The 71,311-nt window shown below is 40.8% G+C and overlaps 5 protein-coding genes and 1 long non-coding RNA gene across 8 annotated transcripts in view; 2 read left to right on the top strand and 4 right to left on the bottom strand.

Moving 5' to 3' along the window:
- Positions 1-2,051, bottom strand: part of LOC131991713 (uncharacterized) — a 4,097-nt gene extending 2,046 nt beyond the window's left edge. Inside the window, exons 1-2 of one of the 2 annotated variants that reach the window (XR_009396161.1) lie at positions 1,829-1,844; positions 251-269 (exon numbers count right to left, since the gene is read on the bottom strand). This is a non-coding gene — a long non-coding RNA (uncharacterized LOC131991713). Of the gene's footprint in view, positions 1-250; positions 270-1,828 lie in introns of both variants that reach the window. The other variant, XR_009396160.1, reaches the window with a different exon arrangement.
- Positions 2,052-3,281: 1,230 nt separating this feature from the next.
- Positions 3,282-5,959, bottom strand: LOC131991472 (uncharacterized). The gene is made up of 5 exons (XM_059356925.1): positions 5,931-5,959; positions 5,641-5,821; positions 5,316-5,552; positions 3,905-4,057; positions 3,282-3,814 (listed from the first exon to the last, which is right to left on the bottom strand). Exons 1-5 carry the CDS (start codon positions 5,957-5,959, stop codon positions 3,641-3,643), a joined length of 774 nt encoding a protein of 257 aa, XP_059212908.1. The 3' UTR covers positions 3,282-3,640.
- Positions 5,960-10,601: 4,642 nt separating this feature from the next.
- On the bottom strand, positions 10,602-14,486 carry paqr8 (progestin and adipoQ receptor family member VIII). 2 transcript variants are annotated; one of them, XM_059356636.1, is made up of 2 exons: positions 14,132-14,486; positions 10,602-11,890 (listed from the first exon to the last, which is right to left on the bottom strand). In XM_059356636.1, exon 2 carries the CDS (start codon positions 11,854-11,856, stop codon positions 10,780-10,782), a length of 1,077 nt encoding a protein of 358 aa, XP_059212619.1. In that variant the 5' UTR covers positions 11,857-11,890; positions 14,132-14,486; the 3' UTR covers positions 10,602-10,779. The 2 variants fall into 2 exon arrangements, with proteins under 2 accessions (XP_059212619.1, XP_059212620.1); XM_059356637.1 differs by having other exon boundaries at positions 10,602-11,878.
- A 1,778-nt stretch (positions 14,487-16,264) lies between these two features.
- mcm3 (minichromosome maintenance complex component 3) lies at positions 16,265-28,936 on the top strand. Its single transcript, XM_059355663.1, has 17 exons — positions 16,265-16,439; positions 16,742-16,854; positions 18,254-18,462; positions 19,272-19,402; positions 19,492-19,730; positions 21,061-21,169; positions 21,269-21,422; positions 22,238-22,369; positions 23,012-23,220; positions 23,311-23,485; positions 24,321-24,447; positions 24,836-24,986; positions 26,657-26,797; positions 26,908-27,017; positions 27,103-27,167; positions 28,029-28,122; positions 28,299-28,936. The coding sequence occupies exons 1-17, from the start codon at positions 16,365-16,367 to the stop codon at positions 28,495-28,497; spliced, it is 2,433 nt and encodes an 810-aa protein (XP_059211646.1). The 5' UTR covers positions 16,265-16,364; the 3' UTR covers positions 28,498-28,936.
- An 8,173-nt stretch (positions 28,937-37,109) lies between these two features.
- Positions 37,110-39,439, top strand: il17a/f3 (interleukin 17a/f3). Its single transcript, XM_059356984.1, has 4 exons — positions 37,110-37,160; positions 37,502-37,707; positions 37,871-38,014; positions 39,031-39,439. Exons 1-4 carry the CDS (start codon positions 37,152-37,154, stop codon positions 39,158-39,160), a joined length of 489 nt encoding a protein of 162 aa, XP_059212967.1. The 5' UTR covers positions 37,110-37,151; the 3' UTR covers positions 39,161-39,439.
- A 6,218-nt stretch (positions 39,440-45,657) lies between these two features.
- On the bottom strand, positions 45,658-56,472 carry stmn4 (stathmin-like 4). Its single transcript, XM_059356819.1, has 6 exons — positions 56,390-56,472; positions 50,165-50,231; positions 49,778-49,873; positions 49,334-49,539; positions 48,380-48,571; positions 45,658-47,168 (listed from the first exon to the last, which is right to left on the bottom strand). Exons 2-6 carry the CDS (start codon positions 50,175-50,177, stop codon positions 47,109-47,111), a joined length of 567 nt encoding a protein of 188 aa, XP_059212802.1. The 5' UTR covers positions 50,178-50,231; positions 56,390-56,472; the 3' UTR covers positions 45,658-47,108.
- Between the last annotated feature and the right edge of the window lie 14,839 nt (positions 56,473-71,311).

Genomic DNA, 71,311 nt, shown 5'->3' with positions numbered 1-71,311 from the left:
TTAAATGATAAAATTATTTTTTTTTTTAAAAAGGCGGTAATATTTTTTTTCTACATGTCCTAAAAACAGTCTTGTGTCATGGGATCCTTTTTGACCCCTGAGGACCATGGGTATATAGTCGATGGGAGGACCACACAAGGGTTAAAAAAAAAAAATAGTCGATGGGAGGACCACACAAGGGTTAAAAAAAACCAAAAACATAATTTATGAAAGTAGTTTATGTTAATAACAGTCTTTGACAAACACTCACCAGTAAATAAATGGTCAAGCTGTAAATTTGTGAGGTGAAAAACAGGATTAAAGCTTGCAAAGAAGATGAATCTGAATGGATAGGTTGATAATTCTATTGACACCACAGCTCGGTAACACCATGGTAATAGTTAGCTAATAATCTGATAATAGTGGCGAATACTTTCAAAAGCTTTCAGTGTAATAGTACCCAAATGCACCCTATACTAAATTTAAGCCATTAATGGCTATGACTCTGTTATTACAAATACACCTTATTACATAATAACCTCTATTATCAAAATAGTACTGCAGTATTAATATCAGAAGAAAACAGGATTAAAGCCTACAACGAAAATGCTTCACAGCACCACTTGAGGACACACACACACACACACACACACACACACACACACACACACACACACACACACACACATTTATCCAAAGCTGTTTAAGCCTACATTTTCAACTTCCAATAAATCTCTCTCTCACTCACACACACTCTCTCTCTCTCTCTCTCTCTCTCACACACACACACACACACACACACACACACACACACAGAGTACATCAATATTAGTCACAGGAGCACATACTTCAGGTACCAGTTAACATGACAAATTGGAAAAAAGAAATGGTAATAGTTTGGGTAATAGTCTGCTAACAGTAGTGAGTAACATTGACACAATGTAAATCTTAAATGGTGAAGTAAACTACCAGTTCATCATTACAGTATTTTTTTTACAGCCCTGACTCCATGGTTAAATGTATATCCCCATGATTATCTTTTCTTTTTAACCTCTCATTACCAAGTGACATGAGTTTCAGTTTAATATTATCCAAATACACCAAATGTTCAAATTTAGCCATTGATGAGTATGACATTGGTATTACTATTACACCTTATTACATAAGAATACCAAAACATCCTCACAAAAAACAGGACTATTATCAAGAAGCTACCATCAAAATCCACATACAAAGGAGCTATATCACAGTTAATTAAAAAATTAGTCAGGCCAACATTGTACACAACCCCTACATTAAAAATGGCATTTAGACAACATTAATCAAGGAAAATAGCATAAGCTAGCAATTTTTTAGCATTATTATATTATTATTATTAGCATAATGACACCTTCCCAGATAGACACAAGACAAAACACAGCAATCATAAACTGTTGTGGCCTAGATTATCAACCCACAATGCATTATAGGCTGTCTCTCAGTAGCATCACATCAGTCAAACTATGCAATGCACTCTTAGAATCAATAGTGTTTGCTAACACCAGACACATCTACTGTTATAACAACTGTTAGCATCATGGTAACTGCAACATGGAGTAACTGTGAAGATATTCTGCCCGACGGACCATTTAAAAATTGCTTCGACATGATGCTAAAGCTAGCTCGCTAGAGAGCGCTAGCTCAGACCTAAGTTAAATGACAAACATCGTCCAAATGAAACTCAAATAACTTGCAACTACATTTCACAAAATTTTCGACAGTAGTTTAAAAGTATAGTTCAAATATGAAAATGCTAACATTGTAATGCACAATTGTAATGGTAGTATGCTAGCAAAACACGTCTTCTTACCTCAGACGAAAAGCCAGAGAAGCCGAGTCCCGCCAGCGGACAGGATTTACATCAAGCCAAAACACAAGGAGCCAATCAGATTCGCCCCATAACTGTGCTCCAATCCAGTGATTCCCAACCGCTGTTCCGCGGCACATAAATGTTAGAAGTAACTGCATATTGATACTTTTGATAGTCACAGAAGAATAATACCCTGGCTTCTAAAAGAATGTGACATTAATATCATTATGTTCAACATCCCTCAGAATGCCAATCAAGTTCATGCAACAATCATAAGCAGGGTTTCCTGCAGGAAAAAACTTTGGCCAGGGGGGGGAGGTGAGTGGGGGAGTTCCACCCGAGAACGGTTGCCGAGAACCGTTCTCGGCAAAAAAAAAGGATCAATTAATTCATTACTTAGCTTGTTCAATTATTATTTTTGCCCTCAAAATTAAAGAGAAGATGCTTAATCAATTATTATTTTTGGCTCTCAAAATATGAGAGAAGTTGCTTAACAACAAACACACAAACATGATGATGGAAAACACGAACTGTTTATTTTTGGGTTCATGGCCTAATAAGTTTGGGAACCCTTGGCACTAGGGTTGCCAACTCCCCGAAAAAATAAATAAGGGACACTTCATTGGCAGGGCCGGCCGACCAGATTGCCTTCACCCATCCTGGTGTGGTGGAATTTTTTAGCCCCTTTTTTGTAGGTAAAATGATTTTTTAACAATTTGGCTCGAACCTGAATTGAATTAGATGCATATTTTTGTGTGACATGAATACATAGAAAACAAATGATTATCCAGCAATTCACTTTAACACAAAATAACAATTAGCCTGTTTTTCAAAGATGTAGTGGAGTTTGCTGATAACAATTTGATTCACTCCTTTAGTTGGCTTTTAAAATGCAGCATGTATGCAATTGAATGGCCATTTTGGAAGCTTATAGCATTCCATAATTCCAAATTGGTTCAGTAAAAAGGCATTAAATTCATGTCATGAACACATGGGGACCTGGTCTTCAAGAATGCACTGGAGTTTGCTGATAACAAATTGATGTATTTATTTTATTGGAGCAGCATGAATACAATTGAATGGCTATTTTGGAGTCATGCAGCTGACAGGGCCGTAAAGTGCAATGTAATTGCGCACTAAAATTTAAAGTGCAGATGGCGTGACCGCAGTACTGGAAGCATGTTGTTTCAGATCAGTCAGTCCACCATGGACTAAGGAAAAAGAGCGCCGGCACAACGTGCAGTGTGCTTTATAGATGTTATCACGCACTTTTTCCACCCAGGTGCTTCCTTTTACCCATTCTTCAGTATTTTTGCATCCTTTTCTGTTTTTTTCTCGGAGGGGTACTAGACACATTGCTGCTCGAAGGTGTAGCGCCCCGTAAAGCAGTGTCGGCGTCTGTGTCACTGTCACCTACGCATGCTGCTTTGTTGTCTTCTGCTATCTTCTCCTCGACCAATGGGATGAGCGTATTCTGTATCGTCATACTCGTGTGTGAATATGCTGTCAGTTCATTGGTCACAGAGCAGGACGGGGCCTTGGAACAAGTTTACCGTAAGTTTACATATAAAGCGCCCTGTTATTAAATTTTCATTGGCATTTACCGACTATTTTTTGACTGTCACAATAATACGGGACAAAGTGCGTCCCTTTTCACCTCAATACGGGAGGGGTGCTTTTGTTTCTAAATACGGGACGATTCCGTTTTTCAAGGGACGGTTGGCAACCCTACTTGGCACACAAAGCAAACAGAAAATTCAGAAAACAGAAACAGAAAAAAATCAGGAGCAGAGAACACTTATTGGCTATTGACTATTTGCAAAGTTGACAAGACTTGTCACTGCATGCCATTCTTCTTGGCTTCTCAAAGAAGAGCTCCTGCGCTCTTGCATAGTTCATCTCATTCACTGGAGGTCCGTTTATGCTGATCCGCAGACAGGCACAGAGACTGGCTCCCTGCAGTCTGTTCCTCAAGTCTGTCTTGATCTGTTTGCAAAATAATACGGATAATCAGAAAAAGTTGAACAATTAAACAAAATAAAACTAACTAAAACAACAACTTAAATGTGGCTTTACTCTGTTCATTGCAGAAAAGTCCCTCTCACAGTTCACACTGGATATTGGAACTGTGAGTGCAATGGCTGACAGCTGACTCAGGAAGGGATATTGTCCATGGAGTTCATCAAACTCTGAGGCCATCTCCTGCATGAGCTGCAGCTGAGACTTGTCCTAAAGCAGTATAGGTACAGTTAGAGTCAGGTTACTGGTTGCCATGGGTTTTTCATCACCATCAATTCATATCATATTTACATTCTCTTTTTTCTCTTTTGGTAATGTTGCACACCTAAGAAAAAGGCACATGCTGTTTGAGAGTGTGTGACTGACTGACTCTGTCTGTCTGTCTGTCTGACTAAGTGTGTGACTGACTGACTGACTGACTGACTCTGTCTGTCTGTCTGACTAATGCTAGGCTTACACCAAACGATCGCTCTGTTTCATATCAGTCTTTTCCTAGTCTTTGGTTTGCGATCATATCAAATGTGTTTGATATAATCGCATGTCTCAGTGACGTAACACAATCAACAACCAATAGATGAGCGGCTCCAGACCGGCCAATAAAACCACTTCGACAGGAAAAAGCAACATCACAATAATGTTTGTAAGTTCAGCCCTTAATAAAAATATAGTGATGTCATATATTTACGGCCACAAGCGGGATTTTGGGGGCGCTGTTTCTTAGTAAAGAGAACAGTAAGCAGACCCAGTTAAATTGTATAAATAAATGTAGGCCTATACATAAATAAGTAATTAATAATTGATAATTAATGTATGCCTAACTAAATAAGAGTTGAAAGAGCTGATAAATATAACTATTCAATTAAACACATAATTAAATAGGGCATAAATGTATATCATGAATTCATTTATACATTTTCCTTTCCTTTATTCTTCCTTATATCTATTTTGTTTACTGTAAAATAGTCAACTTTTCATGTCAGAGAAACAGAAACCCTTTTTCAGCTTTGTGGGTTGGTATTTTGTGGCGTCTATTCTTCTTTTTATTGTTTTTTTTTTTTTTTTTCAACACAAACCACTGCACACACTAGAGCAGCTCGAGCCAAAAGCTGCTTCTCCTCCATTTTGTAAGATTTTACTAAGAGCATGATGAGGGAAAAAAATGCATGGTAGGTAAAAAATGCTAAAAGAATCTAGTTGTAGTCTTGTAAACAGTTACCCTGAAAGATTCACAGTCTTTGTAGAATCGTAGTCTGAGACTAGGCTGGGATTAAAATCTCTCAACACTAGTCATTAGACGTGAGCAGGTGTGAGCTGATAGTTTTCCGGGAGTCTTTCCAAATCTTTTCAAAGTCTTCTGGTGTATAGGTAGCATAAGTGTGTGTGTGACTGACTGTCTGTCTGTCTGTCTGACTAAGTGTGTGTGACTGACTGACTGACTGACTGACTGTGTGTGTGTCTCATTACTCACCTTGAGAGATCCTGAAGCCACAAGGACCTTGAAGCCGAGCCACTCTGACAGAAGTGCTGCTTCATCAATACTTGGAAAGTGGTTGGCGAGCAACTTCAGGTCGGCAACACTCGTCTCCTCTAGATCCTTGTTGATCAACGTTTTTGGGTTCAGGACATTGAAGGCAGCCAGAAGATCCAGCTCTATGAACCAGCTTTCTAAACTTGCCTTCAACTTCTCCAAATATGGAGCCATAACCTAGTGAACAAATTGCAAAAAATAAATATTTGAAAATGAGTTTTGGAGTTTGAAATCTTGAATTTAGAACATTAAGTGGTATCAATACCTCTTCCTGGAAACGTGCCCAAAATGGGCTGCTCAGGCCAGCCGGCTTGCCTGCTTGCTCTTCAACCCCCCTCCGTCGCCCCCTTTCTTCCTCCGCCGTGGTGTTGAGACTGCGGATGGTGTCCTGGAGGTGACTGAGGTGTGAGCCTGGAGGTTGCTTATCTCCTGCCTCTTTAATGTGGCTGATGGTCGCAATGGTAGAGGGCACCTAAATATATAAAGAGAGCTGTTTTAATTTAGAGTCAACCAAAAATATCTATCTAGGGCAATATCAATTTAGGGGCCACTTACATATTCTTTGATCGCCAGAAAGTTAACATCTTCTCTCTGGAAGAGCTTGGACAGACGGCTTAGATGGGGAAGAACGTCAGCTTGGAGGTGGACTGCAGCAACAAATCTGTATGTGGCACAGAACGTGTAAAGGCCTCTAGCTACAGGATCTTTCTTGGTGTCTGCCTCCTCAGCAAGTGCTGCCAGTACAGCAGGAAGACTCCTTCTCAGGTTTGAGATGGCTTGGTCTTGAGAAAGCCATCTTGTATCCTTCACCTCCTAATGAATAATAGAAAGGGTTGTCATTCAAATAAATAAAAAATTAGTGTAGTTAACTTAAGTTTTATTTGTATGGGTAGCTCACTTACAGTCACTTTTAGGTTGTCTACTCCCAGCACTGTGGCAGCTGCCTTGAGCACTGCTGTGCGATTAGCACTGTTCCTAAAGTATATATGCAGATCGTGCAGGTGTTCTCTAAAAGTCTTCATGTAGGGCACTTGATCTGCAGCATCTTTGCAGACAAGTGCCAGACGGTGGGTTTCAGTATGCTTATGATGATTTATTAAATCATCATAAGCATACTGAAATCCATGATATACCAGGGGGAAACAGTTCTGATGGAGTGGATGACAGGCTGGAATCAGGATCCTGTTCTTCTTCCCCAAATGCCCCCTGGCCCAAAGGGTTAACTGCCTGGATGCAGTCAACCTAAAGAGACTGATAAAAAATATGTATTGGTTAGATTTAGTTTTACCACATGTATTCATACATATCAACTCCAGAACTGCTAGTCATGCTGTCTCAAATGATTACATTCATAAAATAGTTTTGTGTAGTTGTGCAACAAGCTAATATAAGGTTAATTTATAGGGTGACAGTCCCTGTATATGGTGCTCTGTACCTAACGTTAGCTGGTGCTGTTACCACAAATGTTCCTGTCCCCTCCCCTCCTCATAACGTGCTGGCCGATACAAGATAAACAAACACGCCAAACAATGCATCATGTGTCATCATGTTGTCACCCAGACTTCTCAGACATGTTTTGCATCACACTCTTTCGTCCACAAGAAAACGTGTTCTTTCAACCTAGCCGGCCATTTGATGTCATTGTTAGCTAACGCTAATGTTAGCTAGTAATTAGCTATTACGGTTAGCATGGAGCGACATAAACTAAAACGTTTTCGTCTGATAACTATTGAAAATGGAAAAATTGTTCGCATCTTCTCCATCATATTCCTGTCTCACTATAGCGTTTATTTATTATAGTTTACGTTAAACCACCGGCGATTACTGATGTTAGTTAGCTTGACCTAGTTACCTGCTGTTGACAGGACGACGCTCCGGTGTCTCCGCTCGGACATACTTCAGGGACAGCACGATCTCTTCCCTGCACAGTACTCCAAATGTGCGAACATTTGTTACACATGCTTCACCACGCATGGTATGGTCCAGGTCAGCCTCCTGACAGCAGATAGACTCAGGACACACTGACACCAGGTGCTGCCGACCCGCTCCGCCCCCCACACGAGCTCCGGCTCCACACCCTCCTCTCTCCGGACCACCGCTCCAGTCTCTGATCAGAAAGTCTTCCAATGTTTGTGGGCTGTCTGAGAAGACTGACATATATTAAGACGACCGCCATCCTCTGCTTCAGAGAGACAGCCTGCACCGCTGGACTGCAGGTCTCTGCTCGGTGTCACGGCAAACCCATGGATCTAACACTTTAACCACTGTATGATCATTTAGAAACAAGAAACAGCATTAACCTTTTCATGATCAGTGATGAAGCATAGAGTTGTGGTCGTGAACGTCATGAAACAACCGTTGTTGTTGTTTAGTTTGATGATGCCGCCGCTACCAGCTGTCAGCAGTTAACTGGAAAGGCACCCACGTGCAGGGCTGGAAAATGACCAATCATAAGAGGCCTGGGGTCAGCCTTGGCCCCGCCCCCAATGTGTAAAAAGTCCTCGCTCCGCACAAGCAGAGCTCCAGCACGGGGGAGAGTTTGCTTCACTCAGTTGCTGAATATGTGCGCGAAGATCAAATAAGTGCGCGCGGCAGTTGAAATCTGCGCGCGTGACACGAAATAAATGTGCGTGCAGATGTGTTATCGCTCGCGCGACTTTTGACTCAAATATGACGCCATACTGCTCTACCTCAACAGACATGGCGTTTTTTCATAAAACATGAGAACTTATAACTTGACCATACATTGTCCAATCTGCCTCAAACTTGTCATGCATGATGATGGTTCATCACTGACCAGTTCTACATAACAATATGTCATAAAGTCCCGCCCCCTTGGATTAGCCACGCCCCCTTTATTAACTAATGAACCATTTGTCCTAGATACTTGTTTGAGGTGTCTGTGAACTCAGGATAGAGTACCTGTTTAACTGCTGATTTAAGCCACGAGAATGACGGTCCAGAGGCAAGCACACAATCAAAATTTCTTTTGAAATTTTCTAGTTATTCAATTAAAGCTGCAAGCAATGATGAATGGGCACTTGCATCTTTCCACATGAGGATACTGGCAGGAAGCCCACTGTGCATTTCCCTGGCATAGGACACTGTGCAGAGTGCAAGTCACTACAGATAATGTATAGCAAATTTTGTATTATCTCCTGTGTCCACTATGTGGCATTAGAGAACACTCATTATTGCTATATATGTAAATTATATGGATGATTGGATTAAATGATAAAAATATTCCATGTTATTCAATGAGCTGTAGAAGTGCTGGTATGCAGATTTTGTTACCTTTGGCTAAAGCCATGCTAGCTGTTCCCCTCTGCTTCCAGTCTTTGTGCTAAATCCTAAGCTATGACACACTGATACTTAGCAATCCTGAAACTCATCCTGAGGAAGTTTATCTCACAAATTACAAACAAAAGGAGTGGCTACCAGCTAAACAGGACTGAAATACAAAAACCATAGAGATACAATGACAATAGCCTGGTTTCATCCATATCAACAAACAGGGTTAACAAGATGCATTAGTGTGTAAATACCCTTGATTTATTTCATAGCCTGATCTAAATATTCATATTTGCCAATTGCCGATTTGCAACTTTTTCCATTTCCCTCTAGACTCTGTTGATGTTATCTCATGTTTCCATGTCAACTCAGTGTAGTGCTTGGACATGCTGGGTATCTGTCTGGTCTATATCTGCAAAATGTCATTATGTTGAGATAAATCAGGCATTATGCTTTAACTTCTACCTCATTTCTAAAAAGTGTAGGAGTAGGACGTACAATAATGCCTCCCGAGTCATCCCTTGACCGTATATTGAGGGTCTTGTGTTTGGCTGAATGGGTAAAGAAATAAAAAGGAAAACCACGCAGGTGTTGCCTTGTAACCCCCCCCCCCCCACACACACACACACACAACTGTAACTTGATCTGCTAAGGGATTTTACCCACGTGGAAGACCGTTCTGCCAACTTGTCTCCATCCATCCCCTGGCCTCACTATTAAACTAGCCTCTTTGTTCACCCAAATCCCCCTATCTGACTAGTCCACTTCAGTGAACACTGTAATCCAAATTCTCTCTTTCACTGTGTCCTTCAGTGTTGACCATGAGGGCCTTTGTGGCAAACAAGGGATATTATAAAGCTTGAGAAAACACAATATGATAGTTTGATTACACTTTTTTTTGACATATATTTATTTAAAAACTGAGAATATATTTAATGTTTACCATATCAGCTTAATGGATTTTTGTAAATATGTGCTTATTCTGAATTTGATGTCAGCAAATCATTTTCAAATAGGTTGGGACAAGAGCAACAAAAGACTAGGAAAGTTGTTGAATGCTAAAAAAACACCTGTTTGGAACATTCCTCAGGTAAACAGGATAATTCGTAACAGTTGATAGTATCATAATTGGGTATGAAAGGAGCTTCCTCTAAAGGCTCAGCTGTTCTCAAGCAGGGATGGAGCGAGGTTCAACACTTCAAAGAGTTTAAGAATGACGTTTCTCAACGCAAAACTGCAAAGAATCCAGACAAATCTCAGCTCGGAAGGAGCAAGGCTGAAAACCAACTTCAGGTGCCCGTGACCTTTGATCCCTCAGGCATTACTACCTTAAAAACCAACATGATTGTGTAAAAAAATCATTGGATCTACAAATACAAATTAAGCTAACGACTGTTCTGGGCCAGAGCTCATCTGAGTTCCGTGAAAGCACCATTAATGAAAGGTACATACAACATTGTTTCCAGGGACGTCCCTGCTTCTTTCAGCTGAAGTTGTATATATAGTAAGAAAAAAATTAACTTCCAAAGTTTAACAATAAGTGTCCTCAGTTCCTACAGTTGATCAATTTTAACATTAAATATGCTGTCTTTGTCCAAATGCCAGCAGTTTATTTTATTTACATTTAAGACAGTGTCCCAACTTTTTGGGAATTGGGGTTGTTATTTTAAATACACAGTTGGTAAATAGAGCTTGAAAATGCATTTCCTCTACAGGTATTTACAACAATGTTTATTATCTTAATATATGTCCTAAAATTAGCAACAGGAATACACATTTGAAACCAATATCCTTTATGAGCATTCTCCTCACAATTGTCATCAGCAGCAATTAAATGGGAGGATGATTCAATGTGGAAAACTTTACTGAGCCATCTATTTCTGAATCAGAGATTAAACCCCTGATGACATGTTAATTGTACCAGGCAATAAGCTCTTTCACATTATTTTTATTGTTCCAATACTTTCAGTAATCACATTTTTCACAGACAAACTGTTTAACAAACAGCAATATAAAGATGGCTTTATTCTAATATTATTATTAATACAATAGGTTACATTTAAACCAAACATGTGTCTTTCTTTCTTTTCCTTTGTTTCTCAGACACACACAGTCACTTTTCTCTCTCTTGTTTACTCTGCAGTTGCTTGGTCATGTGCCTCATTGTGATGAGTGCCATCAGGAAGCAACATAGAATCAGAGCAGGGAAGGATACACAAGCCCACCACAGCTGCTTCTCTCCAAATATCTCCAGTACTGTATCTCTCCGCCTGGCATAATCCTGGAACAGGGCCTCGAGCTGGAACATGGTGCACAGGGACAGAAACAGGTGGAAGATCTGGTGACCCTGACCCACTAAGTCACAGTGGCCCGGGAAGAAGCGCTCAGGGATGGGACAGGAGAAGAAGAGGGCGGACAGAAGGAAAGATGCGATCTGTAGGGCGTGGAAGGGCATCGAGGGCTCCTGTGTCCAGGAGACGGTGAGCAGGCGATGCACTACTGGGCTGATGCCCAGCATGTAGGCTAGAGAGGTAGGGATGAGCTGGCAGATTTTACGCTGCACTGGATATGGCCGTCGATACCTGGACTTAGCGAAACAGCAGCCTGCACAGGAGAGCCACCCAAAGAAGGCAGCTCCAGGTAGAAACAGCAGCCCGATGCAGCTTTCTCTCCATGCTGCCTCTGACGTGTAAAAATAATGGCCAAGTGAGCAACCATACTGATACACAGCTACACCCACATAGTCCATGAAGAAGAAGAAGTAATGTGCATGTTCAGAGTGAGACTGAAAGAGGTGAGCTGCCACACTGAAGAATAAATAGGTGAGGGAAGACACCAGGAAGAGGCTCAGAGGTAGAGAAACAGAGTCAAAGGTGAACCCCAGGGCGCCTGCATGGGCCCACCAGCGGAGCAGCAGCACAGGTCCTGCCAACAAGTGTGTCCACACGTTCAGGGATTCATTGTGTCTCTGGAAGAGGCTGAGGAGGTAGTAGCGCCATGGCTGCTGGACAGGACGGTAGCCTGACAGGATGTAAGGCTCCCGGAAGAGAACGGGGACCTGGGAGGCGGTGACTGTCGGGCTGGATGATGGAAGGGAAGACGGGATGAGGTCAGAAAAGCGCGGCAGGTGGCTGAGGTGCTTGACACTCAGGGACAAGGTGCCAAGACGCTGCAGAATGTCGCTTGACATAGCTGGTTGATTGCTGAGCAGACTGGAGACACAACTGAAAGAGAGACAAAAGAGAGTTTGCTTTATATCTGGTGCCACACTGTATTTAAATGAATACTATGCAGAATTTCCTAAAAACATTTTAAAGAAACAATGTTAGAAATCATTCAAAAGTAATTCCTCTCAATCATCACTTATGACGTATGTGTGGTGCTGTATGTATCTACAGAGACCCCGCCTCTGCCTGTATTTTCTGTTTTCTTTACATTGGGTGTGTTTGGGACAATTTTCCCCAAGATGTTTTTTGTTATTTTAGGCAGTTCCTGTTGTGATGTTTTTTCAAGTGTTCATTTTTATGGTATTTTTATTTTATTTTAAATGCCTTATTTGATGCTGTAAAGGTTCATAGAGGTTCGTAGATTGGAAGCCCAAGACTAAACACACCGGAGAAAAAAGACTTGTGTCAATGCAGGCTTTTTATTTAGGTCACAGGTAAAGTTTTGCAGCGCTGACACAGCTCTTGCAGGATCCCAGTCAGAATAAGCCTTGATTTCTGTAATAATTCACATTTCATCTTCTACAGAAGTTGGACTTACGCGCAAACCGAGTACTGTTGGCCAGTTACCAATGACATGGGACAGGTCAACAGCTGTCTAAGTCTTGTTTTGAAGATTGTGATCCACAATGGCCCTCATTTATCAAACAAATGTACACCAGAAAGTGAGTGTAAAGTGGACGTACGATCATTTTTTATGCAAGGCTCTGCATTTATCAATTTGGACGTGAGCGGAGGGTACGATCAGATCTCACGTCTGGTCTCAGCTCGTGTACGCAAATTTGAGTCAGCGTGAAGTCCACACATCTGAGTCGGAGAATTGATCTTAGACTATAGTATCGATGCCTGGAGCTGATAAAACTGGGCCTCTATTTATATGCGCTCTACCAGGTGTGTCTTTCCCGGCCAAAACGGGATACTTGACAGGTATGCACTGGTGTGAGATATTTTGGGTTCACTTTCGTACAGTAAGTGAAGATGTGTCTAGTCTATGGTTCAGGACATTTGCAGGCATCACTCTATGGGTAAAGGGCTGAGAGAAAAATGGACACACCACTGAAATAAGTGGACAAAATTTGCTCCAAAATGAGAGTGAATCTTGAGTTTGCTTTCACTCTCACTGAGTCAGGGAAGAGGGGCCAAGTTTGAATGTTGTGTTTACAAACGGAAAGCAACAATTCCTGAATAGCATGCCTTTAATGACAATTCAAAATGGCAACCTAACGGAACCCACCATGCGCTTTGACGTGATCCCAACAAGCCCTATCTAGGGTTCTAAGTTTATAGTTATAGAATGCAGAAATCTACACAGTGAATCAGAGGTATGGAGACTGAGCTTAATCAATTTAAGGGGGTTAAAATCAGGAAATAAAGTTAATAAAACGTGTGCTTTGAATTAATGTATGAGAGATCATGTACATGCACATATACATTAGTTTGACAGATTTAACTTCTTTAGCCTATTTTCATCTGCAGTCTATGTCACATTATATTTACAAACCAACAGCCCACATAGTAAGAAAAAACAATGCACACAGCATGAGAGCAACACAACATTTTTCTCCAAGTTGTGCACACTGGAAATGCAGATATGTAGTCAAACCTGTAACAAGTATCCTCCTCTTATGACGCATATACATACAGAGAGAGAGAGAGAGAGAGAGAGAGATAGAGAGAGAGAGAGAGAGAGAGAGAGAGAGAGGGGAATGTAAACCACTGTTGTTTCCAAGGTAAATAAGCACCTGAGAAGGCAACCAGACAAACAGCCTCCCATCTGAGAACAGACTGCAACAGCTACTGTACCCTCCTCAGTGGGTGCGCCCTGACCATTTCCCCCTCTATTGTTGTCACAAAGACCAAAGGGAGTTACAGTGGGTGTTTTGGATTGAGTTGATCTTGGACTTACAAGAAGTCTTTGCCAATGAAGTTTATGGAGAAAAAAAACAGACCTGCTCCATGCAAGTTAGTCCTGAAAAACCAGTGCATTATTAGCTCATAAAGAAGCAAATTTGAGTTAGAAGTGCTATTTTCCTTTTATCTCGCTTTATTTTGCGACAAAGAAACTGCACATGTGCAGAAAAACATAAATCATTATGGTAACACAGACCAAATAGCAAAAATAAACCCTCAAATTCGCAAGTGTTTGAAATAAATAATTATCATCTTTTAAATTACGCGCGTCCAGGCTAACACTCTGTAGGCTACGATTCTGTGATGTTGGTCAAAGAAGAAATATCTCACCTGCTTGTATCAACACACCTGTTGCACCTCTGGAGTCACTGTAAGACGATAAACAAGCTGCTGTGTGCTTACAGGCTGCTGCAGCCCCTCTTCCTGTAGGAAGCGCCTACACCGAGTTCTCTATAGGCGAACATGTTAAGGTACAGACATAGCCGGAGGTGAAAACACAGCTGACCTGACAAACCGGAGAGTTGGGACTGTGGGCGGGGTTAAACTGACCAGAATGTGCAGTGATGGTCAAAAATCACACCAGCTTCTTATAATAGACTATATATTTATAGGTGCTTATTATGACAGTGACAGTAAATATAAAGTGTGTGTTAACCTTTATGTTATAATATTTTCTATCTGTAATTACAAAGAGTCACTTGTGTCATTGTTGGAAATTCTTTTTTTTCCTTTTTCCTCTCTTCATTTATTTTTCTTCTTCTTTTATATATAACTATTCCTGCCAAAGTCCATGTATCATGGTAAAATTCATATCCAATGGGGAGAAAATAATGTATAGAATAAAAACTACAATGCATGTGTCATTTTGCATGTATGTCTCCATCTACTGGGCGGTACTATACATTGCATTCATGTTCGCAACATTTAATTCCCCCTTGGGTGCACAATAAAAATACATGATATGGGAAAATGAAAATAAATACATGAATAAAATTAAAAAGGTCACACAACCAAACAGTTTGATGGATATTTTCAGGTCTGAAGTGCACAAAAAATGGATCCACTCTCAAAGTTTGGTGATTTAAACGTCTTACTTCAGCATCATTACATTGTTGGGAGACTCAGTTAAACTAGCACGCTATCATTAGGCCCTCTATATAAGCAGAATGTTTCTCCTTATACATTCAATGCAAAAGTTAAATTACATTAAGTAATTACATTTCTATACATCTAAATGTGGTAGTAATCAACTCAAGAAGATCAGTTATCATTTAAGCAATGATAAACATTTTTTAGACATGTACATGAAAATAAATTGTTAATATGTTTTGTCATCATCCAGATTTTCAGTTCTGACTGTTAATTAATTTCTCCATATATGTATAAACCTTTGCTGCATGGTCTGCTTGTATTTCACTTCGGCATCCTGTAAATCCATTTGGATAAAACCATATAAAAATAAATGAAAAAGAGTTCCTAGAGTATATTATATTATATAGTCATAGATATGACTTTGTGAACTTAAATCACTAAATATTAACTAATTATCTGTAACAGATGCAAAACTAACAAGATAATAACTCTCAAGCTTTGAGGTGTCATGGAAACTCTTTCAGCAAAGGTTAAAACCACCTGGACCAAGTGTAACATGATTTCAGCATTTCAATGCATTTTTAATGCAATCTTTTGTGTTTAATGTTTTTTGTGTGTTTTTATACGTTTTTTGTAAATTGTTTGTGTTTTTTGCGTTTTTACGTGTTTTGTGTATTTTTTGTGTTTTTTGTGTTTCTTTGTCATTTTTTGTGTTTTTTTGTGTGATTTCTGTGTGCTTTTATGTGCTTTTTGTATTTTTATTTTATTTTTTTATGTTTTTGTGTGTTTTTTTGTCATTTTTTTTGTGTTTTTGTAATTTTATTGTGTTTTTTATGTTTTTCTGTGTGTGCTTTGGTGTGTTTTTTACGGTGGCCCTGAAGTGCAAAACACAGTGGCAAATCAAAAAACACAACAACAAATCAGAAAACACAACAGCAAATAAAAAAAAATGATAATCAGGTCATATAGGTGAGGTTTTGCTGAAAACAATAATACCAACACTTGTTAAATCGTTTATACAGGCAGAATGAAAAAGAGTCAAAAACCAACAGAATAGCCCCAAACTCCAAAGGGTCATAATAAAAAAAATAATAATAATAATAAAAATAAATCAGGCCTGCGTGTCTGTCGCCATCTGCTGGACAAACTGATAGTTGCTTGGCTGGGTTGTCTCCCTGGTTTCCGCCTCTGAACAGCCCGCCCCTTCCTGCTCCATTTTCCCGCGACTTCTCCGAGGGGCGAGGTCATGTGGTTTCCCGGTGGATCCTATTGGACAGCTGGACGTTTACCCGCCGACTATGCAAAACGTACGTGCCGTGTCGACCAATCGCGTCTTACGCTGTACTTGTGCCCGGCACGCAGTGGCGCGAAAATGTTTCAGTGTGGAGTTTGACGGCCGCAGAGCACACATACCGTACGAAACTCTCTGCCAAATTTTAACATTTTAAAGTCTAATAAATAATCGCTTATCATGGCAACCGACGTCGTAGACGACCGTGAGATGAGAGAGGCCCAGAGGGATTACCTGGACTTTCTGGACGATGATGTAAGTCTCACTTTTATCCTGTTCGACAGTATGTGTGAGGGTTACGTGAGAAACCATGCGCTCACAATAAAAGAGCCTCATTTCATTTAATGAGTTTGCAATAAATATAGCTATTGGTATTTAAGAGACAGCAGTTTGCAAATGCTACATTATGTTATGAAGTTTGGTGCAAACGTTTAGTCCAGTTAATTGTTGAGTTAGCAGTAAGTTGATGCATCTTTCCTCTCAAGGCCAGTGGAATTATTATACTTTTTTTTCAAAACAATGAAAAAACACCAAATCCCTCTGCCTGTTTTCTGCAGCAAGACCAGGGGGTTTACCAAAGCAAAGTCCGGGACATGATCAGTGAGAATAAAGCTCGTCTCATCGTCAACATCAACGACCTGAGGAGACGCAACGAGGCCAGGGCTGCAAAGTAAGGAAGGAGCTCTTTGTTTGTGCAGAGGGACTGATGGATGTCATTTCGATGTGTCAATAAGTTGCTCATAACGTTTAGTTTAGCTCAATGAGCTGATCTAAGAACATTTGTCAGTGGGTTCAGGCCCTCTCAAGCAATATTAATAATTGCATATTATATTTGTCTCAACTCCGTCATAGCCTCACTTGGTCCTCTTTGACCAGTGTCCTTTGCTATTGTTTGAAAACTTAAGCTCAATTATGATCTCTCTCGTATGTTTAATTATACAAACAGTAATTTGGATTTATTGGACACCTGAAGTAAGCAGATATTGGATCCTGACTTCAGGGATGCAATCCACTGATTACCTTGGGACGGAACAATAGATTATTTTATTTAAACATTCACAGTTAGTTAATCGATTTGGGTTTTCCATTATCTGGATAATTGTGAATATATCATGAATTTCTTGAAAAACCTGTCTAGCTTGTTAGTCAGTCCTATATTGATCTCTTCATTTATTTTGAATTGCCACAAAAGTTATAACATAATCATTGTATGATGTGCTCTGGCTCTATTCTGTAGCATGCTGTACAGGCCATGAAAACACACTCCATCAGTAGAACAAACAAACTGACTGAGACTTTCAGGGTTTTTTTCTTATTTTTTTCCCTGTATTTGATGACCAAAAAGTGAAAGTGGAAATTGTGTCCATGACTTGGTAGAATAGAATATCTTTATTGTTATTGTACAGTGTACCACAAAATTAAAAGGGCTTCACCTTACGGTACTACCAAACATCCACAGTACAAGCAGGAAGAAAAAGATATAGATAGCTAGATAAAAAGATGCACATGCACACATGCACAAATGCGTGCATATACAGTTCTGGGGAAAAAATGAGACACCACTCTCACAAATGTTTCTTAAATCAGCATCTCAACATCTATGACAACCAGTCCATTCCAGTGTTTGTTACATTCCAGCACAAGCCTCCCCACTCCTTAATAAGACACTGATCAAGTGATGACCTGAACCAAATCTAATTTTGAGAAAGCTTGAGGTTATCCTATCAATAATGATTTCTAAATAACTATTTCTAAGTTAAAATATCAGTGTTGTGGTGTTTAAGAAAGGAATATGAACATGTTTTATTTGCATTATTCAAGGTATGAAAACGAGGCATCGTTTTTTGTTATTTTGACCAGTTTTTCATTTTCTGCCAATAAATGTCAGCACTTTTGATTTTTGTTGAAACAAAAATGTTAATTTTACTCAAACGCATACCAATAAATAGTAAAAACCAGCAAAACTGATCATTTTGCAGTGATCTCCTTATTTTTTTTCCAGAGCTGTACATACACACACACATTCTCACAACTAAGTGTTTGACTTGGTGTGTTGTTGTCTCTGTCAGACTGATGAGCAATGCCTTTGAGGAGCTGCTGGCATTCCAGCGGGCTCTGAAGGACCTGGTGGCCTCAGTGGACGCCACCTACGCCAAGCAGTATGAGGAGTTCTTCATCGCTCTGGAGGGCAGCTTCGGCTCCAAGCACGTCAGCCCCAGAACCCTGACCTCCCGCCTGCTGGGCAGCATGGTGTGTGTGGAGGGCATCATCACAAAGTGTAAGTTGATGTTTACTTTTCCCCTGATCTACAAATCCCTCCATAGTCTGGCCCCTACATACCTGTCTGACCTTCTGCACCACCACACCCCCTCCAGAGATCTACGGTCAGCTGACCAGCTGCTGTTGGAGGTGCCCAGGTCCAGACTACAAACAAGGGGCGACAGGGCCGTCTCAGTAGCAGCCCCCAGACCCTGGAACTGCCTCCCCCTCCACATCCGTGCAGCGCAGTCCCTAAATGTTTTTAAATCTCGCTTAAAAACCCACCTCCTTTCTCTTGCCTTCAATTAAAGTTTTTTCTTTCCTCCGGCAAGTGCTAGGGAATAGTCGCAGGTTCGCATGGTCTCAGTGGCAGTCGCAGGTTCGCATGGTCTCAGTGGCAGTCGCAGGTTCGCATGGTCTCAGTGGCAGTCGCAGGTTCGCATGGTCTCAGTGTCAGTCGCCGGTTCGCCTGGTCTTAGTGTTAGTCGCAGGTTCGCATGTAATCCCACAGTGATTTTAAAATGATCCCATCTTCTTTTATTCATTCATTCATTCATTACCATTAACCGCTTATCCGCAATCGGGTCGCGGGGGGCTGGAGCCCATCTTCTTTTAATTTATTTTAAATTTAATTTTGTTTTTTGTTTTCTTTTTACCTTCAATTCTGTATTTTATTGCACTTTTTGCACTTTTATGTGAAGCACTTGGTGCCGCTCAGCCGTCTGTAAATGTGCTATATAAATAAATTTGACTTTGATCATCACTTTGCACTTTAGTTTAATCTTAGATTTAAAAGGTTATTAATGCATGCGTTACCTCTTCATCCAGGTTCTCTGGTGCGTCCTAAAGTAGTGCGCAGCGTCCACTACTGCCCGGCTACCAAGAAGACGATGGAAAGGAAGTACACCGACATGACCTCGCTGGATGCCTTCCCTTCCACGGCCATCTACCCCACCAAGGTCACTATGGCAACATTTGTGTGCTTACCTTTCCGCGTCAAACCTGCTTTTTCTCACGTCACTTTCCTACCTTCTGTCTCCCCGGACAGGATGAGGAGAACAACCCTCTGGAGACAGAGTTCGGTCTCTCCATCTACAAGGACCACCAGACCATCACGGTGCAGGAGATGCCGGAGAAAGCCCCCGCTGGCCAGCTGCCCCGCTCCGTGGACATCATCCTGGACAACGACCTGGTGGACGTGGTCAAACCTGGAGACAGAGTGCAGGTCATCGGGACATACCGCTGTCTGCCTGGCAAGAAGGGAGGATTCACCTCCGGTACATTCAGGTGAGATGAGATAAAGTATCTTAATCCTCTGTACCTCAGAGTTTCAGTATAATTTTTCTCCTCCTGTCACATTTTCCTCACTGGAATATATAGTCCTGCACCTCTATGGAAACAGCACAGTCATGGTGAGAAGTAGGGAGAACACAAGCCTACCTAAATAGATGTGTGCGAACTGTAAAAAACTATTTAGGAGCACTTATGCGAGTGACTTTGTTTTGTGAAAATGTGTCCTTACAGTATGGGGCAGTTGACACCAAAACATGTATTGTGCATCTTAGTAACGTGCACCTATCTGCTCCAAAAACAAACGAAGACTCACTGCGTTTAACTGATTTTGTCACTGAAAAAAAATCACATGAACCACATGAGGTAGCTAAGCTAATGTGAGGCAATGAATTCCATCTAACAACTTGCAACAAGATAACAAAACATGTTAAATAAAAACATGGTAAAGCTTATGTTTTAAATGCTTTAATTTAAATGTATTTTCAAGGTTTAAAAAGTTACATGTTTTAACAGCTTTTTTTGTTACGTTCACCAATAGATTATATTCCATACTGTTTGATATGGACAGATAGCTCTGTAAAGTTTGAGCTTTTGATTTATGATAAAATAATAAGTAGATTAATCAAATAGATTTGGGAGCCAAGATTTCTGTCATACGCTGTGAATCCAAGCGATACTTTTTTCCAGATTACTATGAATTTGTGGTAAATATGATCAGCAAAAAAATCAAGACAGATGTCCAAAATAAATGCACCATTTCCCTGAGCTTTGAACTTGCATCAATGTCCTTCTTGAGTTTCTGCAAATATAGATTAGTCAGATAAAACCTGTGTAGCATCTTAAAGAATATCTCTTTGACTTTGTTAGTCAAGAGAAACGTGTGTGGCAAAAGCCAAACTTTCTCCCAACAAATATCTTTAAAAAAAAAAAAAAAGTAGACCAATAGGATAAAGCAGGGGTAAAAGTTGACAGTTGTTCAAGTGTGTTTATAAGCGTGTCACTTCATATTACACTTACTAGACTCGTTTATCCAAGCAATGAATGGCATAACTTTTCTTTGTATAATTTGAATAAATGTAGTCATTTATTTGCTTGCGATGTCTCCTGGTATCCTTTGTATTTGGGAAAAACACATTATTTATGTGCTCCTACATTTTTCAGCTTTAGAGCACATGTGCTTGTTGAGTTTCTGTCTATGGTTTCAGGTTTCTGGCTATTGTTTTTTCAAGAAACTGTTGGTGTTTTTTTTTTTTGGCTTTCAGAGAAATGCTGACTAAGTTTACCTTTAGTCTTTGTTATTAATTTCCCACCCTTTTCTCCTCAGGACCATCATGATCGCCTGCCACGTCAAACAGATGAGCAAGGAAGTGTCCCCCAACTTCTCAGCGGGCGATGTCGCCAAAATCCGTAACTTCAGCCAGTCTCGCTCCATCGTAAGGCTTCCATCTGTCCGCATGCTCGAGCTAAATGAAAATGATCTTGCAGTGATTGTATACGAAAATGAATTCCCGCTTTTTTCTGTTTCTACTCAGGATGTGTTTGACCAGCTGTCTCGCTCCCTGGCTCCCAGTATCCACGGCCACGAGTACATCAAGAAGGCTATCCTCTGCATGCTGCTCGGCGGTGTGGAGAAGGTGCTGGAGAACGGCTCACGCATCAGAGGAGACATCAACATCCTGCTCATCGGTACCACAGATTTAATGACGCTCTCTCAGTGTGCTTTGATATCTCAGATTTGTTTGGGAGACGATTAATTCAGGGTTCGTACGGGTGCTTGAAATCCTTAAATGCTTTAATTTAAATGTATTTTCAAGGTTTAAAAATTGGATACAGTGCTTGTAGATGCTTGAAATTCTTACTGTATTTCTCTTGCAATCTGTATATATCCATCCTATATCCATCTATAGACTATAGATAATCACGGCTGCTCAGTTGGTAGAGTTGGTTGGCCCCCAACCGAAGGGTTGGTGGTTCGATCCCTGACCGTCGCAGCCTACATGTCGAAGTATCGAAGATACTGCAAGATACTGAACCCCAAATTGCTCCCGATGCTGTGTTCATCGGTGTGTGAATGAATTCCCAATGGTGGCAGGTGGGACTGTTTAGGGTAGCCTCTGCCACCAGTATGAATGTGTGTGTGAAAGGGTGAATGAGCGCAGGCTGTAGTGTAAAGCGCTTTGAGTGGTCGCAAAGCGACTAGAAAAGCGCTATATAAGTGCAGGTCCATTTACCATTTACATGTTCAATGTAAAAATAATGAGTAGGAGTAGCCTATCTGAAATGAATCCTCCTAAAAGTGTAATCCCATCGCTGCTGGTATGGTTGAGTGAATCTCCCCCTTTTAGTATGTAAGTACTCATCTAAAACATGCAATTCACAACGGGTGTAAGATACTGGAAAAGCTTGAAAATGGACCTTGAAGGTCCTTGAAAAATGCTTGAATTTACCACTGAAAAAGTGTACGAACCCTGTTAATTTCAGATGTGTCTTTTCTCTACCAGGTGATCCATCAGTAGCAAAGTCCCAGCTGCTGCGTTATGTGCTCCACACAGCGCCCAGGGCCATCCCCACCACCGGCCGAGGATCCTCCGGAGTGGGTCTGACCGCTGCAGTGACCACCGACCAGGAGACGGGTAGGACGATTTAAAGATTCTTTTACTGGTTTATGAATCTCTTAATGGTCTTAGTCCAGCCTATTTATCTGATTTCCTTTTATGAGGACCCTCGGGTCTTCTGGAAGTGGCCTTTTGGTAATACCAAAAGTTAGAATGAAAACCCACAGTGAGGTGTCATTTTCTCACTGTGGTCCACGTTGGTGGAACAGCTGAAGACCTGAGGGCATCGGAGACTGTTCATATTTTTAAGAGCAAACTTAAGATTTATCTTTTTACTTTGGCATTTACTTGGACCATTTTTAATTTTTTTAATTTTTCATCTTTTTTATCTAGCTTTATAACTTTTTATTATAATATTATTTATTTATTTATCTTACCTTACTTTATTTTTATTTATTTTATCTAATTAATTTCTAACCTGCCTCCAGTGTTTCCTCATTGCTTGATGTTGAGATGACGCTTCCTCAGTTTGTGCTTCGTTTTTAATGGGATGGGTGGGGTGGAGGGTGTTTTTTTATGTGAAGCACTTCATTACATTTCTCTTGTATGAAAAGTGCTATACAAATAAAGGCTGATTGGTTGATAGGACACACATATGCCTGAGCATAGGAACACGTCTGGCTGTAGCTGTAGGTTACCTTTTCTGTTTCTCTCCCCAAGGCGAGCGTCGTCTGGAGGCGGGTGCCATGGTGCTGGCTGACCGCGGCGTGGTGTGCATCGACGAGTTCGACAAAATGTCCGACATGGACCGCACGGCCATCCACGAGGTGATGGAGCAGGGCCGCGTCACCATCGCCAAGGCCGGCATCCACGCCCGCCTCAACGCCCGCTGTTCCGTGCTGGCGGCCGCTAACCCCGTCTACGGCCGGGTGAGTGACTCGGCACGCCAGAACTGGTTTGATCTTTTAGCCGGCTACGTGTTTTACTAACCCTTTTCCCTGTCCGCTCTGTCCGTGCAGTACGACCAGTATAAAACCCCCATGGAGAACATTGGCCTGCAAGACTCCCTGCTGTCCCGTTTTGACCTCCTGTTCATCGTGCTGGATCAGATGGACGCAGAGCAGGACCGTGAGATCTCAGACCATGTGCTGAGGATGCACCGCTACCGCGACCCCCGTGAGCAGGAGGGAGCAGGTATGTGCATCAGGCAACTACACCCATTTAAAAAAAAAAAAAAAAAAAAATTCATACATGCAATTCCCATGTCTGAGACAGTTCAAAAGTATTATTACACATGAACACTAAAAACTAATTTGTGATGTCAAGTATGAAAACTGCTCCGTAGATGATGAATTGGGAGAGATGTTGGAGGACACTGATGGTACCCGAGTGATCTTTGTGAGACTATATCATAACCCCAGTTAACACAATATGTTTTGACAATTTTATTACTGGGCTTTCTCAGTCTCAATCACATGACTGTCTATAGTGAATTGCAAATGAATCATACATTTTATCTGTTAAAATTGTAGCTTAACCCTCTGAACCCCCACCACCCTCTGAAAAGTATGTTTTCTTTAAATGCTCGACAAAAATACACAAAATAAAGAAACTGTAAAAACAGGCATTATCAGGATTTGAACTTTCCAACGGTCCTTGAATGTGTCCTAGATTATGAAAGCTTCTGTTAGAAAAAGTAACCAAAACAAAGCTTAACATTTTTATATTTCTGTCAAAATCGCTTTATTCTAAATTTATAATTTAAATTGTTGCCAAAATAGACTGTTTGGAATAACCAGATCCCGTTAAATTCTGATTATTAAAATTATTCAGTGAACATCGGAAACAGCAGGCTGTTTAGAGCGGACAGGAGAGGTTATCCTGCACAGAAGACATTTTTGAGTTGTTCACACTTCAAGCTGATATCGTTTGGGGTTCAGAGGGTTAAATTCCCATTTAATACTATTTATTGCCTTAGTATTTGTTTAAAAGTATCTAAAATGGCATGTTTCCCTGGTTTGTTTCGCAGCCATGGCTCTGGGTGGGACAGTTGACGTCTTGGCTACGGACGACCCAGACGCAATAGCAGAAGAGCACGAGGAGCTGCAGGTCTACGAGAAACATAACAACCTGCTGCACGGAAGCAAGAGAAAGAAGTACGCACACAGTATCTGCCTCGGCAGGGGATAGAAACACCTGTTCAATGTCATTGTCATTATCGTCCAGTGCACTGGTTCCTAACCTTAACTAGGTGCCACCAAAGCTTCACAGGGGGTCGTGAGGCCGTCTTAATTTCCAGGGGGGTAAAATAACTCTACATGCACAGTTGGCCTACAAAGTCCTGGGGAGTGATGATATTGGTATCATGAAACTAGAGGACCGAAGGAATCAATTGATGCCGTGTCATCATATCTTGGGGACAAGAGGTTTAAATAATGCTCCAAAATTTGGCTACATTTTCTTGAGGAAAAACTTGCAGGGTCATTAAAGATCTCTTATTAGAAGATGATGATAATAATAATAATAATGCCTCCTTTGTTTCAGGGACAAGATTGTGAGTAAGGAGTTCATGAGGAAGTACATCCATATCGCCAAGGCTGTGAAACCTGTGCTGACGGAAGAGGCAGCCACTCACATCGCAGAAGAGTACGCAAGGCTGAGGAGCCAGGAGCAGATGGGTGCTGATATCGCCAGGGTGAGCCAGAGAGAACACACACGCACACGCACACGCACACGCACACGCACACACACACACACACACACACACACACACACACACACACCTACTATATACACAAGAGCTGATAGAAAGCACACAAACTGATTACTATAGTGATTAAACTCACTATCCCTCTGAACTCCAAGCAGTATCAGGGTGTTTTTTTTTTGCTCCATCTAGGTAATTTATTTGTAACCATGGAGAAATTCAGATATCCAGCAGCAGCAGCTGACAATACAGTGCAACAGGCAACACAATTAACAGGTAATAAATTAAATAGACAGTATTATTTAGCACTGACTATGTATTGCTCAGTGCAAGTGTCATTAAAAATTGATAAATACAAATTATTATTATTTTTATTATATATTGATTATTAGACATCAAGACACTGTTCAGGGAGAGAGAGCTTTAAATGGCACATATAAAAGTGATTGTGATGAAATATCACTATTTTAAGTTTAATTGTTTACTTTTACTTTTCCAGAAAGGTTTTTCATGGGTTTTTTTAAGGAATGTTGGATATCTGAAAGTCCAACAACAATTTCTAGTTTTAACAGGTTTTTTTTACTATGATGTATGGTGTAATATTAGGATTTTATTTTTTTTAGCCGCACAACATAACCCCACAGCCCTCAAGTGGTCTTGAAAGACGTGTCTCTTCTTGACAACATTACACTTAAAGCTTCTGTCGGAAAAAAGTAACCAAAGCTAAGCTTCAAATTCTGATTTAATCAAAATCACGTTGTTTTTACATTTCCTATTTAAAATGCGACCCATTATAAACCGTTCACACAAACAAGATCCTTTAAAACACAAAATTTCAACTGGTTAGTCATGACTGTCAGTGATGTGACACAGCTGAACTGCAGGCTGCTTACACAGAACAGAGAGGAGAGGACAAGAAAGGTTGCTAGCAGAAGTTGTAAAAAATGTAAAAAGCTGAATATGTATAGCACACAGAGCTATTTTTTTCCCAATTTTGGAACAACACTTGTGGGCACTTGAGAAAATGTTGCATATATAGATTCTATTTTTTGTAAACTAAATAAATATAACAATTAAAAATATTTTCATAGCTTGAGTTAAAAGGATCATTCGGATATTGTACTGTAGTGGCAAACGTAGATCTTATTTCTAAAGCCACTCGATTTATTACCATCGGAGAATCGGGTCGTAGTTTCGTTTTCGTTTTTATTTCTCGTTGCTGAATCCAGGTATTTCCATTAATACACACATCATTCCAAGCTTCTCTTGGTTTTCACAACGGTCCACAACATCAGGAAGTAACGGTAACATCTGAAAGTGACGGTCAAAAAACCTTTTTTCCCTGTACCTCTTAGCACTCTTCTAATCAACCTTTTTACCTTTTAGCAAGTCCTTCAGAATAATGCAATGTGCATGAGCAGCGCCTACCTCAGGTGCTGTGGTAAATTTGACAACTATGCAATAAAAGGCAATAATGTCATAACACAACCAAAACCAATATAAAACACGCTGTAATCTAAACTAAAAATCTCAACTTTCTTTAACTTAATATTGGCTCCTACATCTACCTAGTGGAAACCCTGCAGACACACAGCTCCAAGTACCTGTTGTGTGAGGACCATGTGAACATGCTCTGACCTTGTTCCCTCCCTCCTCAGACCTCCCCAGTGACAGCCCGTAGCCTGGAGACTCTGATCCGTCTGTCCACCGCGCACGCCAAGGCCCGCATGAGCAAAGCCATAGAGCTGCAGGACACTGAGGTCGCCGTGGAGCTCGTCCAGTTCGCTTACTTTAAAAAGGTCAGTACTGCTGTGCTTGCTTAAGAGTGGAATGATGACTCGACAACCGAGTTTTCATCTCTAACATATTGAATTAACTCTATGTCTGGGTTCTTCGTTTGTCTCCGCAGGTTCTGGAGAAAGAGAAGAAACGTTCGAGGCAGGAGCAGGACTCTGGTTCAGAGGAAGAAGCGGAAGAGCAGTCGGCCACTCAGCCTTCACAGAGAGCTACGAGGAAGAGGTAAACACTGACACACGTACACAAAATGAGTTAAAATATTGCTCCCACTGCAATCATGAGTGAAACTAACCTGTGTGTCCTGCAGGGGGCGACGTGGTTCTCAGGGCAGCGATCCCTATGACTTCAGTGAAGAGCAGGAAGTCCCTGACAGTAAGATCACTTCTCTTATGTTCAAACACTCTGTAGTCTGCTTTCATTTTCTGACAGACTCACTCTTCCTCAGCTTAGGACAGCTACTCTTCCATATGCATCGTTTTTTGTAGCTTCTTTAATTGTATTTATTTAGAGCGATACTGTTCCCCTCTTTACTTTTGAAGAATAAACTGCAGACTAATATGTATACATATGATCTTGTAGCATAAATTGGGTGTCAAAATCCACTAATGGTAGCCTTTTATAAATATTTTAATTACTAATACTTAGAATATCCATCGACATTCTCAGTATTTACTGTGTGATGAAAATGTATGGGCATCCAAAGAAAAAAAATATTTCATTTAATTTTCAGTCAAATTTCTATGCAAATATTGCATTTAGCACATTTTCATTGTACTTCAATATTTCTGTTACTTTATACTCAACAGCTATAGTTGTTAGTTAGACTGATATTTTACACACAATGAAATTATGAAATATAATGCACTGTGACTGACTAACCTGTTTGTCAGTTTACGAAGCTGTCAAAGTGACTTCAACCAGCTAAGAATACATACAATTAAAATGTTAATTAAAAAAAAATATATATTATATATCTAATGCTTATTGATTTAAGTGAACTCCGCTGATAATACTTGTGGTGCACTGACTACGTTTACATACACACAATAGACCGAAACCCTGGTTTACATGACAAGTACATGACGTAAAAATTTTTTACCATTCGCAGCCAGTGCAAGTGATTAGGTGCAACAGATTGGGTGCCCTAATTGATGTTCCTCATCAGCTACCGCTAGTTTCAGAACCCGATTCTCTGTATGCATTTCAACTCACATGGGATTTTCTGCTCTTTAGTTCAGGCCGGAACCCCAAAACCAACCAAACCACAGCAGGAGGAGCCCATGGATGCCACATCACAGGCTGAAGACACTGAGCTCTCTGCAGAAAGGTGGGTCGAACTAAACAGACTAAGTCGTTCATGATCACTGCTTCTACCTGCTATGTTAGAACAGAGTGATTGCAAAGGTTGGAAGTGACTTAATTCAATTCAAGTAGGTGTTTTTCTGGATTCGTTGGCAATTTAGGTTTAGCAATGTAATCAAATCTTTGCGTTTCCTCCACCAGGCTGAAGGAGTTCAAGTCCTCCCTGTTCGCAGTGTTCCAGTCTGCTCACGCTCAGTCGGTCAAGATGAAGATGCTGATGGAAGACATCAACAAGGAGCGCCAGACTCTCTTCACAGAGCCCGAGGTCCGCGCCGCTTTGACTCGCATGCAGGATGACAACCAGGTCATGGTGGCTGATGACATCATCTTCCTCATCTGAGGGAGGGGGCGAGATGACTGTTTCTGAAAATGTGTATATGGACTTTAAAAGAAACTTTAAAACTGATTTCTATTCAAATGTACATTTTGGGGTTTTTTTCCACCTGATATTGGACACATCGTTTGTACCTGTGCATCCTCAGTTTCATCTCATTCCACACTCAGAAAGACAAACAGGCCCCTGAACTGTAATCTGCCACACATCAAACACTGACAATAATCAGAAGCCGTTTATTCTTGTGATGGATTTGGATCTGCTGTGGTGCTGATTGTTCCATCTGATGAAATCGCGAAACCAAGCAGCATTGCTACACCATAATAAGTCATGAAGTCATTAAACCAAAACTTCTAATGTCTGGATTTGTATATAGTTAAAGAAAAGTTTTGAAATTGTTAATTAGTTGTGTATTAAAAAATAAAATGTAATGTTTGGGAAACAACACTGGCTCTTAAATGAATTGACAGTGCTTCTTTACAGAATGATGCTTAATACCTTTACTTTACAGTCTGTAAATATTCTACATCCTGAGGTTACACTTCAGGCCTGATGCTACAAACGTGAAGCTCAAAATGTGTGCGAATGAATCGAGACAAAGTCAAAATGTTTATTAGTTGGACGAGAAACTAGCCCCCAAAGTGCCACAACTCAGCAAAGGCGAGCGAGTAGAAGGCACATAAGGGGTGTTTCCATTACATTTCAACAGTTCAGGACATGAAAAAAATGCTTCAACAGCTTTCCATAATAATCTCTCCGGTCTGGCCAGCTTCAGACCGCGGCTGTGTTTGAGTTTGTCTGATAGAATTGGCTGTAAAAGTAGCGTGAGATGCTGGAGAACTTTGTGATTTCCCAGAAGAGCTCTTCTCAAATGAGAAAACCGCTCCTGTACCACTGTGTTTACAAGAAGCATTTTATATGAAACCCCCAATGAATCCAGACATCGCTTTGTGTGGGAGTCCGACAAAGTTCACACACGCTCACTGTTCATCCTCCCCCTACCCTTCAAGTCATTACTCCAGATTATATTTCAAGTGGTGGGGTTGCACCCACACATTGAAGACTGACACTATTGGACTATTGGCTACAAAACTAAACTGTGGCTCTGATCAGTAAGAAGATAAGGCCCAGATGAGGAGCTTGCAACCACTGCCACCATAATCCAGGACACAGGAGGCCTTGAGGTCTCTACACCCACGGGTGACTCATATCACATATTGTACCAAAGGCTACAACCTGCAGCCTTCTCGCATCTTCCACCTCAGCTAAGACCAAGTTTAGTTTTGGTTTTTCTTTTACAGCTGGGTTGCAGGATGGTAATAGTAACCATTTAGAATAAAGAAAATATTGAAACTATGATTTAAGAAAAACGGGAAAACAGATCTCATACATCTTATGCCATTTCTTCTCTTCTCTTTATTTTGCAAGCAATACTTAATAATTTTTCAAATTGTTTATTTTTTTCTTGTATAGATGTGAACATACAGTAGATATACTGATTTCACGGTGAGTACATCTGCCTGTCTATGGTTATATGAAAAAATATATTATCCATCCATCCATTTTCTTCCGCTTCTCCGGGGCCGGGTCGCAGGGGCAGCAGACTAAGCAAGGCATTCCAGGCCTCCCTCTCCCCAACCACAACGTCCAGCTCCTCCTGGATGACCCCAAAGTGTCCCAGGCCAGACAAAGATATTATCCCTCCTTGTTCTGGGTCTTTCCGAGACCTCTACCCATTTAAGCCGGGAAAGCATTACCACATTTCTATCATTAAAACCGGGGGCGCTTTTGCGTTATTTCACCATTAAAGCCGGGAAAGCGGATACGTCGTTTTGTGGTATTTGTAGTTTTTTCCACCTATTTTCGGTCTCTTGGCCAATGAAATGCATCAGAATACATGTGGGAGTGTCGCAATGCAACATGGGACTTTTCCAGAACTTTGAAATCAAGGCGGAAGACGACTATAGCGGAGGGAGCTCAGATATAACAGCTATAAGTTCTCAAATACTTTTTGAATTTAATTTCTATCTGCTACAGAGGCTGAAAAAATGGATTATTTAGTAGACGTTGACACTTCTGTTGAATTTCCAGAAAAACGTCAGGTTTTGGGGGGTTATTTTAAAATCGGCCAGACGTTTTACAGGCATTTTTTCCAGGCGCTTTAGGCCTAAATGGGTTAACAGGAGGTGCCCGGTAGGCATCAATACCAGATGCCAGAACCGCCTCAGCTGCTGCTTATGATATGAAAGAGCAGCAGCTTTACTACGAGCTCCCTCCAGACATCTGAGCTCCTCATCCTATCTCTTACTTTAAGTCTGGACGTGTTTTCAGAAGCGTTTTTTACGCATGTCTCATGGATCAAATAGGATTCCATTCTAATCAATGTGTCAATCCCCCTGGAAGTGTGAGACGTGCGTTTCATAGAGACAACCTGTTTTTTTTTGCGTGTCAATTCTATTTTTGGCGCGTTAAGTGAAACGTTTTTTTCATATACAGCTGTTAAAATCACCCTGCTGTATTTGTGTTTTGAATGTATTTACTGAATCTACCTTCATTGATCAGCTCTGTGTTCCTGTTTCACTACCAGAGATTCCCCTCACTCACTACAGTAGGCGGATAAATATAATCAATCAGTATATATATTTATGATTTCTTCCCATGAAGCTGACATTAAAACTATTATGTAAATCAGTAATTTCAGTAAATTTCTGCTGTCAGTCAGCCACTGTGCACTGAGCTCCTGCAGAGTGACGCTCACAGACACACCTGGAGCTTTGATTGATCAATTAACATGCAACAAATAAGTTCAAAACACACATACAGTGGAATATTTGTGTGATTAAAACAGCTGTCTATGCAGAAAATACTTCTCCAGTGGGGATTGCAAAATAGAACGTATACGCGTCACTCACGTCTTGCTCCCAGTGGGGATTGCCAGGATTGGAGGAAACTCATTTCAGCTGCTTGTACCCGTGATCTCATTATTTCAGTAGAAAGTTGCACTGACTTAATATTTTGCACTGATTTTGTATTATCTCTATCATGTATACATTGTATATAACTATATAGTTTTCTTATTTGTTGTATTTTTATTCTATTTCATTTAATATGCTAATTAAATTGATCTATATTTTATATTTACTTTGAGAAGGGGCTAGAAGCACATCTACTCTTCCTCTCTCACCGACAAATTCTGGCATCTGGCCTGCGTCCTGCCCACTACTGCTGCCGTCAAATTTTTTTCGATATAAACAACTAAAAAGAAATCCCTTGAGTTGAGTGGAGTTATTTTTTTCTTTTAGGACGTGAGATTGAAACTCCTAACTAAATATAGAGGTGCACTCAAACTCAAACTCATTGGCCCTCATTTATCAAGCGAGCGTAGAAACGAGCGCAGATCTGAGTGTATATTTTGTCTAACGACAGGGTCCACGTGTGATTTATCAAACGATCGTATCTCTCCAATCACAGCGTAAGAATGATCGGCTGTTGATAAATGTGGCGGCTCGAAACATGCGTAATTTAAATACCTAACCCTAATATATACCCGATTCAGAAGACTCGCCTTCAGAGTTTACGACACCGAAGGGCGCAATACGGCCAAAAAGAGGATTTTTTCACCCTCTAAAGTCAGCTTTATTAGCAAAGTGCACCGTTACAATTAACAATAGGGGCAATGTAGACATATTAAAGAAATACGCAGCGACGGAGGTTTATGAAATAAAAGTACTCAAACAAGTTCACTGAATATTTTACATTTGGAGCACGGACTTAGAAGTTTTCAGCTTTTTGGTTGAAGGAGGTAAACAATGTTTTAAAGTAAGTTTTAATTCAAAAAGAGCCAGTTGTTTGGCAGCATAAAAAGTGAAAAGGAAGGAAATCAGTGGTGCTGTCAGCAGAGTAGCGGACTATTTAACTCCCGGCGAGGTTTGAGTAATTACATCGTGATATATAAAGCCTAATAATCTATATAATATCCGAATATTGCTATTATTATGATGGAGATATATTATTCACCTCTTTACATTTACTAATAATGATGTCCTAGTCAGAGGAGCGTGTGGCAGCGCTGATTGGAAATGTTTCTATTCGGGCACTACCGGCGGTGAAGGAGACCCTGACGCTCCGGTGTCGGAGCTGGATAACAGTAAACAGCAAAAGACAACAACATTTTATAGCCTCGGCTGGTATTCTGTTTAAAGAATTTCACGATCGCAGGGTGTATTTATTTTTGGATTATGTTTTAGTGATGAATGATGTAGTCTAAACATGTTTTGCTTTGTCACTATTAAAAATCAAAACACCACAGAGTTTTATCAGCTCCAGGCATCGATACAATAGTCTAAGATCAATTCTCCGTCTCAGACGTGTGGACTTCACGCTGACTCAAATTTGCGTACACGAGCTGAGAGCAGACGTGAGATCTGATCGTACAGTCCGCTCACGTCCAAATTGATAAATGCCGAGGCTTGCGTAGAAATCATCTTACGCCCACTTTACGCACACTTTCTGACGTACGCTCGTTTGATAAATGAGGGCCATTGTCACTGGCCCTTTGAGCGGTGGACAGCTCCTAAAGCACCTGTTCAAAGTTAGCATTCCTTTCTCTCTCAAAGCAACATTAGAAGAAAATTAGAAACTAGCAGATACAGATACAGCAAGGGGAACGTTATTGAAAGTTTGGTTAGCAAATCTTTGTGAACTCGTCCTTTTTTACTTTGATATGCATCAGTGGAAGAAAGAACATTGGAAGGGGTAGAAGTACTGTTTTTGATTTCCAGTTGCCTTCCCTGATTGCTACTTTAACCATGCAGCTGGCATAAAATAAAATAAAAATAAAAAGGGCTCCAGCTGCATGTGGTGAGGCGTCAGTGCGTGGAAAGTAGTATTTATCAGCCTATATGGCACTGCGTTGCATCCTCTTTTAAGGTGACACTAGAAGGCACTTCATCACATTTTCATCATATGATTACCATTTAAGGGCAGGTGCTTGATCACATTTTCTCTACTAACAGCTGGGCCTAACATCATGTTTTCAGCTGTTTTTTTTAAATCATGGGGCACCAATACCAACGTTCTTTTGGTGCACTGGTGCTGGTTCGCAATTGGGTCAACTTACGAACCTTCTCAGAACTTGTTTGCTTTTCCACAGGATCGAGAGCCATGTCATTATGTCACTGAATATGGTAAATGGACCTGCACTTATATAGCGCTTTTCTAGTCGCTTTGCGACCACTCAAAGCACTTTACACTGTGCTCATTCACCCATTCACACACACACTCATAGTGGTGGCAGAGGCTACGCTAAACGGTGCCACCTGCCACCATTGGGAATTCATTCACACACCGATGAACACAGGGTTCAGTATCTTGCTCAAGGCTGCGACGGTCAGGGATGGAACCACCAACCCTTCGGTTGGGGGCAACCCACTCTACCAACTGAACCACATCCGCCCCCAATTTATGTCACTAACAATGTCAGACTGCATCGTCTCTTTACAAATGTTGCTCCTGGCTTTTTTGAGCCTACATTGGCATCCAAACACGGCTCATCTTGATAGCTATGGACGTCGTTACATTCTTATTAACACTGAACGTAAGATCTTAATGTTAGACTTTGTTGTAAGATAACGCTAGCCTGCATCAATCACATTGCAGTTTAACAAATAAAATAATATGTTGGTCTTGATAACTGGTCTTGATAATCCAGCCCCTGACATATATGGTTCGTGGTTCAAGACCAGCAAGTTGGTACCGCTCTGGAACCAGTTTTCCTGGCTGAGAGTTGGTTCTTTAGCTGTTGAAACATGAGGAACTGGTTCAAGATTAAGCACTGGCTCAGAGCAGGCCCTGGAACTGCCTCTGGAACTGCCTTGGTCAAAAATGGGTTCAAGAGGGTGATGATGATCACCCCCGCACCCGTCCACTGAGTCCACCAGTGTAACTGAGCTTCTCTTTAACATCCTCATGGTCCTATTTTCCTCTGAGTCACACCAGGACAAACCAGCTTCTTTGACATAGCAATGAAAGACTACTCATAAATAAACCTTTATCATGTTAGAATCCGTCAGCATTTCTTACCACTGCACAGTACTTTTATCACAGAACACTTTTTATGTCTTCTCCAAGGATCCAGCTTCACTGGCTCTGCATGGAGCTGTAATCTCCCTCTAACTGGATATTCTGTGTCTTGTGCTTCGTTTCTTTCTCTCCCTTTTATTTGTTGCATTATGCAACATTATCATTCTGTCTTGTGATTGATTATTGATCATTCATATGTAAAGTATTTTGCACAGAGCTTGTGATGAGCGGCCGTATAAATATATGATCTTGAACTTGACTCTGACACTTTATATCAATCAAATTGCACCTTTGGGAAATAAAGCAGCGCACTGTTGTATAACGGACTGTAGAGTTGACTGAGTCGGCTGGTATGTTGGAGCAATTCATTGGAAATAAATGGGAACAGAGGAAGTGCTCTTTGGCAGAAGAAAACAGAAACTATAATAAAAGATGGAAAAAACAAATGATACTGCTAAATTTGTACGTTGAACTCACAGTGAAACTAAAAACCAGGAAAGTGACTTCTCATGCTTTTGGTTAAAATTATGTTTTAAACACCTACTTTATGTTAGATGAATGGGCAGCTGTGTGACACAAATATATTTTAAATGTTTTCCTCTCAAGTATGTCCCTCTGTAAAGAATGGACTCGAACAACTGACTGTATGAAATGGAAAAGCAGTGGCTTTTAGAGACCAAACAACAGAGAAATATCCTCTGAGACTGCAGTTTCCCTCATTTCTACAGCGCATATTTAGCATTTTTCGGCTTCAACATGTTTTGGTTTTAAGCCCTGATATTTACTGTTCCGCCTCAGTGTCATTAGCATTGTTTCCATACACAGCAAGCAGCTGTTTTGAGGATGTGATAAACCCACTCTGATACCTGCTCAGCACCAAACTGCTCTCAGTCAAAGGTAGAAACTTACAGGTTAACATAGTGGACCATTTTGCAGGCAAATTGCCATGGCCAAAACAGAGCTAAAAAGAAGATTAAGGCACCTAAGCACCCTTTGCTCCCCAGGTGCAGTAACGTGCTGCCCACCGCTCCTAGCATGGTGTGTGTTCACTGGTGTGTAAAGAATGGGTTAAATGCAGAGGCTGAATTTCCCCGTTGTGGGACAAATTAGGGAATATCTTTGTATGTGTATGTTTATGGTGTGTGGTCTACTGTCAAGAAAGACAGAAAGAAATTATTTTGAAGCATATAGTGATGTTGCTTTCAATCATCACAATTGTAATGTAGGTTAACTTACATGTAACTAAAGTTACGTAACAAACAGACTTCCTAACGAACTAACCCAAACCCTGATCATTTCTGAAACCTAACAAAGTCGTTTTGGCACTTAAACGTAACCACATGTTTAAACCTGAGACCTTAGTGTTTGTGTATGCGGACCTGTTGATCCCCTGGCTGCAAAAAACAACAAGATCTCCAGCCTAAACGACAGAATAGACCTTTTGTCAATACCACCCATAACGACTCATATAAGCATTTGTGAGCACTGGCATGGACCTTTAAAATTGATCAGTGTGGTTTTCACACTCTGTAGGTTCCATAAACTGCAGGCTACAATTTAACAGTTTGTTTGAATTGGTGCTTTACTGTGATTATGAAATGTTTCAATTTTACTGAAAATACATTTCTTAGGCCCATCAACACATTAAATAATTTATTTTTTTTACAAAAAGGACAGGGGGTGTTTACAGTTGGAGCACCAATTCATCTATTAACGTCCTTATTTTCTATATGAGAAACATATTATAGCATGGCTAAAGTGTTCTGAAAGCATTTCTCCTTTCTTTATTATATATACATCCACTACAGCTGTGCTCCAGTTAGCAGGCGCCTTACTCAAATGATGCATGAAGAGACGATGTTATCACACGGTTTGTCTTTGAAAAGAAGTTATGCTGATTAATTACCAGAACTGTCATCAGCATTTCTTTGACCTACATTGTTTAGACTGGTTGGAAGTGTGTAGGTGTCGCTACTAGTAATGTGTTTTATATGACTTGGATAAATAAATCAAAGCTGAGGACGTTCAGAATGACAAATATGTTTCTTTAAGGAAAAATGTAACAATTATAAAAGTAACAGGTCCAGCTTAAAGGCATATTTCAAACTAAGCCATAGCTATTTGTTATACTTTAGTTTGTGTTGACAAAATCCCCTTTGGTTTGGTTTGTACATGTAAGAACAGCTTGAGTTGCAAAATTTTCACATCAATGTTTTTTCCCCCTTCTAGTTCAAGAAAAACATTTTCACACCTTTTGACAGGATGCATCAGGTTTCATACTTTCCACACAGGGGCATTATTCCTTTTTATGCACTGTGACTTCACTATGAGAGGTCAAAATGGGGTCAAATGTTTAAAAAAACCTCAATGCTCAATAAAAAAAAGTTTTTTCTTATCTGCAGATCAACATGTCTATCTTTAAAATCAGTAACTGTCAGAGCGGAAATTCACTGCAGATCTTGCCAACACACACCAACACAGTCTGCCTGCATATAAACACAGAGAGAATGCGGACATAAAGAGACAGCAGAGCTGCACTTCACTGTTAAAGTCGGGCTCTGCAGGCGAGGCAAACAATCATGCTGCTGGTGAGTTATTTAATGTTATCAATGATTAAGAGATAACTTTTCAAAGGGTGACTTAAAGGGTTTTTATGACATCATGTAACATGTGTAATGAGCATTTTATGGAAAGTTCATGTATTATTTGACTTCTGGCTCCAAATGTCATGCTCTGAGTCTGAGCATTGTGAAGCAAATAAAAGACATCTAAAACTTGTGTTTGACTGTGAGTGTCCTAAAATCAATAATACCACCCAGGCATTCACAAATTGATCAATTAAGTGAAATTCATCCTCTCATTTGTCATCATTCCCTTCAGCAGCTGTTTGTTTTACCGGTAAAGTACTTCCTGGTGTTGTCATGTTTAGGTGTTGAGAGCTCTGCTGGTCCTGGCCACTCTGCTGCTCGCCACTAGGACCTTTCCTGCACAAGCGGTTTCCCCGAAGTTGGGGCAGGAAGCCAAACCAAAGGAGAGGACAGTGAGATTAGTCCTGGATCCCTCAGTGCAGACTCAGATCTTCACCACGTCTGCCTCGACTGTCGCCAGTATGTCTCTGACGCCGTGGACGTACAGGTGGGGTACCACTGGAGTCTGAGGGGCCTTAATGTCTTTTTTCATCAATTTATACCAGTTGTTCCCAAAAAACACAAGTCTGATTTGTTGGTCGTTAAGGTATCAGTTTGAACTTTTAAAGCCTGGAATCCCAGATATAAATGTACATTTTCTCCCTCTGCAGAGACTCCTGTGTGCTGTCTCGGTTGCCTCAGCGGATCTCTCATGCTCAGTGCCTGACCAACAGCTGTCTCAGCCTGCAGGGGGGAGGTGAGGATGTAGCCCTGGTGGCCAAACCTATCTACTACGAGGTCCTGGTTCTGCACAGGTGAGCCACTGCAGTCTTTGGAAAAGTCTTTGCTTTGTCTTTGTGCTTCAGCTTAGAGCTACAATTGTTCTTATGTCTAAAAAATACAGCAAAGTTTACTGAGTGGGCTTGGGTCGACCTGAAAAGCTACTCTGTAATTTGTACTGTAAGGGGAACATTACATTTAAAGGAGATGCACAACGTTAGTGATGTGCCAATGAAGTTTCATGAACAATTTTCTTTATTTTCTGGGCCAACTAGATAGCGCTACTAGTTTAAAGAGAATGGCTTAAGCAATAATAAGCAATGGAGTGTGCTTTGTGTTGAACAGAGAGCACCATCTAGTGGCCTCAGGAAATAAAGAAAATGGTTCATGAGGCTTCATTGGAACATCACTACGCAACAATTCAACATTGTTATTGCTGTTATTGTTTTTAAACGTATACCTACTAGTAAAAAATCAGGTGTAGATTCACTGTTTTCTAGAAGGAATGTGACCTTTTATATACACAAACAGTGCAAGAAAAAGAAAATAGATGAATTAATAGAGATAATAGCATTTATACATTAGTAAGAGTACATTATGAGATGCATAGTTGATGATTCAGTTGGAAAGTGTCAATTTTATGGCTTGGAGTGGCAGGAATATAGAAAACAAAAGTAATCTGGTGTTTATCGTCTGCTGTCAAACACTGAGGTTAGGCTCTACACATGTTAAAGACTTCAAACTGAAATTCTCTGGAACATTACACATGACGAAAAAATTAAAACACAAATATTTATTTGAAGAAACTGACTCACTTCCCATTGATGGAATACAAAGTGATAACCCTACACCACTAATTTTAAACAGATGCTTCATTTACTACATTGAACCGAATGGAAACACACTGATTTTTATTAGATTGGCTTCACTTACCATTTGCTTCTTTCTTCCCTGTTCTTTCTCGTCACATTCATTTTGATTTAATATAATAATCTTATCATGACATCATCTGTGTATATTAAGCCCTCTCTCTCTCCCCATCCCACGGCAGAGTCCCAAGACGAGATAACAAAGGAGGGAAGAAGAAGAAGAAGAATACCAAGTATGACTTCAGACTGGGGACAGAGGTGATCACAGTGGGTTGTACCTGTGTGAGGCCCAGTGTCATACCACAGCAGTAACACACTGGAGTTTTTTGATCTAAGCAACTATTTTAGCATATTGTAAATGTTTTATTGCTCTCTAACTTAAACCTGTATTAGAAAATATTTTTAATTAAGTTATCGCTGAATCAAATGACTTTGTAATGTATTTAATGTGCCACTTTCTAATGTTACCGTCTAGCATTTAACATGACAGCCAACAGAACTTGATACACTGGTGATTAAATAACTGCAAAGTGCTGTGTTTCCCCCTAGTGGTATAAAGTGCTTAATGTAGCTTTATAATAATTCTTATTTTATTATAAACAGTATTACAATGCTTTATTAAAGGTTTTAATCAAACTATGATGTCTTTTGGGCTTTGGATATTTATTTTGTTGCACATTTTTTGTATTTTTTGTGTAATTTCTCTCTCTCTATCAAGATATTTATGTTGGGTTATTTACATGAAATGACTAATATGATATAACCTGTAGTAATTAATAAGCTTTATGTTAAATTATACACTATGAACAAAATAAATTCACATGAATTTCATATTATATCATGCAAATACATACCTATGGCATGCTTTATGGTCTTTATGGTTAATAATTTTTCATGGATGTAACTAATTGAACAAAGAAAAAAATGTCACAAGTCCAGTCTTCCTAAAATAATTTTCAGTTTCGCTTAATAGATACTTGATAGATATTTGTTGCATTATACTTAACTACAATGTAAAATGTACTTTATTGTCTCATTAATGACTGATCAGCTATAGCATATTTTCAAACCAATATTACCTGTAAATTGAAATATAAATTAAACTAGGCCTGCAAGCAGGACTGAACGGGACCGAGCAGAGTGGAGCCGTCGGAGGAGGCCACGTCGGGCATGGCGCTCTGGGCTCAGTCCATATGCGTCCCAAATGGCGTGTCTGTGTAAAACATGTTACTTCCTGTAGCCAGCAGGGGGCGCTATGACTGTGTGTCAATAATGACATGTGGGTGTGGTCAGGGCTGGACCCTCATCAGGTGTGGGAAATTTGGGACAGATTGGACAAGGATATGGTCAAGTTCTAGAGTCTGGTGTATTATGGCGAGATGCCATATTTTGCCGGCATGCCACGCCCACATATTCGAAGGTCAGTAAAGGTGTTGATAAGTTATGTTCCCAAAGGGCTTGCAATGGTATTGACCAACTTAGAAGTCAATGGGATTAAATTTGTAGGCGGAGTTTGGTAAAGTATGCAACGTGGTCATTTTATGAAAGGGGGCGTGGATTAAGCATAAGGGGCGGGGCTTTATGAAATATTGTTATTTAGAAGTGTTAAGGGCTGGACTCTGATGAAGCATGAGAAGTTTGGACCAGATGGGACAAAGCATGTAAAAGTTATAAGGATGTGTAGTTTTGTGGAAAGACGCCATATTTTGCTGCCATACCACGCCCACATAGTGTAACAGTCGGTAAAGCTTTCAATAACTTTGGATCCCAAAGTACAAAGCCCTTGTGATACTGACCAAGTTTGAAGTCCATGGGGTGAAATCTGTCGGAGGAGTTCGTGGAAATGGGAAAAAGCGATGAATTGTGCGATATTCAAACCAAGATGGCAGACTTCAAGTTGGGTTTGAGGTATGGGTCCAAGAGGCTTTTTGGTGCGTCTCCACATGATTCATGTGTGTACCAAATTTCGTGTCTCTATGTGAAGCCTACTGCTAGGGCTAAGTATAAAACATATGACTACCTGTTGCCAGTCAATCAGGTTAAATCTGTAGGAGGAGTTCATTAAAATATGAAATGTGGTCATTTAATGAAAGGGGGCGTGGATATAGCATAAGGGGCGGGGCTTTATGAAATATTATGATTTAGAAGTGTTAAGGGCTGGACTCTGATGAAGCATGAGAAGTTTGGAGCAGATCGGACAAAGAATGGAGAAGTTATAACGATCTCGTGTTTTATGGCGAGACGCCATATTTTGGTGCCATGCCACGCCCACATAGTGTGACTGTTGGTAAAGATTTGAATAACTTTTGATCCCAAAGGCCTTGTGATGGTACTGACCAACTTTGAAGTGAATCAGGTTAAATCTGTAGGAGGAGTTCATTAAAATATGAAATGTGGTCATTTAATGAAAGGGGGCGTGGATATAGCATAAGGGGCGGGGCTTTATGAAATATTATGATTTAGAAGTGTTTAGGGCTGGACTCTGATGAAGCATGAGAAGTTTAGAGCAGATCGGACAAAGAATGGAGAAGTTATAACGATCTCGTGTTTTATGGCGAGACGCCATATTTTGGCGCCATGCCACGCCCACATAGTGTGACTGTCGGTAAAGATTTGAATAACTTTTGATCCCAAAGGCCTTGTGATGGTACTGACCAACTTTGAAGTGAATCAGGTTAAATCTGTAGGAGGAGTTCATTAAAATATGAAATGTGGTCATTTAATGAAAGGGGGCGTGGAAATAGCATAAGGGGCGGGGCTTTATGAAATATTATGATTTAGAAGTGTTTAGGGCTGGACTCTGATGAAGCATGAGAAGTTTGGAGCAGACCGGACAAAGAATGGAGAAGTTATAACGATCTCGTGTTTTATGGCGAGACGGCATATTTTGGTGCCATGCCACGCCCACATAGTGTGACTGTCGGTAAAGATTTGAATAACTTTTGATCCCAAAGGCCTTGTGATGGTACTGACCAACTTTGAAGTGAATCAGGTTAAATCTGTAGGAGGAGTTCATTAAAATATGAAATGTGGTCATTTAATGAAAGGGGGCGTGGAAATAGCATAAGGGGCGGGGCTTTATGAATTATTATGATTTAGAAGTGTTAAGGGCTGGACTCTGATGAAGCATGAGAAGTTTGGAGCAGATCAGACAAAGAATGGAGAAGTTATAACGATCTCGTGTTTTATGGCGAGACGCCATGCCACGCCCACATAGTGTGACGATCTGTAAAGATTTGAATAACTTTTGATCCCAAAGGACTTGTGATGGTACTGACCAAGTTTGAAGTGAACTAACCCTAGCCCTAACCCTAACCCTAACCCTTACCCTTAGGTTAGGGTTAGGGTTGGGGTAAAGTATGCGGCATGGAATTGGCCAAAAACAATGAAAAGTGCGATATTCAATCCAAGATGGCCGACTTCCTGTTCGTTTTCTGGTATGGGTTCTTGAGACTTTTTGGTGCGTCTTCCCATGATACATGTATGTACCAAATGTCGTGTCTCTATGTGATAAAATCCTATATTGTGAGGCTCTTTTGAATATTTCAAGGGGGCGCTAGTGAGTCATTTTGCAAAGTCCATTCCCGTGAATACCAGAATACGTAAATTTCACGGGAGATTGACATATATTCCCAAAATGGTGAGTTTTTGAACATGATAAAGGCTCCAAATTAGCGATTTACTTTTGGTATGAATAATAATAATAAGAAACGGACCAATTACAATAGGGTCCTCGCGCCTTCAGTGCTCGGTCCCTAATTATTTTTAACCCAAAGAAATACAAGAGTCTATTGGCCGTTGTAATTACAACAAGAATGATGAAGACGTATAAAGAGCGGTAAAGTCTGCATAGTAAGTAGGCTGCAGTGGTTGGTTAGGTCAAACAAATGGCTTTTGTTTCATTTATCTTTGATATTGCGAGTCAGAGCAGGGATTGACGTCACACCTGAGTTGACTGTGTTCCAGTATAAGTCTTAAAACCATTATTTCGTGGCTTTGGGAAAGTATGGTTTGCCATAGCCAGGTTAGTCAATGTTTGCAGTACCAGTTGATGACATTGCATTATTCTGTATTTTGCACATATAAACAACAACATGTACAGATAAAAGTTGGACAGTGCTGCTTGTATAACTGATCTAAACAAATAAGACAGAAGTAATAATACAGTATATTACTACAGCTTTCACATCTCCTGATGCATAGAGCCATCTTGGATTTTGAGGTCAGGATTTGTTAGGTCAGGGGTCGGCAACCTTTACGATTGTGATGAGTAGGGCTCTCCCCTTCCTCTTGCCAGTGCAGCCACACCCCTTATCAGCCTAACTGATAACAGGTGAGTGCTAATCACCTTACAGTCCTTTTTAAATGTAGCTGCAAGCAGCCTACAGCAGGGTGGCCTTGCTCTCTCTACCCAACCGTCCTGGTGGAGCAATATTTGTCCCGATTGTTGCAGGAAGGATCAGAGCTATATGTGGACGCAGTGTCTGCTCTCCTCCCCTCCTTGCGCTGTGTAGCACGTAGTGCATTTGTATTCCAGATCACATGCAGACAGTAACCCGTAACTCTCAGGAATGAGATGATGATGATGATGGTGATTGCTGCATGACCTAATTGCTGTAAGACAATTGCCAAGGAGGAGCTCTGACCTACTGCTGTTTTTGTCCCTACTTAATTTACTTTGTATATTTTTGGGTTATTTTGCTTTATTAAACTACCTGTGAGTGATTTTTATATAGTTGTTGTTGGTGCCAGTACAGGTGGGCTGCCATATTTCTGTAGGCGGTGGGTCACATGGTGGAGGTCTTCCTTTTTGTCTGCTTCTCCCCTGCCTGTGTTTTGCATGTATAATTTACCACATTTTGCATGATTATTTTGATTTTGTGTGAAACTTATTGTGTGTCTTTTGTGTTGCAGTGCGTTTGACTTCCCTTTATCCCGGCCTGGTGGTGGTGGTTCCCCCTTCCCCTCACTCACTCCCTCCTGCAGACTTCCCTGACACCCCCTCCCTTGTACTGGTAGCCATTTTAGCCTGTCACTGTTTTTAAGTATTGTGTGCATTATTTTATATTTAAATAAAATCTCATATTTGTCTATACCTGGAAACGCACGTCTCTGCTCCTCCTTTTTTATTAAGAACCTAGATAGTAAGTGTGTATTTCCCTGGGTGAAACTCCCGGCTTATAGTTTACCCGGTCACACTCACAAAAGAATCATTGTTGGCCAAATAAAGTGAATGTTGTAATGGAACCATAAACCTTATTTTGAGTGTTACAACAAAGATCAGCCTACTAAGTCTAAATTAGCCTACAACATTACTAATAGTTCATAAAGAGCATTTATTAATATGATTTTGTTAGAATGCAGTGAGGACCCACATGCAAGTGAGAGGCCTGACACCGAAGAAATATCTCATGGGATTTGGAATGGAAAGCTAGCCTAGCTAGCGAAAGTCAAAACTAGACTTGAAGTTGGCAAAAATTTAGATGCTAAGTAGCCAGACTGTAGACTTTCACAAGCTATGATGCATAGTTCACTAAACTGTAAATTAAACCAAAATTTTTTAAAATATTGTTTATAAGGTACACATTTTACAATTGAAGAATACAGATTTCTTTGGGCCTACCCCAATGATAAATGACAATGAAAATGTCAAGAAATTAATGTTTCATTTCATATAATTATTTATATCTTGTGGGTTTAGAAAATAAAGAAAATGTTCATGAGGCTTCATTTGCACCACGAGCATGTTACACCACATGCTTACATAATTAATTGAAGTTACATAATAAGTTTAATTATTTTAACCCAACCCATTATATAATCCTCACTAAACCTAAACCTAAACTTCACCTAACTAAGTAGGTTTTTTTGCCTAAAACAGGCGGCCTCTTGGTTTGAGCAGTGAAGCAAACCTAGAAGTGCCTTAAGTCTCCAGTCTTTCAAAAAGCCAACGTTGAGACTACTTCTCACTTGATTTATTACCTCAGTAAAGGGTCTCAATCGCTAGTTTCAGAGAAGAATGCTTATCCACAGCATTGTGTACATATAAACAGCCGTGAACTTGTTTTTACCGTGTTTTCGTCTCAGAACTTCGATCCTTTCCGTGTGTTTTCAGTTCAAAGTTTATTTCTACATATGGTTCGTTTTAAGATGTCTTGTTGAGCGTTCAGTTGTACTAATAGACACTCCAAGAATTTTTCTGATAAGTAACCTATATTTTGTTTTAGCGTTATGAGTTTATTTTTAGATTCACCTGTCCTTGTGCCTCCCCAGTCCAAATATGGTCTCTCCCTGCTTCAAAAAACAAAGATGTCGACAGACGTAAAGTAAGAAGGCAACAGTTGTAATGCCAAACTAGATGCTTCAAATTGGCAGTCCATAAACCAATGGGTGACGTCACGGTGACTACATCCATTATTTATATACAGTCTTTGGCCTAAAGCTATTTCACAATGTTAGCCACATGTTACAAGAATGTGTTGCTCTCCTACCACAGATAAGGGTGCTGACTTACAGTTAGAAACGCTCCTATTGGCTATCAAAGGTCATATTAAAGGATAGGCACAAATTACTTATGCGGTTGTATGGGTCCTGTGAAAAACATAGTTCACACTGCTTTATTTCAGCCTGCAGCAGTGCTGTCCCAACAATCTCCAGCAATAAGGTGTGATGTATAACCTGAGAGGCAAGACTCAGGGAAATAAACCCCATGTGAAATCAGGCACAGTGTGTGTGTGTGTGTGTGTGTGTGTGGGTGGGTGTACATTGATCAATAAATGATGAGAAATGAGAGCGAGAGCAAGTGTGAGTTCAGTCAAGCTGTTTTTACTGACCATGCCAAATAGATACAATCAATCCAGCCTTGAAGATATACAGCGACACACACTTACAGCAAGTACAAACCCCATGTGACGACTCCCCGGTTACAGTGCAAACATTTTAGACATTTCAATCAAGTCAGTATGACTCAACAACTCGAGCAAATTTTATCTGTTTACTCTTTTAGGTTTACATTCCCTTTGAAATCATAAACTGACAGTCTGCGCACAGTGACACATGCCAAAGCAAAGTGAGACCGCTGGTTAGCCAGAAACCCCCAAACTCCCTCTTACAAACCAAATTTGTCCAAATTCACAACTTCTGCCACTCATTACTTTGCCTCCTTATGGTGTTATTGTTGTTTATCTGTATATATCCACTGTCCTTGAAAGTGTGCATATGTGCTTTTGAGTTGTGCTTAATGAAATAAGAGTGCAATCAGTGCTCTAAATCTAAGACTCAAATGCATGTCACTGATCTACAACTACACTACAGTTAAAGTTTCACAAAGAGCCTGAAAGTGGCAGAATACAGCATAGCTTTCTCACATGTTCAAGCAGTTTCTTTCTTCCACTCCCCTCGAGCACTGAAAGAAACAAGAGCCTGATTCTTCATTTTATATTCATAAACCATGTTGTAAGCTTCGCTTCAGACGTCCCAAGACAGAGTCAACAATCCCAAAAATGGTGCAGTGAAGAATTTGCATGAGAGCGGTAGACCAAGGGAAATCTATTTTTCTATTTTTACTTTGGAAAATGCAGAAGCTTTTACGTTATGTCTTGTTTATGTTTGTTGACTGGTAAGTATCTTGTAAATCAAAGACTGAAGAAGCCTGGGACTTTAACGCATATTGGTTGTGACTGACTAGGGCTCCTAAACTACATCTTTGTGTCCAGTTTTGTTGAGGCACATCACACATTTTTTCATGTTTTACTGACAATTTAGATTACAACTCACTTCCCCATTAGTCTAAGAAACGGTGTCATTAGCTGTGTTTCATTCACTTCTGATGCATCAAGAAAAACACAGCTCAGTTAGCAATGATAAAATATACAGCCAGTTACTATTTCCTGCTTTGTGGCTGCAGGAATGAGGGAGAGTTGTGATTGAAATTGTTGCCTCTTCATGCCTGATGCAGCTTCATTCCTCTTTTAAAAGTTTGAAATGTTTGTTTTGATGCCACCCCACCCCCACCCCTTTCCTTTAGAAAAAAAGAGACAGATTTCTTTTTGAATTTCAACATCAAGAGTTGGCTAAACTTTGTACAGCTTGTTCAGAATCGTTACAGCATACATCAAATATGAAAACTCAGCTTTTCCCTTTGTTCGAGTTGCTTTTGAGTTCTTTTTTCTTTCTTGCACTGTTTTGATTTCCTTTTTTTAATACCGACTCAGAAAACTCCCAGTCTCACGCTCTCTCTTTCGTCTTCTTCTCCACTCATCTACCGGCAGGCTTCCTCCTTCATCTCCTTGTTCTTCCTCACTTCTTCTGCGTGTTTGTCCTGCCAGACAAACACAGACACACAGCAACATCAGAGCCATTAGCATGCATGAATATATTAGCATGAATGAGGAGGGAGATGCCAGCGACTGCTCATAAAGATTTAAACAGGGGAATGATACAGAGTGGGGAGAACTAAAAACTCTTTTCCACCTCATATAATATTCATGATTACTGATCAAGCTTACGTGAGCAATATTAAAATAGAAATGCCAACCCAGTTGATATTATACAAAAGGCATGCCTCATTTGCACCCAATAAAGTATTACATTTTAGGTCTTCATACAACGGTTAAAGGAACAGTTTGTTATTTTGAAAAATACGCCTCAGCACAAGACATAATTTGTGAGTTTTAGAGGCGCCGATTGGTAGCTTAGGACAGAGCCTACACGGCAGCTATTTATATTGGTCAAAACATTAAACTTGTGTGCCCCAAAATGAGTGTTAAAAAATCTAAATGTGGCCACATACAACTGTAAGGATCACAAAAAAGAATCCAAAAAAGGAATACAACTGCAACTGATTGAAGTTATCCACGATGTTAAAGGAAAATCAGGCAGCACCTGGCGTGTTAGTTCTTGACATTAAATAAGGAACTTGGCTAACTTACTCGCTAAAGTTGACATAAGTAATCTTTGCCTTGGCTTGCAGTGTTTGTCTTAGTTTATATACAATATATACATATATATATATATATATATATATATATATAATATGTACACACACATGCTAATATAGTAACACGCTACCATTAGCTAACACTGCTGAGTAAAGAACATTTGTACGTTAGCTTGCTAACACCAGCAAATACTAGCGGGCACAATACTAACAAAACAATGAAAATAAAACATGTCATGTGTCATCTGACAACATTCATACTGTAAGCCAAGGCAGTGATTCCTTATGACTTCTTTAGCTTAGTGTTTCCCATGGATTCAGAGAATTGTACTTTTAGGTTTAACTTACTAGTGGGTAACTTACTTACTGTACGTTAGGTACAGCTAAATGCATGCATATTTCTCAAAGTTTTGCAAGGTCTCTGTGATAAATTGATTTTTTAAAATCTCTGGTCAGTCTAGACAGAACATTTTAGTTAGTAATGTTTTTTAGTATATCAGTTTGCAAGAACTTGCGTTTGAGGTCACTGCATAACCCTCTGGACATCCCCTTACAAACAAACTCTACAAAGGTTCATGTCAACTAGACAGTACCTTCTCCTGCAGCCTCTCCAACATGGCTGCAAGCAGGGCCTCCCTATTCTCCTTGTTTGCCTCCATCTTCTGCTCAAGCTTCTCCTTAGCGTTCTTGATGAAGTTGTTGTTCTCCTCGAAGGCCTTCTGGATCACCTCACGCTCGTGCTCCCGCTTCTCTGCCAGGTGCTTCAGCAGCTCAGCCTCCTGGCACTAGATGTAGATAAGAGCACTGAAGTGAAATACACTGCAAATGGTAAAGACAATTTTTGTTGCACCATATATCTCACTTATTACCTCGGTAAACCCTAACCCTAACAGCCCAACACAAACCAGTAAAAAAGTTCAGAGAACAAATAAAGAAAGAAAGAATTTCTTTGAAAGAATCAAACTGTTTTGACATTTGCAGAAAATACTGTTTTCCCGTAAAAACCTTGAAAAATGTGATTTAGAAAATACATTTCCAGGGCCTTTCAGCAACTTCATCTACAAATGATTATTAACGGAAACATCTGAGGTTGCAGGTGTTGTGTGACCGCTCTTTTGCAGGACACATTGTCTGTGCCAGCAATAATTCCTCTCTCCTCACCTTTCCTCTCTCCCTTCCTCCCCCTCTCTCCACCACACTCTTTCCTTGATGAATATGAGCCATTGTAACTGTCCTTTCATGGTTTCCCTTGTACTTTCATGTCCCTCTTTTCATCTCCCAGCCCTCCATCTGCTTGTGTTTCCTCCCTTCCTTTCCATCAACTCCTTTCCTCCCTCTTTCCTTTTATCCGTTTCCACCCATTTCCTCCCGAGCTGATAAATCACACTGCCCACAAAGAGCGTTGTTAGATGTTTGACAATACCTAAATGAGCTACAAATAGCTCAGGTTAGGGTTACACTTTAGGGTTATAGGGCCTGTCCAGTTGGGTTCCTTGCGTGTGCGATGATACAAAAACTAAACCCTGCCATTTCTCCAGTCCCCTAACCTTTCGCCTCTCCTCGGCAGCCTCCAGCTTCTTTTGGATCTCCTCCAGGGACGGGTCGCGGCGCTGCGGCATGGAAGTGTTGAGCTCTGGCACTCCGTCAAACGACGGGGGCTTGAGGATGACCTCGAAGGCTTGGCCAGATGTCCGCTTATTAAGCTCAATTACCTCCACGTCTTTGATGACGCACCAGCCCAGGTCCACAGCATCTGTCGTGTTGGATTGTTGCCATGTTTAGATTATTCATTTACTATGAATTTTTAACACACATTAAAATGGAATTTTTGGAACAGTTTGTGGTTTTCCTACATTCCTTCCACCTGTCTCTGCTCTGGAAACACAAATTCCTACATTTCCCAGAATGACTTGTGCCTATATTGCCTTCAATACTGTGTATTCCCCCCTATGTGTTTGTTAACATGCAATGCGGGTGGAAGGGAATTTTACCTTCTGCCTTGTACGTAGGTTTGTCTATAGTCTGTGGGTTCAGGCAGGAACAGAACAGAGACACCAGGGGGAGCTCTTTGACCTTCTCTTTGTAGGCTGAGGACACACACACACACCCACACCCACACACCCACACACACACACACACACACACACATTCGTTCAGTTATGCTTGACATTGTGTTGACTCAAGCTAAGTGATGAACAAGCATTCAAGTAAAGATGATGCAATTGTCCTTTCCAGTGACAGTGACTTGTCGTTCTCATTATGTTCCTATGACATGTCATATTACAGACATGATGCATAGATAGTAAAAGCACACTCTTGTTGCAGTAAAAGAAAAGGGGTGTGTGAGGTGTATGACTTTCTGCTGCGGCTGCATTTACCTGCCAGAGTCATCTTCTCACTGCGTATGTGGCTAACTCTCCAGGGATGCTGCTGATCCTTCTCAGTCTGTCAGAGAGAGCCATGCAGAGACAGAGGGGAAGGACTGAATGAAGCACATTCAAAGGTCATATAGTGAATGTGAGAAGCAGTAGCTCAGGAGAAAATTTACAAGACAGCATGCTGCAGAGCACTTGTCTAAGCACCTCCCATTAAGGTTTAATTCAACCAATGAGACAGCAGCTCTGCGTCAAAGAATGAATGTGGGCCAAAACACAGGGGTAATTCTCACCAAGGGTGCTTTGAATACCTCGACAGGCTGGGAAAATTGAACGACAGAACTAAACTTATAAATAAACGTATAAATAAAAGGCCATCATTGAACACATAATATCATATGACCTATTGGCCGGAGATCCTCATCAGACATCATCATCTTGTTCACATGTGAACAAACATAGCTCGTCCCTCCTTCAATTGGAGGTTTCAACAAACATAGTTGACACGTAATTGCTTTAAAGCTCTTTCAGTGGAAAATTGCATTCTTTTGCACCCTGAATACTGCGATATATCACTGATCTGTGATTCAGCATCATTGTGTAACTTCTTGTGTTTTCCACAAGGCCACTAGACAACACAGAGAACAGACTTAAAATCCTTCCACATGTTTAAAGAGATCTTTAAAGAGATATAAAAACACACATTGTATCAAGGCAAAGTTACCTTATAAATATCTTTAAATACTTTTTGTCCCTCTTTACTTTTTGTCCCATTGTGTCTCATTGATGTCCTCAGAGAACAAAAATCTCCCAAAACATCTGCCATAAAATTATATATTCATATTATTTTTAATCAATAACTGCAGTTCTCCATAATTCAACAGTAGTAACCTTAACAGAAACCAGGAACATTGCGTTTATTTGGGCAAACATCAGAAAATGTCTCCTGGTGGAAAACAGCAAAAAGTACAATTTAGAAGGCAGGGCTCTAGATTGAAATATACTATGTTACAGATTGCAAACAAAGTGAAATGAAAGGGCATGAAATGATGGGCCTGAGTGTCTGTATTTTGGTTACTCAGACTTATTATAGAGAATCCCAAATCCATGAAAATTCAAATATAGTTTACCTACCACTCAAAAAAGAAAAAGTCTCTTACTTCTGTGGCATAATTTCCATCCAAATGTTATACCAATTGTTTAATTATTATGCATTTTCAACCACTAACTATACACTACAGCCTGATGGCCCCCTAAAAGTGAAGCCAAAGTATATAAATCGCCCTCTATGGGCTGGCTGCAGTACAGGTAATAAACCCCACCCAACTGAAATTATCCATGGTTTCTCTCTTATCATGCTGATGTTTAATTGTTCATTTTACTGCCATAACCAGGATATTTTGGCTTCACTATTGTACAGTGGGAGGAAGTGGAAATGTGTCGTCCATTCTTTATACAGTCTATGGCAACTAGTTATGTAGATATTAGGATTTAATTCTTGTGATGTCACAGAATCCCATCAGTATGGACGCATGTTTTCCCAGCCCTCTGTGTTGCAGTGATTCCCAGCTGTGACACAGTGGGAGAAGCAGCAGTTCATCTTTGAGGGGAAAGGAAGAGGAAAGTAGAAAGAACAAAGCGAGGCAACAACAACAGCCTGTTTCACCACCTGCTGTAAATGTACTTCAAACCTGCGTGTTGTGATTAAAGCAAATACGACTCTGTGATTCATCTGTTAATCTTATCAAATTGTAATAATTCATATTTGGCTGTGGAGCGAATGAAATTCAAGAATAATCCAATTAAAATCAGACCTAATTAAACAGTGATTAAATCAAACTGAAATGCACTGAGAGAGGAAGACATGCAGCAAACTGTCTCACCAGACCTCCCACCACCTGCTCTCACTGTCTCTCTCTGTCTGTCCCTTGTCTGTCAGATGGTCTCATCAACACTGAATTGATGGAAGGATGCTGTAATTCGGTCAAGCAAACAAACTAGTGAAGGGGATTTTGTAAGACGGAGCAAAAGTAATTTTCCCCACCCTAGATTTCCTATTTCTAATTAATCAAATGAATACGCCTTTTACCATTTAATTATAGCAAATCAATATTTAACAAGATCACACTGATAAACGATGGACAGAATTTCCTGCATCATTACTGCTATGGTTTCATTATATTAACAAACACTCCATGGTCTTAATATCTGCTGTCAGCTAATTGGAGAGTTTTATCATCTGAGCATCCAGGAGTACCCTGCACAGTTAATTTACTCTGTGCACACACTAATTAGGTTTTGGTATTCAGTATCATAACCACTCTGATCATGTGGACACCCACAAGAATCAGGTGTTAAAGTAAACAGGCTGAGAGAGTTTTCTGAGTGGTTCCTGATGTTGGCCATATTTAACATTCATCTTCTAAAATAGTGTTCTGATCATCCAAACCAGATCCAGTCCTACATTCTCTGGTAAATGTCATATGCTAATCACCCGGCCTCCAGTTCAGCCTAAGACACAATGCACTACATGCAAAACATCTTTTTTATGTATTGTTTGCATGCATTGTTGCATTTACAGTTGTTAAAATGATCAAAGCATCTATGATGCTGGGAGGTCAGCATGCTATCTGTGTTATCAACACAGCTAAATGTTGTTATGAATAAACTGAAGGAATCATTGGACATTTGGGGGAAATATGCTTGAACTTATGAACTATAACTATAAACTTGAACAGCTGTTGATCCATCCGTGTCTTTGGCAAACCTATAGTATCAACAAAACTGCTCCTGGCAGTTAATGAAATTGATATTTTCCAGCCTGGCCTCACAACTCTTCAGATAGCAGTGCTTTGTCACAGCCCTTGGCGTATTAGACCATTGGCTGGATATTAATAGTGGATGTAGTCACCGTGATGTCACCTATTGGTTTGTGGACTGCTCATTTGAAGCTTCAAGTTCAGTGTTATGGCTGTCGCCATCTTTCTTTACGTCCGTCACCATCTTTGTTTGTTGAAACCGGAAGAGACCATATTTGGACTGCGGAGGAGCGAGGGGTGGATCTGCCTGAGAACCCAAGGACATTGCACTCCCTGTGTTAGCAACCTGCCAATCACAAGGTAGTCACGCCCCAAATCATACCGTGCTTTAGGTGAGAAGTAGTCTCATTTTGTATTGAGATAGATAGGATCAGTCTTCTATTGCAACCCACGTGTCGACCCCTGTTGGACTGTTCAAATATTGCATGCAAGGAACTTCCCCATTCATGCTTTCATGCTGCCGCTTTCTACTAGCTGTAATGTACACCTGTCCGGGTCATTATTAGACATTAGACATTAATGGGCCGGAAACAAACCCCAGACTTTGACCCAGGAGACGTGTGAAACCAAGAGCAGACATTTTTATCCAAAGTGACATGCATTAGAGACATACATAGAACACAAGCAAAGACCACGTCAGAAGACAACACACGAGTCAGTGCCAAGTTTGAGTCCAATAGGACATAGGTGCATAAGGACAGTGCAAAAGCAGCTTTTTTTCATCATCCATGCAAATTAGACTAGATAAATGTGGAAGTAGATGTTTTTTGGCCCAACTCTTAATCAAATGGTTTAATTGCCTCTGAGGTTTACTTTGAAAAGCCACAAGTGGAAACTGAAACGCTACCCCTGACATGTCCAAAACTTTTGTTAAAGTTTCCTTTTGCATCCTTATCCAAGGGCATCTGTCTATCTATCTATCTATCTATCTATCTATCTATCTATCTATCTATCTATCTATCTATCTATCTATCTATCTATCTATCTATCTATCTATCTATCTATCTATCTATCTATCTATCTATCTATCTATCTATCTAGGTTACATTTTATTTCTTTCAGCATGTGGAATGCCTGCAGCGCAGTGAGCTCCAGAGAGTGAGAGTGTTCTAATGAGACAACCTCTGACACACAGAAGGAGAGATGTCTCATTACAGTGTAGAGCACACGCTCACCTGACCGCCCTGACATGGCTCCCAGTCTTCCACACTCAAGGACACACACATGTGCATATAGACACATGAAATATACATGTACAGATACCTAAAACACACAGTTGCGCGCACGCACGCACCCACCCACCCACCCACCCACCCACACACACACACACACACACACACACACACACACACACATACATACATACTAATCAGGCACACAGCTGCTTTTCATCTTATGACACCGCCCAGGCTGCAGATCAATGCACTGCTTACTGCAGGAGCTCCAGTGCTCAATACACACACACACAGACTTGCAAAGGTCTTGGTACACACAGGGACATTTGGCTCATGTTGATGGGAAATTTGAGGACAGTTTTTCATTAAACTATTTTATGATATGCATGGGATTTTTGTCCCAGGAGATCATTGTCCTTCATGTGTGCTGAAGGTAATATTCCTCTTTAAAGGTCTTATGTTTTATGTTTATGTTATGTTTTATGTAACAGGAAATAATTGCGTATCAAAAAAACAAAAAGCAAGTGATTTGTCATACTTGCACACTCATGTTGAATTTGTCTTTATTTTTAAATTATTATTTTAAAGTTCAACATTTTGACACATATGCTTATTTGAAACCACTACTGTGTCTTTATGGTAAATATGAAGATTTATCCTGCAGTTAGTTCGTTGGATTAGATCAGAAACAATGGGACAACCCAGTCACCAACAATAAATGTTGGCATTGTACGTTTCTGAAGACCACAGATACATTGAATCGCAATGTTTCCAAACCACTGTAACTTGTTCTCATACCTACAAAATTGGTAATAAAACTTTGAGGAGAAAAACATACCAACGTGTTTTCGGGACGAGGTTAACATTGTGAATTCAGACAAACACTACATGGTTATGTTCAGAAAAAAAACAACCTCAATGTAAAGGTTATTAAAAAGAGCAGACTTTGGGTGAAAAGTAACTAAATTGACTTTCACATGGGAAACAAACTGGATCAAGGGTGAAAGTCTGTTGTCTTTTTCACCCATCCAACCACCACCCGGCCTCCTCCCCTCACAGACTGGAATGCTCTTTAAACTAAATCACCAAAACTAAGAGACGCAAAAAACCTTTAATGTCAATGTATTAACAGTTTGCAGACAAACATATAATGCCTTGATTTCTCTCCAAGTGACTGGGCTGAAGAGGATCAGCTAGCCCTCTGGTCAAAGATTATGAAATCTTCAGAGCAAAACATTTAAAGCTCACTAATTAACATTTTATGCATGATTTGTTTAATCTTTGCAAAACAACAACAAAACATTTTTTGTATGGGGAGTTGTGTACCAGAATAATCTTTGGCTGGGCCTGGTTGCCAGGCAGATACTTCAGGAAGTTACTGGTAAGGGCCAAGAAAAAGTCTTTGATTGGTATTTTTATATTAGGTTTTTGTACAAATAACTGAACAGATGACATATAACGTCTATAATACAACGTTTAACAAAAACATCATATCTAGAACACTAATTATATTTAAAATCCCCTCAGTGGTAAATTTTTTTTAAATGACTAGGCTTCTATTGGTACAGTGTTTGATGTACTACTTATTTACATTTTCATATTCTAACATGAATCCTGAACACCGTCTAATAGTGTTTACACACCTCTATTTATTTAGATTAATATTCTTAATAAAGAAGGGCAAGTTATAACAGACTCCAACTTGACACCACACTTCCCATACAGTGAACCCAATGCATCAAGAGAACATCAACATTTGTTATAATTTTATGAGCCATTTTGACTCAGTTCCTTGGTTTTATGGGTTTTACAGAGGTTGCTAATGTAAACTGTTGTTTTTCCTCCATTTTTTCTTACCTACAATCTGCACTTGACACACACCTATTCACCATAAAAACACATACAGACTCATATTCCTCTCCCACTAATTCTCAGTCTGGGTCAGGGTTAGACACAAAGCTCCGTCTGCACATATGGAGGATCAATAATAAATGAAACAGGTTACACAGCATACAATTTGTGGGTACACCGAGTTCTCTCCCTTGCTGCCTTTTCCTCCGGCTCCTGTCAGCAGGAACCACTGCATCATCACTATCCTCACCCTCGCCCCATTACGCCCTACCAACACACACTCACAAACACACTCACTCACAAACCTTCAGTTATGCATTAAAACACAACCTTGAGAACCCAAAAAGTGAAATGCATATATGTGTTTTGTGGTGTAGACTTACCCCCCTCTGTCCCTGACTTCTCTGCTGCTGCTGCTGCTGATGGACCGGTGACTACAGTTACCCCCGTCTGGCTGCACGGATACAGGCGCCGGGCAACAGCATCAGCAACAGCATCAATGCTGCCTCCATGACATCACCTTGGAGACGTCTTATTGGTCTGAGACACTGCCAGCATCCAAGGTTCTGGGCCAATGGGAGGAGAGATGAAGCATTGGGGGAGGGTCGTCAGCTCTTTGTGTTGTACTGCAGGGTGGGCGGTGGAATCACTGTTTTATTCTATGGCGCAGGAGTGTGTGTTCGTGTGTGTGCTTTCATGTGTATGTATATTTGGCCTGATGGAGAGTTGCATGAAGTAGTGTGAGAAATTGGGGAAAGATTGGTAGTCTGTGTGTGTGTGTGTGTGTGTGTGCGTGCGTGCGTGCGTGTGTGTGCGTGCGTGTGTGTGTGTGTGTATGTGTGTGTGTGCATCTCAGCAGGGGGCCCAGCGAGGAAGCACGCAGGACTCTAAATTATTTAGATCCCAACTGTATAGAAAATAACAAGTAGCAAACCTTTTTCAGTGTGAAGCATGCAGTTCATCATGTGAATATTTTTTCATTACTGTTAGAACTAAAAATGAAGTAAATAAATAAGTAAATAAATAATAATAATAGGCAAGGCAGAATAAAGAGATACTGGACATTTATAAAGATTTTAAAAAATAAGGTAAAAGAGCAACAATAAATAAAACATTAAAATTAAATACACAGATGACAAATAATACTAGTAGAATGATAATAAAAACACATTGGGTTTAAATACATTTAAATAACATTTCTGTGAATTATAAGGTTTTCAGTCTCGATTTAAAAACTGCAGTGGTTGGTTGGGGCAATTGTCAAAATGAGAAATAAGTAGAAAAACAGTTTACATGCTTAAATATAAATGTTATATTTAGAATAGGTTACTAACCAGCCAAGATGAATTGTTGTCAGTGTAATGTCTTTCAGCTATGATAAAAACAAATTAAATTAGTTATACACTCCATGTTCCATGTTCAAGTGGCAACCTGAAAAGGGAAGCCAATGCCGAAAGTACCAAAAAAAAAGCAATCCCTCGTCTGGCCACTAGAGGCTGGCTCCATAAGAGAGTCTTTTCTCATGAGCCCCATGTTAAAATGCTCGACAAGTATAACCAGGTTTACAACCTTGTACGAAAAACAGTCGGTCTCTATAGCTGATTTCCTCCTTCATGACAACTGTGAGTGGGGTGAAATTTTTTTTTATCTATCTCACCCGATATTTTTATACTAAACACTCTTCTGCTCCACCCCAGTCCAGCTGGGAAACCTATGTGTGATGTCCATATGATATACAGTCTACGATTCTGAAACAGGGACTCAAGATCAGGTAATGGAGCAGGATCCACTTCAAGTCTGTTGCATGAGAAGGGCTTTGCATATACACATAAACCCAAACAATAGCCCCTTTCATAGTGCCGTTTCATGCCGGGACATTTACGGCTCTGTAAGGTCTCGCCTCCACTATGAACGCGCCCGAAGCGGGATGCCGGGATCAAATGATCCCACCAATTTTCCTCCTCCAGAGGTAGTCACCACTATGAACGGGCCATCGGGGCGAAGCTGGATATTTGACGTTGCGCGTGATGTCTAACACATGCCTCCCACTTGGTCCAACAGTCATCGAATCACAGTTCAGCTGCACAACAACTGCAGCCGCCGTTTGGCACAGCGACCCAGATTTTATGTATTTAAATGACACTCTTAAGAGGGTTACTTCCTTAGAAAACATCTCAGATGTAGCAGCTGAAGGGTTAGTCGACATTTGGCACAGCGCCCGCCGCTGATCGTAAACAAACCGGCATCGCTAACTGTGCACAGAGTGTCCGGTGCTTGTTGTACACAAATAGAGATCGCAAAGTGAACACATACTGCTGCAGCACATACACACTGTACTGCTACAGAGCTAACTGTGTAGCCTATTAGCACTGTGCTACTGCACAGGACTGCTGCTGTTCCGTTGCACATCACTATCGTCTCCTCCCACTATTCTCCCACCTCATTCCGCGAAGCTGGACTGCGATATGAAAGGGCACGAATATCACGCCTTTGCTGGATCACTATAAATACCCTAAGGCGAAAAGCTGGCACGGATCTTTCTGGCAATATAGCGGGACATTTGCTGGACTGCACTATGAAAGGGGCTAAAGTTACAATGATAAATTTACCAAAGACGCCCAAAAACGGTTGCAACACAGTGAACCTGAGGCTTGGATTCCTCTGGTTTGAATATGTTTATAGGCATACAATAATCTGACTGCAATTCCCCTGAGCTCTACTTTAGTGTCTTTCAGCTAACTGTTTTGGTTTTACTGCCCACATTGCCACAATACCTTCATATGAAAACAGAATGTGCTGGCAGTGAGACTAGATTTTGGTATTGGAAGCATTCTGGTTTCCATTTTTAGTCAAGTCAAGTAATACTCACCAATCACTTTTGAGCGGGTTTTGGTCACATGCAGGTAAATGCGTGGAGCTTAAACAGTAAAAAAAAAAAATCTGGCCAAGAGAAGAGTTAAGGCTCAAATATACTTACTTTTAACTATGCATACAAAAACGCATGACGCCTTGTGTATCCTGCAGTATTTTGGAGCGTTGGTTGTGCACGTCCTCAGATATTAACGATACGCACCCGCAAGATGCAATATGTACACAATCGCTAGGAGCAGTGAAGGGTTGTATGTACCAGTATGTCCATGCATGGCGGAAAATGATAGGAAAACACAACAGTGTGCATTTTCTACCATTCATCAGACGACTGAGCTTAATCTAATTAATAAAATCATAAATCACCTTTTGCCTTTAACGCCACTGTGATCTGACAATTAATATTAGATCAACCTCATCATGTGTTGCCATGTTTGTGAACATTACACCATGCAAACTTCGAAGCTCTACTTCGGTATTTTATTTGAGCCTTTAAGCGATCTGATTTATGTGGTGCTCTCTGTAGAGTATGCCTCCAGCCTTGTTCATAAGCAAGTATGTGAACATTTAGAAAGTCTTGGCCTGAAGATTTGTTAAACTGGATATCGGCCGGCACCATCAGAACCCACCATTATCAGACTAAAAGTTGACATTAGAACCACATTTAAGAACATTCTGATATTACCAGACAAGTGGGTTTTTTTTTGTTTGAATTTACTATAGACACATAATTCACAGTATATTACCATTGACTCATGTTTCTGTGAGGTAAAATTCTTGTTTTTGTCAATGGAGTCTGGTGGCTGGTGGAATAGAACATAAAAGTTACCCCCATGTAAACTTCAACAGTCTGTCTGTCTAATGGCAAGGTAAAGTGATGAAAATATTCTAAATATAGCATACACATGAGGAAGCTAAAATAAATTTAGCTTTGCTTAGCTTATGTGCTGGTACTCCTGCCTGCTTCTCCAAACTGGCTGTGTGCCAACCACCATCTCTTGGAGATAATACACTAACTACGGATAAGTACCTCATACAATCCTAAAAATCCAAACTATGCCTTTAATGTCACCAGAGAGGCACTGTAGCAGCCAAATTGTCCCTGGTGTAATCTTGATCCTGTATGCAGTAGAGGAGCCTCATGCTGAGCCTGCACACACCCCTGCTGTTTCTGCAGATACAGATGTGAATGCCTGTTAAACTATTACAGCACTGGTAATAGCAACACTACCATTAATATTAGTATGCCACGACTGAAAAATGTTCTTTTCAATCAAGCATTCTCTTTCTAAATCTATTTTTAAGATATTAAAAAGACAAAAAAAACCCAAATGTGTGAGAGTTAGAGGACAAGCACTGAGGAATGGCAGAGTGATGTATCTGTTGTTGACGCCCTTTGATCCTGTATTCAGCTCACACTACTAACATGATGTCACCACGCTGTCCACAGGCACACGAGCTAAAAGAGCTTACAACACCGGAGGAGAGAGAGGGATATGCATGAGGTCACATTAGGGTGTGTCCTGCTGTCACGGTCTCCTCTCCTCTCCTCTCCTCTCCTCTCCTCTCCTCTCCTCTCCTCTCCCCTTGCTTACGGGAAACACACGTGTGACAATAGACTTCGCACACATCCTGGAAATGAGCTCACCGAGGAAAGAGAGGAAAAAAGAAGAGAGATGGAGGAGGAGGAGGAGGAGGAGGAGGAGAAGGAGGAGGAGGGGTGAGAGAAGAAGAACAAGGAGGAAATAAGATCAAACAGATTCTGAAATAATTTTGGGATTTCTGGGGGAACAGAGATAAGAGGGAGGACCAGAGCAGAGGAAAAATAAGGAGGGAAGACCGAGTGATGACTGTACTGGTAACACCCATGGGAGAAGTTTGCAGGAGATGGTTGGGAAAAAAAGATACTCTGGGGATGGAGGATGAGGAATCAAACGTTTTACAGAACATGAATGCAGCTGATGAAGAGATGATGAAGAGAAATGGCAAAATTAGGCCTCTCTGTCGAGAAGGGATACATCTAGACCCACATAACTGAGGAAAGAAAGATATTTAGACATGTATTAAAGGAAAACAGATGCAGATTAGCTGGTGGCCTAGTTAGATTTATTGTCATGTAATCAAATTTGAGAAGACTTTTCATGCACACCACACACATAAATACACATGTCCGCTCCACTCTCGCACACTGCATGCCCTCGTGGCCTGTAAAAACATAAACAGTTACAGTGGATTAGCAGCAGCATGAGAGCCCTGATCTAAAGTCTGACATCATCTCCCAGTGCCCCAAGATGAGATCATTCTAACCACCAGCCTTACGCACTCACCTTAAAGTGTATGTGTGCACAAAACTGATTGTGAATAAGTTTTGTGAATAAGCGAGCGGACGTACACGCCTTCATTTCTGTGCGCGTGCAGGTGTCCACTGTAGGTCAATTAGATTACTGCTAAAATGCTCTACAGAGTGATCTAATTGAAGTTGAAGGGCTTTTACTAGCATTGATTTTGACAGGCAGGGTCTGGTATCAAGGGGACACAAAGCAAGTACACCCACTTCTTCAGAAAGTGAAGCGTAATCCCTTTTCCTCTGATCTATAGAAGAGTTGGCTTGGATAGTGCTTAGCTGAGCTAAAACTGGGGTAAGTGATTTAACTTCTGTGATAAACAAATAGAAAATACAGTTTGCATTAACATAACATTAACATACTGAGAAACAATGGCAAACTTTATTTTTTCTAAGGACATTAACATGTTTGGTTCTTGTAGGCTGCATAATATATCCTTTAAGGACCAACATTGCAAGGTCACAGGATATGTAACTTTATTGCTGCTTGATACGAAAGGAAAACTCACACAGTTATTATATTTCATTACAAATATTACCAGCTGACCCTTCCCCTTGAAGACAGGTGGGGCCTTTCTCAGACCTACTTCCACTCAGTTTGCATGGAAGGTCCACCATATGAAACGCCATCCAAAAACACTCGGCGGCAAATAAAAGTGGCTTATTAAACCCTCAAACTAAGATAAACATTGAATATTGTTATACAGACAATTAGAATATATTATATACATTAGTGTTGTAGTCAAGTCACCAATTCTCGAGTCCCCATTGTTGGAGTCCGAGTCCAAGCCTGAGACACTTCAGAGCCAGAGTCAAGTCATCAATACCTGAGTTTGAGTCCGAATATAAGTCCCGAGTCCCCAGTGTTCAAGTCCAAGTCACCAAGAAGAATCGGAGTTGAGTCATCAAGGTTGAGTGTTATTGGGGTTCCAAAATTGCCTCAAGTTCTCCACTGTGGCACCTTCAAATGAGATGATATAGAAATAAAAGGTTTTTCCATTACTTTACATGCATATATATTGATCTCATCAATGTGTAAATCCGAGTCATTGTGTGCCAGAATGCATGAGTTTGAGTCTGAGTCAACAGAGTGCGAGTCTGAGACGATATATTGTATAAAACTAGTGGATGTAGTCAAGGTGACTTCAACCATTTGTTTGTGGACTCTGGTTATGAAGCCTTGAGTTTGGCGCTTTAGATGTCACTAATGTCTTTGGAGTAAAAAAAATATTTTTCAGCTTTATTGTCATTTTCTATACAGATGCACTGCCATGCAAATCCACCCAATAATGTAAAATGATTAAATCTTTCCAGAATTGGTCCCATGGTACACTTTCTTTTTTGCCTTTGCAACAATATTGTAAATTTGTCTTGACCTCCTTTACTGTGCAGACTTCAGCTTCTGCACATTACACTCTAAAGACAGCCTGTCTGGAACAGTCTGTTACCGTGGTAACAGGGAGCTGACAAGTACAGTGAGAGAGTCATTCAATGCCAAAAAAGTGTGCATTTGTGATGATGGTCTGAAATGTTTGCATGGGTGATTAAAATGTTTTGACATTTTATCGGTTACATTTCTCTTTAGAGACAACTGGCTCACAAGTCACGTGTACATGAGACAATATCCTCAACAATGCCTCATAATGCAATTGAGTTTGGAGCAAGAATATCATTTTATGGTATTATTTTAAGTGTGTATCCCAGTTAGACATTCAGTTATTCTTGTGAGATTAGACATGCAAAATGCTGTTGAAAGTCATACAACTCATCCCCGATGAGCAAATACACCCACAACAGCTTGTCACTGGGGCAGCACCCTCTAAGGTAGAGCTATTGACATTATCTCAGGAACATATACAGTATGTACATTTTTGTCCCTTTAAAAAGTACACGGCTATGAGTTTTAATATTTAGTCCTTAGGGGTACATAAATGTAGATTGTACCTCTGTGTACATTAATATACTTCCACTGCACCGCTATTTCTGATAGGACTAATAATTACCTATTAGAAGGCTGAAAAATGTACATATGTATTCCCAAGCCAACATCAAGGGTACAACAGCTGAGCTGTACCTTTGAAGGTACTGGCCCAGTGACAATGTATTTTACCCTATATTATTCTAGGGGTACAAATTCAGCACATTATATCAGAGAGTGTATTAAGTGTATTGGCCTGGAAGCATTATACTTACCTCATTGTCCTGACACATTTCTTATAACAACTCTACTTTTTAAAAATATCTAATGACGGCTTAATGAAAAATATGCTTTGTTTGTTTGTTCAGACTAATAACGTATAACTGCCTTACATGACTCATTACTTTTAGGTCCATCAGGAAGGACAAATCCTGGCGGTGCAATCAGCGTTTCCATAATGTATCAGTAGCAATCCAGCAGCACAACACCCCATGGACATTTTTATTGGTCTACTGTAAAAAGCAAGTCAGTCTCATATTCAACCTTTAAGAGCTATTTTTCCATGAAAAAAAGCCTGCCAATGGAGCAAGATAATTCCGTTTGTTTCCTGGGGAGTTCCCCATGTTTTTGTAAAACAGCCAAAAACAGCTGAAAACTTAAATTATAGGCTGCTGAAGTTTATATCTTATTCCAGGATCCAACATCCAGCCCCTATGGTGCATGGCTGGTATGGTTTTCACCTTTGTCTGTGTGAGTCTTCATGGCAAAATGTGGTCCTGGAAACACCTACAGGGAACAACCACAAATGGTTTTGATGACTTTTTCAGGTGCATAGATCTCTCTGTCAGTCTGTCTGTCTGTCTGTCTGTCTGTCTGTCTGTCTGTCTTTCCACGGACAGATTTTGTCAAAATGAAACCAGCACAACCGTGCAAGATGCAGACATGAATCTTTTCAGATGTGTTGTTGAGGTCAAAGTGAAGGCTGAGGTTGAGGATGGGTGTGGTCCCTGAGCAAGGGTGCCAGAAGTAGAGGGTAGGAAGAAGGAAATGGGCCAGTGTTTGTATATTGGTCACTTGGTGTGATATTTTGGTAACTTAAAAAATGTTTTATTCAGTATAGAATCTCTTAGGAGTCAGCTATTCATTTTTAATATTGATGGCCCTTTGTTAACCAAGCTAGCTAGCTAGCACTAGCATTAGCATACTAATCCATTCTGCGCATGAGCTGGTCACTGAATGAGTTTGGCACTTTACTGACACCATCTTGCAGCGTTGTAATGATTTTACACTCTGTCCACAAAAAGACAGACAGACATATAAATACTTTGAGGAAGTATTCAAAACCACTTCTGTTGTAGTTCCTCCTTCAGTAGGTGTCTTCATGTCTCCAGGACCAAGATTTTGTCATGATAACGCACACACATGCAGATCCCCAAAGTGAAAACAACACTTCAACATCATGCTAAACTGGCACGGTTTGCTATGATTAAAACATACACCCTCTTAGGTTAAAGTGGGCTAGCCCAGACTTTACCTCTCTAGTCCCTGTGTTTTCCATAAATAAGTTTAGTCTGGCGAGTAATATACTGAATTTAGTATAATAAGTAGGATATAATACAATTTCAAATTAAGGAATTGCAGAAATCTGTTTTACACCTGTAGCAGTAGGTCACCAGGAAGCAGAAGCACAGACCAATCAGAGGAGACAGCTAGTCACACCTGCTGTTAATCAGTCTCTCCTCCAGCTCCTGAGTCACTTTCTGGAGATCCTTTGTTTGGCACACATGTGCTGTGACTGGTGACTCTGTTCTGTGTGGTAAGGTGGACTTTTGGGGTTTTTAACATTGTTTTAGAATTAGGATAGCATTTTAATTGTTAGGGTAATGTAGGGGTGCATGCACCCTGAGGTATTTGTATTTTAATGATTTTAATTGTGGGTCTGTCATTTGTTTTTAGGACTGAAACACTAACAGTGCTTTGTTTGTTTTTAGGCATAGCACTGACTGCCGTTTATTTTAGTTTAGTATTTTATATTCTAGTCATATTGATTTTATTGTTTTTATTATTTTAGATTTGAGTTGTGTAGTTTTAGGATTTTAACATTCTGTCTTCTTCTGTTCCTAGTATTGTGGCTGGTGGGAACCCCCATTCAACGGTGTGGCTGAAATGCTGGGAGTTCACTTCCAGTAATAAACCAGGTCACATTGCTCGATATTGTCGCCAGCCCATGCCCACGACGTTGAGAACGAATCCTAACCCGAGTGTCCAGACAGTGCAAGTGGAGCACCCAGTGACGGAGCCAACTTTTGTCTCTCACCAGGTAACAGATTTAACTGAGCATGACTCTAACCCAGTCTCTCCAGAACTCTTAAAACAGTTGGTGGGTCCATGCACTGTAGTGCAGCTGACTATGAATGGGATCAATGTCCCTTCATTACTGGACACTGGTTCAAATGTTACCACACTGACAAAGAGTTTTTTCCTGTCACATTTTCATTCAGACCAGCCTAAAATTAACACCTGCAAGTGGCTAAACCTCTCTGCTGCCAATGGGTTTGCCATCCCATATTTGGGGTATGTAGAGGTGGACGTCACTGTCTTAGGTCAAGTGCTTCGTGATTGTGGTGTTCTAATTGTTGAAGACCCACCCAGTTTCACGTCATTACAGAAACAGAAGGAAAAAGTGCCTGGGCTCTTGGGAATGAACATCATAAGTCAACTGTATACTGACCTTTATGAGGAATATGGTTCGGCCATGTTCTCTATCCCTCAGGTTACACAGGCCGCACCTGGTTGGAGAGAAGCACTACAAATGTGTCATGTGATGGAGACTGAGCAGAGTGATGAAGGACTCGGTAAACTACGAGTGCATGCTGAGAATCCTGTCCAGATCCCTGCAGGTACCACAGTGATGATTCCAGCCACAGGTCCAAAAGGTAAACAGTACAACTCACTCACACTCCTTTTGGAACCGGATAACAGTGCAACCCACATTTCTGCAGGCCTACTGGTGTCCACAGCTCTAGCCACAATAAAAGACGGACTGGCCTACGTTCCAGTTACGAACGTGAATAGTGAAGTAGCCTACGTTCAGCCACGAACCCCATTAGGTTTGCTGCATTCAGTCCATGTAGTGGAGGCTAATAGTCCCACAATTGTGTTTAATGAGGAGACTGATGCTCAAGGCAAAGTGACTGTAATGTGCTCCCAAGCCTCTGTTAGCCCTTCTCAGGGTTTAGATCTACAGTCAGTTGATTTGTCTAATTTGAGCCACCAGGAGCAACTGAAAGCAAAAGATTTGCTTGGAAAGTACAGGGATGTATTTTCGACAGGGGATAGTGACCTGGGCTGTACAACACTCATTGAACATAATATTCCACTCACAGATGACATTCCAACTAAACAACGTTACCGTCGTATCCCTCCATCTCAATTTGAAATAGTCAAAGCTCACATTAAACAGCTACTACAGGCCCAAGTCATAAGAGAGAGTTGCAGTCCCTATGCTGCACCCTTGGTTTTAGTTCAGAAAAAGGACGGCTCCCTGAGGATGTGTGTAGACTACAGGCAACTCAATGCAAAGACGAGAAGGGATGCCTATCCATTGCCTAGAATCGAAGAATCATTAGACGCACTGACTGGTGCTAAATGGTTCTCTACACTAGACCTTGCCAGTGGATACAATCAGGTCCCTGTAGCTGAAGCAGATAAGCATAAAACAGCTTTTTGTACACCATTCGGCCTGTTTGAATTCAATCGAATGGCTTTTGGGTTGTGTAATGCACCCAGTACTTTCCAAAGATTAATGGAAAGGATATTTGGAGATCAAAGTTTGCAGTCTCTGCTTCTGTATTTGGATGATGTAGTAGTCTTTTCAACCTCTGTGGAACAACATTTGCAGAGATTGGAGCTGGTGTTACATCGTCTGCGAAAAGAGAACTTAAAGGTCAAGTTGAGCAAGTGTTGCTTCTTCCAAAAACGAGTCAAGTACCTGGGCCATGTGGTGTCTGAGGATGGGGTGGCCACCGATCCAGATAAGGTCGCTGCAGTAGCCCAGTGGAAATGCCCAGAGAATGTCAAAGAGCTAAAATCATTCCTTGGCTTTGCCAGCTATTATCGGCGATTTGTCCCTGGTTTTTCTCAAGTTGCCTCCCCATTAAACTCTTTGGCTGCAAAACTGACTAGTAAAGATAAGAGAGTCAAAAATTCAATCAAACCTCACTGGACCGAGACATGTCACGCAGCCTTCCAGACACTCAAACAGAAACTCATCACAGCCCCAGTGCTAGCTTATGCAGATTTTAATAAACCATTTATCCTGGACGTAGATGCTAGCCATGATGGGTTGGGGGCAGTCCTGTCGCAAGAGTGGGAGGGCAGAGTTCGACCCATTGCTTTCGCCAGCCGCAGTCTGAGAAGAACTGAAAGAAATATGCAAAATTATAGTTCCATGAAATTGGAATTTTTAGCCCTGAAATGGGCTGTTGCAGAAAAATTCAGAGAATACTTGGTGGGCCAAAAATGTACAGTTTACACTGGCAACAATCCTCTAAGCCATCTCCAGACAGCCAAATTGGGAGCAGTTGAACAAAGGTGGGCCTCAGAATTGGCAAGCTTCGACTTAGACATCAAATACAAACCAGGAAGAACAAACACAAATGCAGATGCTTTGTCCAGGCAAAATGCAAATCTGGAGCATATACTAACCCTTGCTCCCACATCTGCCCTTTCAGAGGAACTGAGGCGTGCAGCACAAAAGCAGCATGGTGTACTGACTTCTCCAAATTGTGTATCACAGGCTGTAATGGCGTCTTCTGGGGAGAATGCAGCTAACCTGGCGGTGTTGCAGGCAGAAGACCCACTGATCCGGGACTTTCGCTTCTTCTGGGACAGACGGCAACAACCAAATAAGGATGAGAGGAAGAAGGCGTCACCCATGCTCCTGAAGCTCTTGAAGCAATGGGGTCGGGTAATTGAAAAAGATGGTATTCTTTTTCGACAGGTGGAGTCACCAGAAGGGGGACCAGCATGGAATCAGTTACTATTGCCACAAAAACTGCAGGGGGATGTCCTCCTTAGCCTCCATGACAACCATGGACACCAAGGTGTGGAACGGACAACAGATCTCATTAGGAGGAGATGCTACTGGCCAGGTATGAATAAAACAATAGAGGAGTACTGCAGAGCTTGTGAACGCTGTACATTGGCCAAAGATGTTCATACTCCACCACGGAGCTTCATGGGCCACCTGACAGCCTCTAAGCCTAATGACATTCTGGCTATAGATTTTACTGTTCTAGAGCCTGCATCTGATGGGCGAGAAAACATCTTAATCATGACAGACGTGTTTTCAAAATATGTACAGGCCATTCCAACTAGAAACCAAACAGCGGTAGCAGTAGCTGAGGCTTTGGTTAAACACTGGTTCTATGTTTTTGGAGTCCCTCGCCAAATACACTCTGACCAAGGACGATGTTTTGAGGGTAAAGTAGTACAAGAGTTGTGTCGTATTTACAATATCACAAAAACTAGGACGACACCATACAGACCTCAAGGTAATGGCCAATGTGAACGGTTTAACAGAACCCTCCATGACCTGCTCCGGACACTGCCACAGGAAAAGAAAAGGCAGTGGACTGTGCATCTGCCTCAAGTAATATTTGCTTATAATACCACAAAACATCAATCCACAGGATATTCACCACATATGTTAATGTTTGGACAGGAACCACGGCTGCCTATTGATTGTGTGTTAAGTGTTACAGGACAGCCGGAGTCACTGACAGCAGATGAGTGGACCACCGACCATCACAACAACTTGGCCTGCATTTACCTGGGAGCGAGGCAGCGGCTCCAAGCAGCCGCTGACCGACGAGCCAAACAACACAACAACAAGGTCAAAGCAGATACTTTGCAGCCTGGACAGCTAGTCTACTGCCGGGACCACAGCCACAGAGGACGGCACAAGATACAGGACCACTGGAGCTCTGTGCCGTACAGGATTGTGCGGTGTCCACAAAATGGAGGGCCAGTGTACACAATCAGCCCAGCGGAGGCAGAGGGACCCCTGAAACAAATACATCGGTCGGAGCTACGTCCAGCTGCAGGTAAACTGTTTGATTTATCAATAAATGACCCAGGTCTCCCTGAAGATCTACTCATGGGTAATGATTATGATGACACCTCTCAACCACCATTTGTGGTTGAGTGTTCCTGGAGATCTGTAACTGATGTGGGAGAGCAGGATGGCACACCCCCACCACAGCCAGATGTTGTGGAGAGGCCCGGTGCAGAACAAGAGGGATCACGGCGTCCTCGTAGGACCACAGCCGGACAGCACCGAAACCCCCATCATCTCCCAAGATCAACCACCACCCAAGTGAATCAAATTATTGCCCCTTGGCAAGGATTTCACAGGCCTTGGCTTTGATGCCCATCGACGGGACGTCGATTCAGTTCATGGGGGCAGATTGTAGCAGTAGGTCACCAGGAAGCAGAAGCACAGACCAATCAGAGGAGACAGCTAGTCACACCTGCTGTTAATCAGTCTCTCCTCCAGCTCCTGAGTCACTTTCTGGAGATCCTTTGTTTGGCACACATGTGCTGTGACTGGTGACTCTGTTCTGTGTGGTAAGGTGGACTTTTGGGGTTTTTAACATTGTTTTAGAATTAGGATAGCATTTTAATTGTTAGGGTAATGTAGGGGTGCATGCACCCTGAGGTATTTGTATTTTAATGATTTTAATTGTGGGTCTGTCATTTGTTTTTAGGACTGAAACACTAACAGTGCTTTGTTTGTTTTTAGGCATAGCACTGACTGCCGTTTATTTTAGTTTAGTATTTTATATTCTAGTCATATTGATTTTATTGTTTTTATTATTTTAGATTTGAGTTGTGTAGTTTTAGGATTTTAACATTCTGTCTTCTTCTGTTCCTAGTATTGTGGCTGGTGGGAACCCCCATTCAACGGTGTGGCTGAAATGCTGGGAGTTCACTTTAGATGGTGATATGGTTTGTGGTTGCACATTGAATTAGTGTGGTGTGTTTATTTGAAGTGTTGGGTTTATATTTATTTTGAATATCTAGTATACTCCCAGTGTCCTAGGCAGTGGATGGTTGGTTTCCCAGTCGTGATATGACTGTCTGTCCTCTTGTCTTTTCTTGACTGTGTTTTATAGAGTTTTAAATATTATAAAATAAATGGCATGTGTTTGACCCACACTGACTGTTGTGGCCTCCTTAATTGAAGCCCCTGTGCATGTTCAATCAATTCATAAGGTTACACACCCCAATTTATACCCCTGTTTTATACCTCGGGGTATATTCTTGGCTAGCTCAAAATAGGTGTGTGTGTGGGGAGGTATAATCTGGCCTAGGGGTGGTTGAAATAGCGTAGCCTGTTTTATACTCCAGGCTATATTTTGTGGTAGCCCACTGTAACTCCGCAGGGGGTTAATGTAGGCCACTACACCGGCTGAGACGGAAAACTATATGACACATATGACAGAGGGCGGCTGTGGCTCAGTTGGTAGAGTTGGTTGGCCCCCAACCGAAGGGTTGGTGGTTCAATCCCTGACCGTCGCAGCCTACATGTCGAAGTATCCTTGAGCAAGATACTGAACCCCAAATTGCTCCCGATGCTGCGTTCATCGGTGTGTGAATTAATTCCCAATGAGCGCAGTCTGTAGTGTAAAGCGCTTTGAGTGGTCGCAAAGCGACTAGAAAAGCGCTATGTAAGTTCAGGTCCATTTACAGAAAAAAGACATGATTTCCCTTTAAATGGTCACAGTTTTATCTTGTGGTGGTGTACGGTGGCCCTGAGAGCTCACAGCACTGCAATTTTAGAAAACACATGCAAATTGAGAAAACATCTTCATCAATTTGACAACACATGCGCAGCATTTAGAAAACGCAAAGACCACAACACAAGACAATAAGAAAAAGCGCTGCAAAGACCACAACACAACAGAAGTGTTTCCAGAGGACATTAAAAGTGATGCACGCACCTGGACACAAATGTGATATTTTCAAGTTATTTCAGGATAATGATAATTTCATGTCATAACCTGATCTATAGCATTAGCCACTAGTCTGTGTCAATCAAACTGCAGTTAAACAAATCAAATAAATGAATGATACGTTTTAGTTGGTCTCTCTCAATGGCGAGTTGGTCTT

Source organism: Centropristis striata, chromosome 18, assembly GCF_030273125.1.
Source record: "Centropristis striata isolate RG_2023a ecotype Rhode Island chromosome 18, C.striata_1.0, whole genome shotgun sequence".
In the NCBI taxonomy this organism is placed as follows: domain Eukaryota; kingdom Metazoa; phylum Chordata; class Actinopteri; order Perciformes; family Serranidae; genus Centropristis; species Centropristis striata.
Note: the sequence above shows the minus strand (reverse complement) of the source record. Positions and strands in the feature narration are given on the sequence as shown.

Coding starts and splice junctions, on each gene's coding strand:
- LOC131991472 (XM_059356925.1), bottom strand. CDS start 5,959: ATGTTAACTTTCTGGCGATCAAAGAATAT. Junction 4,058..5,315: donor TGGCTTCAGGATCTCTCAAG/GTGAGTAATGAG, acceptor ATACTGCTTTAG/GACAAGTCTCAGCTGCAGCT. Junction 3,815..3,904: donor ACTTTTCTGCAATGAACAGA/GTAAAGCCACAT, acceptor TTTTGCAAACAG/ATCAAGACAGACTTGAGGAA.
- paqr8 (XM_059356636.1), bottom strand. CDS start 11,856: ATGTCAAGCGACATTCTGCAGCGTCTTGGCACCTTGTCCCTGAGTGTC.
- mcm3 (XM_059355663.1), top strand. CDS start 16,365: ATGGCAACCGACGTCGTAGACGACCGTGAGATGAGAGAGGCCCAGAGG. Junction 21,423..22,237: donor CATCAACATCCTGCTCATCG/GTACCACAGATT, acceptor TTTCTCTACCAG/GTGATCCATCAGTAGCAAAG. Junction 24,987..26,656: donor TGGGTGCTGATATCGCCAGG/GTGAGCCAGAGA, acceptor CTCCCTCCTCAG/ACCTCCCCAGTGACAGCCCG.
- il17a/f3 (XM_059356984.1), top strand. Junction 37,708..37,870: donor CTGACGCCGTGGACGTACAG/GTGGGGTACCAC, acceptor CTCCCTCTGCAG/AGACTCCTGTGTGCTGTCTC. Junction 38,015..39,030: donor GAGGTCCTGGTTCTGCACAG/GTGAGCCACTGC, acceptor ATCCCACGGCAG/AGTCCCAAGACGAGATAACA.
- stmn4 (XM_059356819.1), bottom strand. Junction 49,540..49,777: donor ACCTACGTACAAGGCAGAAG/GTAAAATTCCCT, acceptor CCAACACGACAG/ATGCTGTGGACCTGGGCTGG. Junction 47,169..48,379: donor TGGAGAGGCTGCAGGAGAAG/GTACTGTCTAGT, acceptor TTTGTCTGGCAG/GACAAACACGCAGAAGAAGT.